The sequence below is a fragment of the Myotis myotis genome, unplaced genomic scaffold (assembly GCF_014108235.1).
Source record: "Myotis myotis isolate mMyoMyo1 unplaced genomic scaffold, mMyoMyo1.p scaffold_m19_p_6, whole genome shotgun sequence".
NCBI classification, from domain to species: Eukaryota; Metazoa; Chordata; class Mammalia; order Chiroptera; family Vespertilionidae; genus Myotis; species Myotis myotis.
In genome coordinates this window covers 64,990,667-65,062,755 of record NW_023416368.1, presented here as the reverse complement: position 1 = coordinate 65,062,755, position 72,089 = coordinate 64,990,667, and the positions used below count along the sequence as shown (strand labels likewise).

The 72,089-nt window shown below is 39.4% G+C and overlaps 1 protein-coding gene and 1 long non-coding RNA gene across 3 annotated transcripts; both read right to left on the bottom strand.

The window, feature by feature from the left end:
* Positions 1-15,665: 15,665 nt before the first annotated feature.
* Positions 15,666-64,454, bottom strand: GASK1B (golgi associated kinase 1B). 2 transcript variants are annotated; one of them, XM_036314596.1, is made up of 5 exons: positions 64,320-64,454; positions 61,947-63,088; positions 43,562-43,776; positions 22,580-22,806; positions 15,666-18,553 (listed from the first exon to the last, which is right to left on the bottom strand). In XM_036314596.1, exons 2-5 carry the CDS (start codon positions 62,854-62,856, stop codon positions 18,346-18,348), a joined length of 1,560 nt encoding a protein of 519 aa, XP_036170489.1. In that variant the 5' UTR covers positions 62,857-63,088; positions 64,320-64,454; the 3' UTR covers positions 15,666-18,345. The 2 variants fall into 2 exon arrangements, with proteins under 2 accessions (XP_036170489.1, XP_036170488.1); XM_036314595.1 differs by lacking the exon at positions 64,320-64,454 and adding an exon at positions 63,795-63,928.
* On the bottom strand, positions 44,767-48,050 carry LOC118658845. Its single transcript, XR_004968378.1, has 3 exons — positions 47,973-48,050; positions 46,219-46,408; positions 44,767-44,847 (listed from the first exon to the last, which is right to left on the bottom strand). It is a non-coding gene; the product is annotated as an uncharacterized LOC118658845 (long non-coding RNA).
* Positions 64,455-72,089: the final 7,635 nt, after the last annotated feature.

The window sequence follows — 72,089 nt, the reverse complement described above, 5'->3', positions numbered from 1 at the left end:
TATAGGATATTTAAGTATATACTTGCAATCCCCAGATTCTTTCCTCACATTTTTTTTAAACCACTCCAATTAGACTTTCACCCCCACTATTTCAATAAAAGTTTTTTTAAGGTTACTAATGAATGGTCTATTCTCAGTATTCATATAAAATTTTTCATTGCCTTCTCTTGGCTATACTTGGTGTGTTTTTGTTTTGTTCTGTTTTGTTTTGTGGGCTTTTGTTTTTGTTTTTTGTTGTGTGTGTGTGTGTGTGTGTCTTGGATTCCAGAGCACTAAAATAATTTGGTTTTCTACCTATATTGTTAGCCACTTCCTTTCAAAACTCACCATGCCTAATAAAGATGTCAATCTTAAAGTGTTCAAAAGTGAATCTCTTCTCCCACCCCAAACCTATAGCTTTCCTAATCTTGGACACCATCAATTCTATTTTTCTTATATCCACATGTAATTGTTAGTTCCACCTTCAAAATCTATCAAGCACCTGACTACCTTTCTTTATTGTCCCTGCTTCTACTGTGGTCCAAACCATTATTATAGCTCACCTGGTTCACTGCAATAGCCTCTAATTGGCCTCCCTCCTTCTGCCCTCTTCCCTCTAGTGTATTCTCCACACATCAACCAAAGTGAGCTGTTAACCAGGAAGGTAGATGGTGTCACTCCTTAAATCTTTCAATCTGGTAAGAGTCGCATTACTTAAAATGGCAGACAAGTACCTACACCTCCCAGGCCTTTGTTACTTTCTGGTATTATCCCTTGGAACTCACCATGGCTCCCTTTGCTCCAGTCATGCTGGCCTTCACGTTCTTCCCAGAACACGAGGCAGCTTTCACCTCAGGGCTTTTGTGATAGGTGTTGCTTCAGTTTACAATGTTCTCCTCCCAAATGCATGTGTTACTCAGTGCCTCACTGTGTTCAAGCATTTCCTAAATGTCACCTTCTCATGGACGTCCTCCCAAATCACTCAATTTAAAATTACAACCCACACCTAGGCACTCCTGGTCTCTTTAACTTGCTCTAATTTTGCCCCCATTCCACTTACAATATTTTAACATTCTATGTAATTATTTGTTTGGGTTACCACCTGCTTGCCATGAGCCACACCCCGCCCCTGCCCCGCCCCAGAATAGAAGCTCTAGGAGAGCAGGAATTTGTATACTGTTATTTATAAATTAGGTACTTGGTAAATATTTTAATTAATAAATGATTAATGTGTAAAAAATAACACACTGCGTACTCATGAACGTTTGAGAAATAGTACCCTACAGTGGCCCTGATCACTCTTTCTCTCAATTTTTTCTTTCATTCCCCCCCAATTTTTCTCTTCTCTCAATTTTTTTTCTTCCCAATGAGTGTCTGGAAGTGTATGCATCTGCAAAGTTTGGGAACTGCTGATCTAAAAATCTAGAGTCAACTCTTCCCACCCGACAAAGGATTCAACTGTCTCTACTCAAACTTCCTGGGAAGGAGAGAATTTATGAATAACTTTGCTTGTGAGAAAGTTTCTTAAATTGAATTGAAAATATGTTCCCGATAACTTCCAACCACAGGTTCTGTTTTGCTATTGAGCAAGCCTGTGAATGTTTTTCCCATGAAATCACTTTAGGGATTTGAACATAATAACATTTTCCTTTTGCTTCCAGAGTCTTCACTTCTTTGCAAAAATAGCATCCATTTTTTTCCTATTAAATGATTTAAAATTTCAAAACACAAAATTTATTCTAGAGCAAATCACAGCACTCAGGCACAGCATTAGTAAGCACTTCCAATGCATTATCTCATTTAATTCTCACAATCACTTAATAAGGCAGATACTACTATTTTCATTCTCACTTTACAGGTGAGGATCTCAGGGTTCAGTAGAGTTTGGCAACTGTCCGAGGCCACAGAGCAAGAAAGTGGCCTGGCTGCCCCACTACTGGGTTATTATCTACTCCATTCGGCAGTCTCTTAACAAACTACTAAGCAAAGCATTCAATTGCCCATTGCCAATGTGTAGTCTGCTTTAATTTATTTATTGTTTCAACTTATTCTATTTGTGGTGTCTGTAAACCAGGTTTCACGGTAAAGAAGTTCTTTATATCTTTAATTTTGCACTTCTTTCAAAGGGGCTTGTTTTTTGCTGGGGCCTCCAGGTTGGCAGGTTGACCCTCCAGGGGAGTTTTGCAGTACTTCTTCTGTGCGTCCCAAGGGTATCACTGAAACCAACTTTTATATTAACATCGCAGCAGGGTGATCCTGGTCTTCTCAGCTACTACAAAGTCAGACCCCAAATCAAAAGAGAACCTAGGATCAGGTTCATGGTTGCTTAGAGCAGCCTTGTTCTCTGACAGACAAATGTAAGCTTCCCTGTCAGATGTTTGGTCAGAAATCAAAGTTTCAGCTTCTTTCTTATGATCTAGACTTCATGAAAGAGGTTTTCAGAAAGATAAGTTATAGGATATAGATACATATATGCACACAATATACACATATTATAATTACATGTGTGTACATATTATATACATATTTATGAATACACATATGTGCATATATTGATATAAAATGCATTTCATGGGTATATATGTATTAAATATATACATAAATATCATATATAAATAATAAATGTAGATAATATATCTAATAATACATTAAATTCATATATAATATAAATGCATTATATATTATACTTTGGTTCTAATCTTGAAAACTAAAACTGGAATTGGTAAAATTTTTATGTAACTATGACATTGGAAAACATATATCTTTCATATATTCATCAAATCTGCTTACATTTGATTGTTCTGGTCCTCAATGACTTGCTGATTTTTTTTTCTATTTCATGAGAAAAAATATATTTTCCACAATTCAGGTTTTAAGTGTTCATTATTTATTTGTATTTTTATATCTCTAAGTATTTGCCATTCCTACCTGGAAACTAGGTACTTCAAGTCCCTTTTGGAATGTCATGGTAAGTACATTAATAAATCAATTGCTATACAAATGCATGCCTTCATATAGAGAATTTATAGAGCTCTGTTTTCCAATAACAGCCTCCTATAAAATGGCTTTGTGCTAACCAATTCTTTGAGATGGCTTCTTTCTGATTTCTATGTTATGGCAGTGGAATGAATTTGATAGACTATGTTGGCTTTATAAGAAAGAACATTGTATTCTAAAAAAAGCACCTTATCCCGCTCAAGAATCTGAACTGAAGCCATGAATTTCATATTACTTTGTGTGTCATGCTCTCAGGTATCCCATTGGCTATAAACTTTGATGCTGCTTCATATTCATGGTGACATAGCTGCATGGAGAGTTCCAGTGTCCTTAAAAAAAAACCTGTGCATGCCTATCTATAAGAGAAAAATTATATATATATATATATATATATATATATATATATATATATATATATATATATATATATATATCAAACTTCCATAATCCTCAATATAAACATTTTAAAACTTTATATAAGCCAACCAAATTGATACTAGATTGTTGAGAATATATTGGGGACTTACTAAAAATTTTAAGGCTGTTGGTATTCATATAACCGGCAAAAAGAATGTTAAAAAAATGTTTTAATCAACTCAGTGATATTAAATTTTATAAAGTATCACTGTTTGGTTGTGAAAATGAGACTTTTTCTATGCTACTATGTGAAAGTAAGAAGTCTTTCCCAGCACAGAGCTGATCTGGTATGAATTTAAATCCATTCTTTGTTTTTTCAATCTCTTGTTTTAAAACATACTAACTAATCAGTTGACCAAAGAGCTACTGGCTATTATATCTACTTACAAACTAGCAAATTCAATTTTTGACAAAACGGCGCAAGTAAAATGAAATGGAATGCTGTGATTTTAAGGGGGCTTTGCCTTCCTTTGTTCTGTGAACTTGAACAGCTTTCACACATAGCAGTCTCACAGCCCTTTGTTCAAACTCACAACATCGAATGTAAAGAATGGCTTTACATTGTGATTTCCTTACCCGAGGAATCTAAATGCATCAAGAAAATTGCTCATTGAGGCTTGGAACAGAGAGAGGTATTTATTTCACATGTTCCCTAGTACTGTGTAACTTACCATCGTGACAAATGGATTGAGATTGCAATTGAGAGTTGAAATTCTCTTTGTGTCCTATGAATCATGAAGCCCAACATGGTAACACTTTTAAATATTAGCAACTGATACTGGGGAACATTAAAGATTACAATCTCACATAATATGAGTAGAACCAGACATGTGAGAGATACTGTAAATTTCAGTGGCTTATACTTATCTCTATCAGATATGTATTAGCCAATTTTTCCACTTAAACACCTAGCCATGGTTTCTGCAATTTTTCTGAGTGTGTATAAGAAATACAAATTCTCGCCCTGGCCGGTTTGGCTCAGTAGATGGAGCATCAGCCTCTGGACTGAAGGGTCTCAGGTTTAATTCTGGTCAAGGGCATATGTCCAGGTTGTGGGTTCGGTCCCCAGACGGGGGCGTGCAAAAGGCAGCCGATCAGTGATTCTCTCTCATCATTGATGTTTCCATCTCTCTCTCCCTCTCCCTTCCTCTCTGAAATCAATAAAAATATATTTTTTAAAAAAGAAAGAGATAGGTTAATGCTGGAGATTGCTGCCTCGAACAACCACTTCAAAAAACAACTAAAAGACGGAATGGACAGCATCCAGAACCACAGGAAGGCTGGCTGAGTGGAAATTCTACAACTAGGAGGAAAGAGAATATCATACCCAGACTCAGAGGAGGCGCAGTGCTGAAGTGAAATACTAAGGTGCGGAGTGCACGCGGAGCGGGCTGGAGGCGGAGGGCGCAGTTGTTGTTTTCAATCGGGAGGGAGTTTCAGACTCTGAGCTCCAGATCCGGGCGAGTCTCTAGGGACCCAGACTCAAACGGGAGAAGCGGGACTGTCTGGCTTTGGTCGGAACTCGAAGGCAGCTTTCTCTCCAAGGTTTGCAGTGGTTGCTGGGACTCTGTGAGGCAGAGCCCCTAGGGACGGAACTGAGAGCAGCCATAACTGCTCTCTCCGGCCCACCCTGTATATGCCCGGGGACCCGCCCTGCCAAAGCCCTGCCCAGAGCCATTTGCCGGATAGCCTCAGGCAAACGCTAGATTAGCACCACCCTAGAGATCCAGCACAGAAGCTCTCCCACTGCAGACACAGCAGATTCTCATAGCCAGTTAGCCTGGAGGTCAAATCACCCCCGGTATTGCTGACAACAATCAAGGCTTAACTACAACAAGACTGCGCACAAAGACCACTAGGGGGTGCACCAAGAAAGCATAAAAAATGCGGAGACAAAGAAACAGGACAAAACTGTCAATGGAGGATATTGAGTTCAGAACCACACTTTTAAGGTCTCTCAAGAACTGTCTAGAAGCCGCCGATAAATGTAGTGAGATCCTCAAGAAATCTAATGAGACCCTCGATGTTATGATAAAGAACCAACTAGAAATTAAGCATACACGGACTGAAATAACAAATACTATACAGACTCCCAACAGCAGACCAGAGGACCACAAGAATCAAGTCAAAGATTTGAAATGCGAAGAAGCAAAAAACACCCAACCAGAAAAGCAAAATGAAAAAAGAATCCGAAAATACAAAGATAGTGTAAGGAGCCTCTGGGGCAGCTTCAAGCGTACCAACATCAGAATTATAGGGGTGCCAGAAGATGAGAGAGAGCAAGATATTGAAAACCTATTTGAAGAAATAATGACAGAAAACTTCCCCCACCTGGTGAAAGAAATAGACTTACAGGTCCAGGAAGCGCAGAGAACCCCAAACAAAAGGAATCCAAAGAGGACCACACCAAGACACATCATAATTAAAATGCCAAGAGCAAAAGACAAAGAGAGAATCTTAAAAGCAGCAAGAGAAAGAAACTCAGTTACATACAAGGGAGTACCCATACGACTGTCAGCTGATTTCTCAACAGAAACTTTGCAGGCCAGAGGGAATGGCAAGAAATATTCAAAGTGATGAATACCAAGAACCTACAACCAAGATTACTTTATCCAGCAAAGCTATCATTCAGAATTGAAGGTCAGATAAAGAGCTTCACAGATAAGGAAAAGCTAAAGGAGTTCATCACCACCGAACCAGTATTATATGAAATGCTGAAAGGTATCCTTTAAGAAGAGGAAGAAGAAGAAGGTAAAGATACAAATTATGAACAACAAACATGAATCTATCAACAAGTGAATATAAGAATCGAGTGAATAAATAATCTGGTGATCATAATAGAATCAGGGACATAGAAAGGGAATGGACTGACTATTCTTGGGGGGGAAAGGGGTGTGGGAGATGCGGGAAGAGACTGGACAAAAATCGTGCACCTATGGATGAGGACAGTGGGTGGGGAGTGAGGGCGGAGGGTGGGGCGGGAACTGGGAGGAGGGGAGTTATGGGGGAAAAAAGAGGAACAAATGTAATAATCTGAACAATAAAGATTTAATTAAAAAAAAAAAAGAAAGAAATACAAATTCTCTCAGAGAAGTAAGCCACTGTGACAGGGTAGAGAGAGCGCTGAATGGAGTTGGGAAGGTTCTGTGGCCTAAGGGTAATAAGCAGACATTGTGAAGCCAAGTGGATTTGGATATGAATCTCAGTATGGTCACTTCCTGGCTGTTTGTTCTTGAACAAATTAACTTCTCCATTCTTTCATTTTCTCATTTGTTAGAGAGTAATCAGGACTAAAGTAGATAATCTTTTTAAAGTACATTGCACCATGCTAGCCTCGTTGTAAGAACCTGAAATGGTGTTATTAGTAAATAAGGACACTTGCCATATTGTTTTATATCACAACTTTCTAGAACTCATATGTAATCATTTTTAAAAAAAATTGTACCAAAAGAGCCTCAATAATAACCAGATCTCCAATTGCATCATTCTAGTTATTATTTGACTATGGCTTTATTTCATGCTCTTTCAGTTGATTTAAATAGTGTCCAATTCTTATATAAGAAACTTTTAAAGGGTTTAAAGGTGAGACAAGCAAGAGGTTTGTGAAGGTATTCAGAAATGGCTAGGCCAATTTAGCTGTTATTTGCCAAGAGAGTAGAAACAAACTTTTGAATTTCTTGAAAGTGACAATATGGGGTAGGAGAGGGGATGGGTGGGAGGGAGTGGATAGAGTCTTAGGGGAAGGGAGGAAAGCATGAGATCAGGACAGATTATTAAACCTATATCTTTGTGTCCCAGAGAAAGAGGGGAGAAATCAGCATTAACAAAAAATAGAAAGAACCACTAGAGTCTTTACAAAGATGAAATGGCTATATATTGCAGAAAAGTTATTCCGATGGAAATTGCATTGAAGAGGGTTCTAGAAAAAAATAAGAGGTAGAAAGTCTTCAATGAACTTAAAAACAAAACCTAAAGAGAAGAAAAGAAGATTGCTAATAATGAAGAAAGAGATCTGGGATGTGCAAGACCCTCAAAAGGGATTGTGTTGCAACAAAGGGAAGCAGCCTTATGGAGGATGGCTTCTTGAACTTGGCTGTCTGGTTCCCATTACTCTTCCTCTTCAAAAAATGCCATCCATTTCTTCCAGGGCAGAGCATTTTGCCAAATATGCTATTTAAATATTGATTTCAAAACATTTCCTTGATTTGAAAGCATACTACCAAGATTGGCAAATATCCAAACTATTTCTTTCTGTACTCTGTCATGATTTATATGGCAGGTTTTTTCTACCAAAGATAAAATGGAAGAAGACCAGAATGCAAACTGCATAAAACACACAATTCTTGATAATAAAACGCATTGGCTGGAGCTATTATGCAGGATTTTTGAGCTATTACTCAAGAGATTCTGATTATATACACAAAGATGTCTGAAAATAATGTTTCTTTTTTTTTAATAGGAACATTTGAAGAACAGAAGGGAAAGTTAAGGGGACTCTATATAAAAGTTTTTCTCAAGCATAAATTTTTTTGGCTAATGCTCTGCTATTTCTTATATCACATATACACAGATATTAAATTTTACAGTTTAATGATTTAGAATTGAAGAAAGGAAGCTGCTAAAGATGAGTACACTCTTTCTTTGTCTCTGCTATATCCCAAGACCTAAAGCAGTGCCTGGCATGCAGTTGGCACTCGACAAATATTTGTTACATGAAAGAATAAATAAAGCCCTAAAACAATTAAATTAGCAAATAAATTATTCAATCATTACCAACTGAGAGCAAATTGGGCCAGAAAATCCTGAGATACGATGAATCTCATGGTTTGGAGCACCCCAACCTCAGTTCAGAGCTTCCATCCTGATAACAGTAAGTAACTTGGTTTATAATTAACTGTAAAAAGAAATCAATTCATTAAGAAAAAAATTTAAAAATGTAGCTCCTTATCTGAATTTCTTGTTCTATGTGTGTGTGTGTGTGTGTGTGTGTGTGTGTGTGTGTACCATGTGTGGGTCCATGTCCATCCTTCTGAATCTTTCTCAGTGACACAAACTCAGACAACTTTCCCTGCTTTAGATAGGTCTCTTTAGAGAAGATTACTGGTGTGCTGACTAGCTCAGGGGTGGGAAAAGTCCAGCTTTTGGGCCATATAAGGCCGGCAAAATCATTTGGTTTGGCCCTGCCCAGGCAATTGCAGGTGGGACTCAAAATTCAGTACATCCAGGAGCTTTTTTCATAGCCACATAAATTTATATTAAGTGGATTATATTAAGCGAATGATGTTATAAATATCCAAATGGCCCTTGGCAGTAAAAAGATTCCCCACCCCTGCTCTAGCTGCAGAATGTAACTCTAAAGCCCACAGCAGCCTGTTTTACATAGTGTTTTTAGAATATCTTTTCAAGTTGTTTCCCATAGCAATATTTTTCTAAGAGAGGTTAGTTAATTCCCTCTGAGTCTTATCATATGTAATGGTCCAGTTATGTATAAAAAGCACAAAATTAGACCCATCTATCATTTCTTGATTATCTTATGCCTTAGTAATTTCTAGAGCTTCCTAAATTATTCTTCCGTGTCTTTCCCATTCTCTCCACCAATGCACACTCCAATCCACTCTAACAAACACTAAGTCTGCAAAAAATTATTTGATGATTGTGCCAACCAGCAAAGAGGTGAATGAAGAAAAGCAAACAAACAAAAACCTCAGGAATGAGAGAACTGTAATTGGTGGTGGGCAGGAAATCCTAGTAGATTCAACGATAAAATAATGTACCTGTGACAAAGTAGAAGCCAGAATCTAAATATTAGGAAGGTTAGCAATGTAAGCAAGATGCTAAATGTTTTAGAAGTTGGTTTATGAAGGCAAGAAGGAGAAGAAAATTTAAGAGCACGAACATCTTTTTCTGTCATAGAAAGAGATCAAGATATGCTTTCTATAAGGGATAAGTTAGAAAAAGACTTACTTGCCTTAGACACAAATCATTGATGTTCCATTTGTTGCAAGCATTAAAAAAATCAACCTAGGTTGAGTTGAAGCAAAAGCGTGAGTTAAAAAAAAAAAAGGATACTGAACCATTTAAAGGGCACAAAGCCAGGCTGATGTGGCTCAGTGGATTGAGCGTTGTCCCATGGACCAAGAAGTCCTGGGTTTGATTCCTGGTCAGGGCAGATGCCTAGGATGCGGGCTCGATCCCCAGTAGGGGATATGCAGGTAGTAGCCAAACAATGTGTCTCTCTCATTGATGTTTCTCTCTCTCCCTTCTTCTCTGTCTAAAAAATCAAAAAAAACATATTTGAAATAAATAAATAATTAATTAAATAAAACCAAGAACTGGAAGAAACCTCTAGAGCAGCTGTGGGCAAACTATGGCCTGCGAGCCGGATCCGGCCCGTTTGAAATGAATAAAACTAAAAAAAAAAAAAAGACTGTACCCTTTTATGTAATGATGTTTACTTTGAATTTATATTAGTTCACACAAACACTCCATCCATGCATTTGTTCCGGCCCTCCGGTCCAGTTTAAGAACCCATTGTGGCCCTCGAGTCAAAGAGTTTGTCCACCCCTGGTCTAGAGTAACTAAAACAAAAGAACCCAAAGGCATCTGCATCTTGCCTATTGGCATCTCTGTAGATTTCCCACCCATCTCTCCTTTCTTTCTCTGCAATTAACTCTCCCCAGCTCACAGAGAGGAGAGTCTAACTAAGGTCTCCAGAATATTACCCATTATCACTGGGTCCTGGGTCCTGGTTTCTTATTCTCCTTTTCAGTTCCAAAAGTATAAGGCAAGTTTTCTGATTGACCCATTGAACCTGAAAGCATAGGCAGAGATGAAATAATGTGAGGTGGGTGGTCCCCAGGGGGAAAAAACGGTTATGGGATAAGCAATAATAGTTTTAGGTTACATTTGCCTCCATTATCATCAAAGACACCACCAGTAGCTTTCACCATGTGCTGTAGGGACCAATATTACTCATCAGGTAGTTCAAGTTTCCCTACTTCCCAGACTGCTTTTGTTCAGTGAGCTGTGCAAGCTTTTCAGAATTTCCACTCAGGGGCAGAGATGGAAACATCCAGGCTGCCTCCTCAGCGTGGCCCTCTAGGTGTCTGTGAAAAGCAGAGTCCTCTCGCCAAGCTGGGATGGACATATGCTGTGAGAAATCCACCTTTCTTGCTTTAAGCCACTGAGATTTGATGGCGTTTTGTCATTGCAGCATTACTTACCCTGCTTTTCTGATATTGCACCCTGTTCTATTTCCCACGCTGATTCTGCACTCCCACCCTGGCCTAACAATTCACTCTAATGCACTTTTCTATTCATCTTCCCCTTCTGCTCATAAGGAAACACCCTTTACTTCTTATGATCCTCTGCGGGAGGAGGTTCCCACAGGAGTGTTGGGGTTCTGATGAGAGTTTGGCTTCTGTATATTCCAGGCATCTTCTCAAGAGATACAGATACAGGACCCTGGGACAGAGGAAGTTAAAACACAGATTTTCAAGCACTTTTACCTCCAACTACTCCCCCCACCCCCCACCCCCTGATTCCAAAACGTTTGCCATGATATTTACTTTGTCAAAAGTCCTAGATTTATTTTTCACCTAAAAAAATGTTTTCTTGGAGCCTCAGCACATCTATTCCTCCTGAGTCTCATGTAGCTTCTTTCACTGGTCACCTTGCCCAGGCCCTCAGGCCCCTTTGGGCTCTGACTGATGTCATACAACATGGCCAAACATTCGAATACAAGGAATTCGACAGCAAATCTTCACACACTGAATGTGAGAGGACAAAAACATTTAAAAGGTTTACCTTTTCAGGAAGATTTTCTGTCAATGGACAAAAAAAGTGGTTCTCAAGTAGGAGGTGATTTTTGCCTCCTAAGGAACTATTTTGCAATTTCTGGAGACATTCTTGGTTGTCACAACTTGAAGGGGTGTTACTACCAGAACCTGGTAGGTAGCCTGGGCTAAAGTCAAGATTTAATTAGGAATTTGTGTTTTCTAACTAGAAATTCACTACTCTGAATGCTGCCATGTCACACCATATTATCTCTACTTGCAACCAACAATATGAGTAAGACAAAGGAAATGACACACTATTCATAGCAAATAGCGTTATCACAATAGTCACCAAAACTCTTACGAAAGTTCTTATTTTAACTGTCACTTGTTACTTGATTGAAAAGGAGGACGACTGACTCTCTCCCAGGAGATGCTATGAATTACTTCATCATTCTCTTAGGAAAGAGCTGAATCTCACCAGCTTAATTGTATTCTCACCAAGTTAGGATATCTGAATCATAGCTTTTTTTTTTTTTTAAAGCACTACGAAGTAAAAAATAAAATGTTGACCTCAATTTTCCTCCTGAGGGCCTGAAATGAGGATACAGGGCGAGATCTCTTGTTATCCTAAACAGAAGTTGAGCCAATAACATAGGGTATGAGCCAAAACAATGTCTGGTGTCCTAGAGCTAAAGAAAATGTTGGCACAAGGTGCTGACTCGCAGCTGTTTCAGTCTCATTTAGTGACTGGTCCGCTCTCTGCAGCCCAGTTTGCCTTTGGAAACAGCACAGCTCGTTATTCTGCAGCCTGTGATTAAAACCACTGACTAGGGAGGTTTTCTTTATATTTTAGCTCTTTGTCTCAAAAGCTTTAGAAATCTTGACAAGTGCTGCTACGAAATGCAGATTACTTTTTTTTTTTAGAAAGAAGGCGCATAGAGATTTCTTAATGTGTACATAATTGGGCATGTTTTTATCAACAAACTAAATGCAATCATGGGAAAAGATACCTTTTCAAGATGGAAAAAAAAATGACTAATTTAACCATACACAATGCCGTTATAAGAAAGGAGTTCTGTGACTTCATTCACTTACCATGTGCATTTTTAGGTTGCTAACCAGAGTCTGCCAACAATCCCTTAGAGAGGCAGACCTTTCTAACAGCAGAGCCCTATCCTAAGGAACTAAAGAGCTTAAAAATTAGGGAGGATGCCATATTTTGACTTAAAACAGCTGTGCCTGAATGTGAAAGGGGATAAAAGGTGAAATGAGCCTAGTCTAGACACTCTGAATTCTCCGACTGGCCAAAGGAACAGTAAGAAAGGGTTACAGTCCTTTCCATAAATGTCAAGGAAATAATTCCATTGGGGAAAGTTCATTCATTTTTTTAGGAAATTGATTTATAAAAAGCAGGAACATTATGTTCATGCCCAGAAAACCATTGGTGGTAAATCAAATAACTTCATTTAATTGCATACATTAGTTCAACTTTCCTCATATTCTAAGACACTATAAAATAAGCGACTACCTGGGATCTTTTGTATATCAGAGCAAGCAAAAAATCAGGTAACTGATAATCTTTAATAAATTAAAGGATTCAATGAAAAAACTCAAAGAATTTCATTCTCTAGTTTAATTAAGTGAATGGTAGTGAACTTGGAGCTGATAGCATGGGCTGAAACTATTAAAGTGTTAGTAAAGTAAATGGCCCCTAAACTTTTACTAGTATCTCATTAAATCCTCTCAATTTTCATTGGCACCTCATTAAATACTTTATTTAAATAATATTTAAATAATTTTTCCAAAACCTAAGTTTTCACCTTTGTATAAAAGTAAAACTTTTATGTACACTAAGTAACATCTTTCTAAAGTGTATAATATTATTTCCCACATTCTCAAATATACTGTAAACCAAGAATTCCTAACCTGGGAGATCATAGACCTGAGAGGAAAGAGAATCATGAATGGTTGTGTAGGGTCCAAAAGCCCTTTGAAATTATATGCAGAATTATGTAGCCTGGCTGTGCTTCTAATCAGCTTCTCTCAAAGTGATCCGGAACTTGTATACACTAGCATGTTTATGATGAATCAGGATGGTCATTACGAGCATCTACTATTGGACCACCATTCTGGAACACAGTCATGTCCTCGGGACATATTAAAATAAATAGGTTGATTTGTCCAGAAACAAAACTGACTCCAAATTGTCATTTTTAAGCACTAGTCAACAACAGAGATACAGTAAAATTCACCGAGAGTAAAACATCCTCTAAGTAAGAATTTATTTCTAGACATTCCTCAAAGAATTTCTTTCCTCAACTTTTTCCACTAAAGCTATAAGTTAGAGTCTAATTATAGGTCTCAATTGATGATTAATACATTAAAAGTTACCTATTGCCCTAACCGGTTTGGCTCAGTGGATAGAGCATCAGCCTGGGACTGAAGGGTCCCAGGTTCGATTCCGGCCATGGGCATGTACCTTGGTTGCGGGCACATCCCCCGTAGGAGGTGTGCAGGAGGCAGCTGATCGATGTTTCTTACTCTCTATCCCTCTCCTTTCCTCTCTGTGAAAAATCAATAAAATACATTAAAAAAAAAGTTACCTATTAATTTGTACATCCACATTGCCCAGCACACAGCATGACACAAAGCAGATTCTCAATTAGCTGTGTAACGTGATTACCAAAAAGTTTCATAGTATGAGAAACTTCTGTTTATTTCACTCCCTGTAGTTTACAAAAAAATGCCATAAAATTATTAATGCACATAAATATGCCTATGTAAGACCTTCAGGTTTTATTAAACTAGTGTTTCTTATTTTATTGTTGTAAATAATGAAATCTCGGAGAAAGTGTTGGTTCTCTAACTTTCTGAATCAGCTTCAACACCTAAGATTCTAAATCAAACATTTGGGTAAATTCAGGCAAGTAACTTTGCCTCTTTAAGCCTCAGTTTCTTCATCTAGAAAATAAGGGTGTTGGACAAGATGCTGATCACATAGAATCATTCAGGTCTTAAATTATGTAACAATGTTTGGAAACTTTGTTAAAGTAAAATTTTCAAAAATTTAAAATCATGAATCCTAAGCAAATAAAAGTATATGAGTTGGCAGTCAAAAGTGTATTAAAGCAAACTTTTCAAAAAAACATAAAACTGTGACTCCTAGGCATCTGTAAAATGAGCATATGTCAAAGATTTTATTTAAACAATTAATTAAAGAGGGAATCACTAAAGTGGTAAAATCATTTTGAAGAGTATGTCAAAAGCTAATATTTATACTCAATGTTAGGATAAGATTGCTTCACTATATATACAACCAGTTAATGTACAACAGGGTAATAAACTGTAAAATCATTAAGGTTATCTTTTTCACCAGACAGAAATTATATATATCTCTATAGTATAAAAATCTACAAGTTAAACTCTGCCCTACAACATGGTTAAATAGTCCATTCGCCGAAACCGGTTTGGCTCAGTGGATAGAGCATCGGCCTGTGGACTGAAGGGTCCCAGGTTCGATTCCGGTCAAGGGCATGTACCTGGGTTGCGGGCACATCCCCAGTGGGAGGTGTGCAGGAGGCAGCTGATCGATGTTTCTCTCTCATCGATGTTTCTAACTCTCTATCTCTCTCCCTTCCTCTCTGTAAAAAAGCAATAAAATATATTTTTTAAAAATATATAAATAAATAAATAAATAGTCCATTCAATAAAAAAAAAAAAGTCAAACACAATACTGTACTGAAAAAAAACCCTCAAGAATCTCTTCTGGCTGTTGCCAAGTGTCAGATAACTTTTCTGACAAGTGGAATTATTTTTCATGAATAATAAATAGCTCTTAGTTCTTGGTAATACCATTTAGTTTTTAGAGAAAAGTCTTGCTCATCTTTATTTGATCCACATCCAATTGCCAAAACATATTTCAGGCTAATGCCCGACACTTGCCTCACTTTGTTCTGTGCTGGGATAAGCGTTAGAATATCCTAAGACATTTTTTAGATAACTCTACATCTAGGATATTTTATTCATTAGCTATAATGTAAGATATATTTAAAGGCACAGTGGAAAAAAAAACAAGCAATTACACAAGTTTAGAGATTATAAATATTTTGAGCATAAGTGTAAGACCTTTTTTATTTTGAGAAGTTCCACAGGTACCTACCTAATATATTTAACAAATATGCTCTAAAGGAACCTGTGAACATAATTGTAAGACTCACCCAAAGCAAAGAAAGCCAAAAATTATTCTCTTATAGTTTATGATATCTGTCAACTAATTTGCATACTACCTAAACCAATGTTTTATGTACACCAAGAGAAAGTATAACATCACTAATAATAATATCAAATATATGTCTACACAAATACAATTCTTGACTATTTAACTGTTTCTTTTACCATGCATAAAGGTAGCAAATATTTACCTATACTTAACTTCTAAAAAGTACCCATCTACAAAAGAAAATGAACTCATCCACAAAAGGAAAAGGATGCATTTTTAATTTCTAATATTTTATTACAGATTTTTAAGACAACTGTTATTTTCAGATCATCAACTTAAAGAAAACAAATCACTCAAGAAGAGCTTTTGTATGTCTGCCAAGGTAAATTGTTCTATTTTAAATTTATCAAGTTATAAATAAACCACATAATGTGCTTATGAGAACCAAACCACAGCATAATCTGAGTATATCTGAAAGGCACAGAGTTCATTTCATTGTTTCAGTAAGAGAAATGAAGAGCATTACTTATTGGAATTAAAAGCCTAGCCTTCCGCCATCTATTATTCAAAAATAATACAGCATGAATTACTCACTGATTATAAGACAAAATACTTGTTAAAAAAGCAAAGGTGACTACAACTAACATGTGTCCCTAGACTTTTTGTTTAATATTAAGCATCTCGGAATAAATGAAGGCATAATAAGCAAAGCCAGACCCATATATGAGAGGACCAAGCTGCCCAAAAGCAGTAGCTTGAGACACAAAATTAAAGTTCACTTCTAAGAAGCCTGGAATTCTCACCACCTATATCACAACTTTATATTTCATAAAAAGCATATTAAGATGCAAATATGTCACGTTGATAAGACAAGGTATAAGGCAACGTGACAGAGTTATTTCAAGTCAGTGGCTCAGAGTAGAACCTAGGTCCTCAAACTTTTGTTTGGTCAATTTTTCATTAATATAATGATTAATTAGAAGAAGAAAAAAGCAATCTTAAAAAGGCCAGATAGCCCTAGCTGGCCTAGCTGGATAGAGCATAGGCCTTTGGACTAAAGGGTCCCAGGTTCGATTCTGGTCAAGGGCACATGCCCAGGTTGTGGGCTCGATCCCCAGTGGGGGCATGCAGGAGGCAGCCGATCAATGATTCTCTATAATCATGGATGTTTCTATCTCACTCTCACCCTCCCTTCCTTTCTGAAATCAATAAAAATGTATATTTTTAAAAAGGTCAAAAATAAAAGGCCAAATATAACAGGTAAACGTGGAGACTCAGCAGAGCCAAAGAGCACTCTGAATATGTGAGACCAGAGGAAGACACTCAGGGCTGTACAGGGAAAAACCACACAGGATAATGGTCTGAAGACCAATTCGCCAAAGGGAAGCCCAGCAAGTAAGGGTGCTAAATAGCAGTACTTGAATATGAGCCTAAAACAGCTATAATTAGATGCTAAAACGATTCCTTTCTCCTTGGTCTATCTTCTCCTGTACTTAACATGTTATTTTTAACATTTTGACCCTATACTTTTGTATGAATTAGAATCTATAGCTATGCTCTCATTGTTATTAAAAGCATTCTTAAACTTATTATTATTTAAAACATTCTTAAACTGTATTTTAAAACTTTCAGGGAAAGGAAAAGTCAGTATATCAGCTTTTAAATAAGGGTGGGGTATATGGGATGGGAGGGCAATGATGATTTGTTCAAGGTCTGAAACCTCTATATAAACATTTGTCATACATAACAACATGGGTATCTTTCAAGGATATAAGGACCCAATACATGAACACTACATGCCACACCCTCCCACTAATTAAAAAGTTGGTAGAGAGAGTTTGGGGAGAATTCTTTAAGGCTTAATAATATCCAAATATGCTGTTTTAGTTCTAGTCATGTGCTTTCCATGAGGACAAATTACCAGAATCCAGTTTTAATTTATTAAGTTCATATTTCTTATGTCAGAATAAGCCAAACAATATATTTAAACATAGTCAACATCTGATCCTATTACCAATATCTAGGCAATATCAATCAAATCAGCTTAAATGTAATCACACCGAACAAATTTGAAGAAATCTATTCTTTATGAAATATACAGAGACTATATATAACCCCTGTAGAAATGACAAGTTTTTTAAAATAACATCTTTAAAAAAAAGGGGGGGGTACTCCATAAGTACAGTTTCAAGTAGATAACTTCAAATCTTAAAATTATTTAATTTTTAAGCCACTAGACATAAATTGGACCAAAATTGAGAGGGCAAAACTACCTAACATATAAATTGTCAGATTTGGATGACTTCTACACTGACGACAAAAATTTCTAAAAGGGAATGGAAAATGTGATTCTTGCTGCTCAGAATCACCGAAACAGCTAGTTATTTATAGATACAATAGAATATAAACTGGCAGTTTTGCAAACAGCTCACCATTTCTATTTAGAATTATTGTAGGCACTGATATATTTGTAGGCCATGTGCCTCGGTTTTCCAGTTTAGAGGTGCCACTGGGTAAGGGCAAGGACTTCTGTTTTAGCAATCAGCAACAGAAATATTCAAGATTCATTCCCATTAATATTTGGTCAGACCAGTGAAAATGGCATAAAATATTTCTTAAAGGAGTCAGTTTATGCTGTTCTATTCAACAATATGACAAATGTCTTAACAAAACTTGCTGTTATAATAATAATTGCAACCATTTTGTAATCAGATGTTGAGACTCACATGACGATGGTAGTGAAAATATAAACAAATATTTTTAAGGAGAATATTTTTTAAAGCTTTATAAGTCTGCTTACGGCATGCAGGCCCATCATATATACTTGGTTAAATTCATTTATTTTATGTATTTAAATACTCTATCTCATTCCTAAAAGGAGTTGAAGTTTGTGTACTTGATTTAGAAACAAAAATGCATAAATGTATCTAGTCCTCTAGCCAGAAGACCCTTTTGTTATTCATTCATAGGCAATACTTTGGCCCCATGTGCATTGATGTAGGTGAGAAGGATTTTGGCTCTTTGTTCTATTACATCAATAAGCTTTTCAATTCCTTGTCTACCTCCTTGACTCTCCCAATAAACTTTATCAAGAAACAGAGATTGAAGGAGTTTCTGCCGTAAGTGCTGGCTCTTCAAAACAAACACTGCAGATTCAGGAAACCTGAAAATACAAAATCATATTTCATTCTTAGTGATTATTTGGAAATATCAGACATTGCCCAACTGCTCTGTCTTTCATCAATCTGGCATAAATCACACTATCAAATAGTACCTTGAGAATCAAAACTTTTTTATCATTGTCAAGAAAATACTTATCTTAATAATAATATATTAGAACAATATGTTTCAAGAGAAATGAATTATCTATAGCAATGAGAAGTTGACATACCAGCATTTGACTTAAGGTAATTATATAGTCAACAAGAGGCACAGAATTAAAAAGGTCTCTGTTAGCCTAGCAAAAATACTTTTCTCAATCCTAAACTCTATTGCACCCATGGAAACCACTTGAATCTGTCAAATATAATAGCATTCTCATAAATGTCAATTTGCGGTTTTATGCAAGTAAATATGAGAAACAAAATGCTGAGAAATTCAGTAAAGTTCTCTTTCCTGAGTAGAAGTTGCACGACTGAATTTAAGGTAAAAAAATCCAAAATATATGTAGGAAGAAGAGAAAGAATCATTCTAAAATGCCCAATTAAATAAACAAGTGTCCTTGATTCAGGTTAAACTTCAGGAATTCTGAGGATCTGGGAGCATTTTATGAAACTGGAATACTAAATTGTTTTCAAATAAACATAGTGAAACTCAAGGTTTAGAGCCAGGGCATTCCACAATGAACCATCTCTCTGGAAAACCTTAGAAGGGTCCTTATTGAACTGTCTTATCAGAGTGCTTTCTGCTCTTCATTCAGAAAGTATAAAGCCAACGGTCTAAGGCATCCATTATCTGAAGAACTTCATAAAATTTCTAGTTCAAAATTACAAGTAATGTTTGCTGAGTCAAAATTATAAGTAACTAGAGGCCCAGTGCATGGATTCGTGCACTGGTGGGGTCTCTCAGCCTGGCCTGCACCTTCTAGCAATCCGAGACCCCTCAGGGGATGTTGGAAACTGGCAGTCTGACATCCCCTGAGGGATGTAGTAGTGGGTGAAGCAGCAGGTGGCAGGCGGCCGACGCTCCCGCTCATCCAGGCCCTGCTGCACCTGCTGCCTCCATTGCTCAGTAGCACTGCTGCAGAGGTGGGAGGGGGGAAAGACTCATGCTGCCACAGCTGCATTCGCCAGCCCTAAGCCCGCCGCCTGGTGCCCGTTGGTCAGCTGAGTGGTGCTCCCACTGTGGAAGCACACTGACCACCAGGGGGCAGCTCCTGCAGTAAGCGTCTGTCCCGTGGTGGTCAGTGCACGTCATAGCTACCGGCTGGTCATCTGATCATCCAGTCGTCTGGTTGACCAGTCTCTTAGGCTTTTATATATAGAGATGTTTGGCTCCCTGAAGACATGCACAATGTAATTTAGTGACCATACTGTTAATTAAGCAATTATGCTCTATGAAGTATTAACAATCCATGATTTAGAAATTTTATGGCCCTTGAACTAATTTAGCTGTGGCAGAATGTGTAAGATAAAACTGTTAAAAAAAATCATGATTCTTTTCGGTGATGAATTCTTTTTGTCAAGAAAATTTTTTTAAAAGTACCTGTCTTTGCATTACAATAATTAATAAGAATATTCTATATATAAATCTGGGTTAGAAAAGTCTCATTTTTTGCTTTTCAAAGTGTGAATTACATATGATCAGTTTGGCCTCTCCCGGCTTTTATGAAAATGCTGATGCGAGCACAGTAAAAACGTTGGGACTTAATAGTAATTTTCAAATAAACTTAGCTGTTCCAGTGGCCGGGGAGAGGTTAATGGGGGGAAAAGGAGACATATGTAATACTTTAAACAATAAAGAATTTAAATTTAAAAAAGTAACTGTTCCTTAAAAACTAAAACAAGAACATATACTTGTTTGAAGAGTACAAATTGCCAGAAGTTTCAGGACTTCTAAGCACCTTTACCAAATGTCAGTGGAGCAAGTTGAGGATGGCACTCAGGGGGCATGAATGCAAGGGATTCCGGTGCTCCTGCCCTTCAGATGCCGCAGGAAGAGCAGAGGCCACGGAGCCGGATGTGCTTAAGGAGTCTGAGTAATTGGGGACTTAAATAATGCTGGTAAGATGCTCTGAGCCCCCGGAAGACATGCACTATGTAATTTAGTGGCCACAGTATTAATTAAGCACTTTTGCTCTAGGAAGTATTAATAATCCATGATTTAGAAATTCTAAGGCCCTTCAACTAATTTTAGCTGTGGCAGAATGTGTAGGATAATATTGTTAAAAAATCATGGCTCTTTTCAGTGACTAAACTTTTTGTAAAGGAAAATTTTAAAAAAATCTGTCTTTGCATTACATTAATTAATAGGAATATTCTATGCATAAATCTGGGTTAGCAAAGTCTTCATTTTTGCTTTTCAATGTGTCAATTACATATTCTAAGAAGATTTAACTTTGAGCTCATTGATCTTCATACTGTATTTAAAATTCAATCTTCTTTGAACATATAAATAAAACAATATTCATAGATATATGAATGGATGGCCTGTATTTTCTGTGCACTCTTAATTCTAAGAGAAAATTTAGGGTTAGGGATTTAAGAAAACCCATAATATCAACTCAGTAATTGATGCCTTAGGTTTGTAAATTTTCTACACATAAAATGTCCTTAGTTTATACACTTAAGGAGAGAATATGCCATATATTCAATCTTCAACCCACAAAGAGATGTGAACACAGGTATTAACCGGGAAAGACATGGTAAAAACTCATGAAATTCGGGTTCATGAAACTCTCACAGCAAAAGTAAGTACTGTCTCTAGTGTTACAAATACTTATTGCCCTAACCGGTTTGGCTCAGTGGATAGAGCGTCGGCCTGCTGACTGAAAGGCCCCAGGTTCAATTCCGGCAAGGGCATGTACCTTGGTTGCGGGCACATCCCCAGTAGGAGGTGTGCAGGAGGCAGCTGATTGATGTTTCTCTCTCATCAATGTTTCTAACTCTCTATCCCTCTCCCGTCCTCTCTGTAAAAAATCAATAAAATATATATTTTTTAAAATACACAAATTAACATAAATTGTCAATGCTCGGATGAACTACTGAAATATGCTTCAAAGTATTATTTACAAAAGTAAGAGCAACAGCATGTACATAAATTATTGCAGAAAATTATTGAACTTGGATTTGGAAGACCTGGGTTCTACCCTCAATTTTAGACTTGCTCATGTATTTCCCAGCAGTCACTTAATTTCACATAGCTGTTTAACTATCTTATTAATACATCCCCTTTATTTTCAATTCTCAAACATACCCCAATTTCTTAGTCACCCTAATTTCTGACTAAGGTGGGAAGACAATGAAGAGTGGCTACAGGTGGAGCCTGAAATCTAGCCTCAATCTCCATAGTGGGTTGTATAGCTCAGACTCTACAGCAGGGCTTTGCCACTATTAAGTGTCTTGATTTCCTTTATTTCCAATTAGAGGTAGGTTTAAGGTGCCATTTTCCATAATCTCTGTCTATTAGAAAGGTTTGCAAATGCTCAAAAACCCTCCTACCTCATTCAATAGCTGCTGTCCTTTGATACTGTGTTTTTTACTGGGCAGACTGGCTCTGACTTTTTGCCATGTTCATAAAAGTCACTTGAGTTTATTATGCCTTTGGACATCCTGCCATGTCAATATCCAAATGTCTGTCAGCTCCCCTGCCCCAGGGCCTAATAATGGAGCCTCTGCCACCTGCTTATCCCTGTCCTGCCAGGTCCTATTCGAGAGATTCCTGCATGCTCCCAACCTAATCCACATGGATTTTCACAGTGAGGGCCAAGCAATATGATGGATGTGAAAGGTGGCGGGAGCTTTGTAGATTGCATTGGTTGGTGACAGTGACGCCCTGGCTGCACTCTTGTTCTGTTCCACTGGGTTTGTTTCCCTTTCCTGGGCCGCTATTTCCAGATTCCACAACCACAGTTCATTTCAAGGGCTACAATTGGTCACACATAAGGATGGTTATGTGAGGTTTGTAAGGTTTCTCCAAATCTTACTACTTACTTAATATAAATCTGATGTTACGACATTATAAAACTTACTCTTTGATGCCTTTTAACAATTTGAAGTTTAGGTTATCTTCACTTCTGTCAAAGAAACCCTTGTTGTCTAGAAAGACCAAATGCCTTGGGTCATGCTTTCGCTGGATAATGTGTGTGAGAGCCACAGAATCTTGGTTGTCACATTTTGGCCTCAGTCCACTCTGTACACAGGTATCTTCCTTTCGAGGTTTGAATCCACAGCAATTTGTGTCTAGGCGATTATTAATCTGAAAATGGAAAGCGAAAACAAAATCCAAGATTCTGAGTAAAAACAAAACTTGGGAAAGTTAGCCGATTTCCAAAGAATTGGTGCTTTCTAAACAGCTGGCCTGCCAGAATCTAACAGAGCCAGGCTCATTTAATTAAAGACAACTGTCAGACTAAGCCCAGGGTTCATATCCCTCTGACTCAGCCGTGGTCATAAGCATTTCCAGCTTCTGCTAACAACTCCATAGGCAGATCATCCAAGTTAGGCGTCTCCACCCTTCACATTCAAAGTTCCCACTGACATCACATGTCGATGCACAGCCAGAAGAACCTCTAACTCTATTCACGACAGAACATAGAAACTGCTGTGCTTTGAAATATTCTGAAGACTACATCTTGTTTTCTCCCTCAGGCTGGGTTATAGAAAACCTAAGTCATCTCAGTGACTCTAAAAGTTTATTGTACCCCTGAACCTCTCTGGGCTTCAGTATTACTAACTTGAAATAACATAGGACAAATCTATTGAAAAGATGTGACATCCAATAATGATAACTAAAAACGCTACACAATTGGACTCTAAATATGTGAACAGAATGGACAAAATTATTGGACCTATTGGGGTTTTATTATGGAGAATAGAGCCACTGCCATATAGAAGAAGGTAAATAGAGATATTGATTAGAAAAGGGAGAGTTGTATAATTTCTATTTCTTTGGAACTAGGAAGGGAATAATATTTATTAATCAGGATATATTAAAGCCTGGGATCAGAAATTAGATAAACTTAAAGTCAATCTCTGCTCCCACACTTGTTAGCTCTGCAGTCTTGAGCCTCAGATGGGTTAAATAATCTAGTCTGGATAAAATATGAGTTAGTAGCAAAGTTAAGATTTAGACACAGTTGTGTTTGTCTCCAAAATTCCATGATTTTTCCCGAGTATGTCATGCTGACTAGTTTAAGGCTAGTCAAAGACTGTTCATGTACTCATGATTCAAAAGATGGCTAGAGACAGACTGTCACTTTTATTCTTTTTGGCATTAAGTTCCCATCCTTTCTCTCCTGTGTTTTGTTTTTGCATTTCCTGTAGGGCTGGCCACTTTAGGAGGCCAGTTGCTGAGAAATGAATGCAGCAAGATTAGTAATAAAATTTAGCCTACTTTGAAGTGATCATTCGTGCATTCATCCAACAAAAGTTTACTAAATATCTTCTACCATCAGTAGGCTAAGCACCAAGGCAAATGCTGGCCATGGCCAGCACCTCCCACCACCACTGCTTCCAAAGGAAAATGGTCATTTACTTTTGCCTCACTACCACAGCAAACGTTAGGAACTGGGCAATAAGCCTCCCTCTCTATTTTCTGTGTGTAAGTGGGCTTTGTATCAAATAACATACTTTCAGAAGCAGACATGAGAGAAGTCAGCCTAACAAAATTTTCTATGAAGTTTATATCAAACCAGTCACATGGGGTAAGGATGGTCAGTGAGCCACAACACATTTGGACCACTCAGCGCACTGCTGGTCTAGAAGCAATCTATCAGTGAGGGAGGCCTCTGTCAGGACTGGTTCCAGGCAGCTGATCCATTGGGGCCATGGTCTAACCAATGGTTTATCAGCAAGGTCACAAGCCTGACTCTGAACAGGAAGTTCCCACTGGTTAAAGCACATTTGTTTGACATGAAGATAGGAGAGTTTCCCAGCCATGCAAATCACTGAAAGTTAAAAGAAAAAAGCATAAACTAGAAACCATTAGAACTTATTGAGCCCTTTCTACTCCATTTCATTCATTTTATGTAGTACCTTGACTGCCTTTGAATAAGAAAAAACAAATTATATAAAGAGATTGCATTTGTTTTTGTTTTTTATTCTTTATTGTTTAAAGTATTAAATATGTCTCCTTTTTCCCTCATTGACCTTTCCCCGCTTGTTCCCAACTCCCCCCTCCCCATTCCCTCCCCCACTACCATCTGTGTCCATGGGTTCTGCTTATATGCATGCATGCAAGTCCTTAGGTTGATCTCTCATTTGAATGTAAATTAAGATCAGGGGGTCAGGGAGAACATGAAAAACAACTCTTCCAGAAGTTGCTTCTCATCCATTCTCTCTTTTTAAATATGCATTAGTTAATAATTCTCAAAGAATTTCTAGACCACTTTTCATCATTTTCATATGTTTATATCCAGTTATAATGACAATACTAAACTGGATTAGTGGGGGAAAATACTAAATTCTATTTAATTTTGACTGTCGCATCAGGGTCCATTATGTTGGATATACATGTTTAGAATTTAATCCTGAAAGACAAATCTACCAACCACTTCCTAAATACTGCTCTAAACCCTAAACTCATTTTCCATTATTAATTTCATAGTACTGGGGAAAGGCCTGACACATATATAGCCACAGTTCTGCTGTTTCTGCAATACAGCCATGCGAATCGCATACATTAATGTTAAATAATAAGCACATTAGTGTTTAGGCCCTAACTTTCAGCACTTCTGTAAATATTATACTTTTTATTTTTAAACTACATAAAAAGCATTAAAAATTAGAGGTGGAAAAGACCAACTTAAGTCATATTCTTATTGCCTTCTCAACATCACATTGTTTCCTGCAGGGTATTTTTAAAGTGCTTCATCTGATCTAATTTTGAATCACTCAACAATCTGTGATGATTTCGCCACTTCCCTGACAGACTGTTGTGCCTTTTAAGCCTAACAGACCTTGTTATTGAAAAAGGATGTGTGTGTTCAAATCACCTTCTCTTCCAGAAAATGTTTACCACTCCTTGAATCACTCCATGTACTTGGTGGGTATGTTCACATGTATTGACTGTGTGTGTGTGTGTGTGTGTGTGTGTGTGTGTGTTCACTTAGAAATATAGCATTGAATTCAAATCTGAGATTTACTTTGTTTTTCTCATCTTCCAACTATAGTGAATTATGTCTTTGTATTATTGCCCTTGTCTAGCAAGGACTTAAACAGCTCTTAAATCTTGTTCCCCAGCTCTTCTCAGAATTTTGTTTATAGTCTTCCTTTTGAATTCATATCAATATATCAAGAATAATTTGACCACAAAACCATAATCCACTCCCTAAAATTCAATGCCATTTTCCTTGGTATTTAATTTAGTTGCATACTGGATATATTTCTGCTTTCTTTTAAGAGAGCTTAGCTATTTTATAAAACATACTTTAGATAGCTATGAATCTATAATACACTTTTAATACACTTGTTTTAATAATACACTTTTAATACACTTTTGAACATATTAAAACAATCACTTCATTTACAGCATGATTAGCACTATAGTTCACATCTATGTGTCTATATTCTTAGATAATTATCCAACAAAGAAGATTATTTGAGGATAAATTTTCTCAGTGAAGTGATTGAGAATGTCAAGCATCATTATTGCAGTTTGTTCAAATTTACATCTTCTCACTCTTTAAGACAAGGAAAATCTTTTGCAAAATCGATCTGCTAAATCTGAAAACTGACTGCCAACCATCATTTTCCATAAAATTACTCTTTTAGGAAAATATATCTTTTCAATGTTTACCTAACTAAAATTATACTCAGAAAAATCCAGGTATGCCAGCCAAAGTTTTTGTTGCTGGGATATTTTTAGGTACATTGCCTTCTTCTAAAGTTTCTTTTTAAATTCCATTTTCCGTTGGTAGTGTTAGTTTTGCCTGCAGGAGAAAGTATCTTACCAGTGACTTATGTGATGCTCACAATATAATATAAACACGGGTGCCTCTGCTGCACTGACCCGCTCTCCAAAGCCCCTTAGAAATCTACAGGCTCCCAATGACTTTCCACCCTTCTGCACACCACCCATTCTAGCTGTGTCTTCAAAGAGTGGGTCTATCAAAGCAATTGTGGACCGGATCTTTGTACCACATTTTGAATTAACACAGTACAAGACTGCCAACGAGGGTAAGAGGAACATGAAGGCAGGTAGTCAGAGCAAAGGTGAATAAGAGTATTTTATAATACTCTTATCGTAAGTAAAAGCTATACGTAAAAGCTAAAAAAGCTGATGTGTCTACAAGTTTCACTCTCATTTCCTCACGTATAGTTGGAAGAAAGGTAATAGGCAAGGTAGCAGGGCATCAGGTGAAAATGTTAAAAGAGTGAAAGCGGAAGGAAACCAAGGCCAAATGTAATTGGAAGCCGGACAGAGAGTTAAAGGAAGATGTTCTTCTTAATATAGATTATAAATTGCCTTTATCCAAATGTTTTTCCTAATTATTTGAGTTAAACTACATAATCCTGTGTATTTTTCTACCTCTGTTTTTCTACACTTCTTTAAGGGTCTGCGTGACAGTGAGTGAGTGTGGAGGAGGCGTGTTTCCTGTTTGGTAAGTTAGTATCTTAGGATTCTCACCATCTCTATTTGTTTTTGGCACTTAAAAACTGCATCTTTACAAAAAATGCATTTGTACAGAGAAAGTTTAAATTATCCAATAAAACATGTAATGAATGGAGTTTAGCAGTTCACCATAGCAACTCATCCAATACCTGTTACACAGTAGGCACTTGATAAATGTTTATTATTGAAAGAACCCTGCTGAAAGCTTATATTCACTTTGTATTTGGCTCTTTACAAAGCTCCTCCAAAACAGTGTCTTCTACTGGAAATAATCAAATAAACTGAGTAATGTTGACATGGGTTTTTTTAAAGTAGCATCTAGTGCAGTGGTTCTCAACCTTGGCTGCACATTAGAATGACCTGGGAATCTTTTTAAAATCCTGATTTCTGGGCCTCATCCTCCCGAAATTCTGTTTCTTTGTTACTAACGTTATGGCCTTACCCATAACAAAGAAACAGAATTTCTGGAGGATGAGGCCCAAAAATCAGGATTTTAAAAAGATTCCCAGGTGATTCTAATGTGCAGCAAAGGTTGAGAACCACTGATGTAGTAAATGGAGTTGGAAAAAAATAGAAAGGGGGCAAACAATGAAAGATCCTGTGCTTGTCATTTGCTCTTGGTTGGCTTCTTTATGTGGTTTCATTTCAGTATCCATGAATCATGAACTCATATTCCACAGAGAGTCCACCAGAATACCTTGCATGTAATAAGCATTTGATAAATACACAATAAGCAGATATGTCAGAAATAACAATAAGAATCTATATATATAAAAGGCTAATATGCTAAGTGCCCGTCCATCCCACCAGTCGCTATGACATGCACTGACCACCAGGGGACAGACGCTCAATGCAGGAGCTGCTGTGACATGCACTAGCCATTTACAGAGAAATGGCACCATGGACCTTTTGCCCACAAAGCAACACTTGGCTTCCCCCAAGTGAGACACAGGCCCCGCCACCACCCCAGAGTGACAGCCCATCAAATTGCAGCCAATGCTGCCAAAACCCCATGGCGCAAAATGTGGCCCACAGCCCAGCCCAGAAATGGTGGCTGTGGGCGCCAGGTAGCAACGCCTGGCTTCCTCTCCCTAAAGACTAGCCTCCTTGCAGTTTCTTCAGCCCAGGAACATGACTTGCTTTATAGCCAGGTGGAAACATTTTACAATTTAACCAAATGTCTGTGAAGCATTTTCCCGTGCCTCATCTCATTTGATCCTCACAGAAGTCCTGGAGTAGGTAGATAGGAAACTCACTGGAATCCCATTTTCTTTTCATTAGCTGGAAAATGGAGATTTAAAAAGCTTAGAAACTTGGCCAGACAGAAAAGAAGTAAGAAATGGTGGACCTTGAAAATGACTTCAGGTTTCCTCACTGAGCAGAATATAGTCAAACACTGCTGCAGTTAAATATTTTACCCTTTGTTCTCCCTGCATGATCTACAAAAATAATCTGCTTCATGTTGATATTTACTGCTGTGTTTCTGACAATTACCTAAAAGAGAAGTTGGGGAGCTTCACTGGGGCTGGGAAAAGTTTAGCTAAATCAGAAAACAGGTCTAATTAAGCAAGTTTAATATATATATATGCAGCGAAGTTAATTAGTGCATGCATATAAAGCTCTCGCTAGCACCAATCATATGCATGTGTTTTGATCTGTCATTGTGGATCGTGAATTTGGTTGACACTTCTATTATAGAGAAAGCGTGAGTAGCAATATTAAAATATTTCTTGTAATTAATTTCCTTTCAATGTGCACAAATTTGTGCACTGGGCCACTAGTTTCTCTATAATTACAATTCCTTCTGGAAATTTCTTTTGCAAACCAGTTATCTCATAGGATATCTCATTTATTTTTAGAAAACACATGGAGAAAAAAGTTACATTTTCAGCAATTACCTTAAATCAAAAAAGGCAAAAAGACAGTGAGAATCACTGCCATGATTGGTACCACTCTAGATACAGAGAAACACAAAAACATATAGACTCATTTATTTATCAGCTAATAACGCACAATGGAAAATTCTTCTACCTTAGCTTAGTGTAAGCCAGTGTATGCTGCCTTATTATCAGTGGCACTGGAGCTACATCCCTGTAGTCTAGGGAATGTGTGAAGGTAGAATAGGTCATAGAGAAGGGCAACTGTCAGACAAATCCCACAGTCTCCATGGGCCTTGTTAATGCACACCTAGCCTCTCACCTTGGGAGTTGTACACAACAAAAGTGTTCTCATCATCCTGCACCTGTATCACTTGGGAACTCTCATCTCATAAAATAATAGATTTCATTTTTGTTCTGTGCTGCCATGGTAACAAGTTCCTGTTAAATTGTTATGCATGCAAATGTGACTAGCAGAGCAGTTAATGAACGATAAGAAATGTAAAAATAGTTTGCAATACATACATCTAACAGTGAGCACGGGCTCCCTTGGGCCTCTGCCTCTGTATGTAACAGTTATTGCCCTACAGCAGCAATACTGTAGAATTCCACTTCTAAATATAACTTTCAGAGGGAAGGTGGGGGAGGGGTGGGAAGAGATCAACCAAAGAAGTTGCATATATGCATAACCCATAACCCATGGGCACAGACAATAGAGTGATGAAGGCCTGGGGGAGGGGAGGCAGGGGGCTAGAAGAGGTCAATGGCGGGGGAAATGGGGACATATGTAATGCTTTCAACAATAAAGATGTTAAAAAAAGATAATGGCACGATAAACCCAAAACAAGCAGAAGAAAGGAAAAATCTCAAGTACTTGATTATTTTGTTACATATCAGATACACAATTGTCACTGTACAAGGACGTAATTTTAAGCACAAATAAACCACTTGCCCCTTTCTTTAAAAAAATAAAATAAAAATAACTATCAATGTGTACCAATTCCATGCAGAATATCTAGTTTCTTCCACATCACTGAATCATAAGTAAAAACATAACAGTATTTCTTTATGTATATGCAAAAACATTTTAACATCACAATGTATTGAAATCTACTTCTATAGATGCAGTGTTTAGCATTCATACACTGCACCTCTGAATAAGCATCAGAAGTCAAACATCATTCTGCCACAGAAAGATTCTTCAGTTGCCAGGCAAGTGGCAATCTATTTTTAGAGGAAGAAATTCACATTGTATAATTTGCACAAGCAGAGCTGCATGAAAACAGCCGCTGCCAAAAAGCATGCCCACCTTCCTACAAAGAGTTATAAAAAGCACTCAGGCTAAGAAAAACAATTTTTACATTTTATAAAATTCTGATTTATAGAATGGATTATATTAAGCAAATAAATTTAAAACAGGAATAAAATAATCTTAATATAAATAAAAATTTTAAATGCTTTCTTTCAATGAAATGAAACACCATTTGTAACAATTTAACATTAAATAGGGTTGTATATAAGCTTACATCCAAGGGAATGTTGTCATTGAAATCATTTCCCTTGCTTGAATTTATGGAATTAAGTTTTAGTATTTTTACAGAATTTCTATCAAATTTATCCCCCCTATAATATAGTATTTTATTATAAGGAAATTGACAAAAATAAGTAAAGATAAACTAAATGATTATATTAAAACATTCTAAATATGGTGACAAAAATGCTTTGTTTGCTTGACCAGACTTCAGTTAGGCCCCTGAGCCTTCTCATAGATCTATCTGTAAGCTCCCTTATAAAAGCTAGTTTTGCCTGCTGTCAGTTTAAGCAGAAACCCCACCCCTCATTCTCTTTCCCCACCACCTGTCCCTGATATCTGATCACTCCCAAATTCTAATCAGGTTCCTCATCTTCCCTCATCCTCTGACCCTGACCTGTCTTTAGCAAGAATCTTGTTAGGCCAGTTTCCTGAGACCTCCCCTTACCCTGATGTTTCTTCTTAATAATTTTCCATCTGCTGACTCCCTACTCTGCTCCTTGGCTATAAATTCCCACTTGCACATGCTGTATACAGGATTGAGACAATCTCTCTCACCCACTATAAAATTCCACTGCAATCTATCCAGTGTGGTTCAGTGGCTGAGTTTCGACCTGTGAACCAGGAGGTCACAGTTCGATTCTGGTCAGGGCACATGCCCGGGTTTAGGGCTCTATCCCCAGTAGAGGGTGTACAGGAGGCAGCCAATCTATGATTCTCTCTCATCATTGATGTTGCTATCTTGCTTTCCCTCAACCTTCCTCTCTCAGAAATCAATAAAAACAATTTTTTTTTCAATCTCACTGCAGTGGTCCCTATACCTACCTCAATGGTCCTAAATAAAGTCTGCCTTACCATCTTCAGTAAATGTCATTCAATTTTTTTTCTTTAACAATAATTAACACAACCTAATGTAACATATCCAAAAGCTATTTAAACTCATATTTTTTTAAGGAAATCAGTTCTCTTTATAAAAATGTAATTAATTCTACCATGCAATTTGCTTGTTATTTAAAAATAAATACTGCTTGAGAGTAGAATGGTGGTTGCCTGAGGAGTAGGAGAAATGGGCGATATTCATGAAAGGGTAGAAACTTCCAGTTACAAGATGATAAGTTCTGAGACTCAGGCTATAGTTAATAATACTGCACTGTATATTTGAAATTTGCCAACAGAGTAGGTCTTAAGTGTGTGGGCACACACACACACACACACACACACACACACATACACAAAGTAACTATATGAGGTGATGTGCTAATTAGCTTGATTGTGGTAAATATTTCACAAGGTATCTACTCCACTGAACAAAATGAACCATAAATCTTTTTAAAATGATTACATACAAAAATATATTGAGCCAGATGAATATCGCCTGCGCTCTCGGGTGGCCCAATGGAAATACTATAGGGTTAACTTTCCCATGGTTTTCTTATTTGCTTCCTGGCAGATTTATCTAGAAGGCCAAATCGTAGGCCTCCTGTTTGAATCTCAGTCCAACCTCAGTCAACCTCAGTCAAGGTTAGTTTCAAATTATCTATGGTTCAATGGCATAGAATTAACAGGAAAGCCAATCCCCAAAACTAGCTCAATGCATTAAATAATTTTTTAATATCTAAAGATTATTTATGGAGTCACACAGCCTTCCTCAAATATCTGATCTTTCCAGGCTAGCTATGTATACAATAAAATTTAGGGTTGAAGCATACTAAATATGATTGATGTCAGCACAGGATAAAAATTCCATGGCAAGGATTGAAATAAGCAAAAATGGCATAGAATTAAATAACATATGCTGCACTTTTGATTAATAATTAAATGAGAATTGACCTAGAAATGTTCAGTTGGTTGTCCCTTGACAATATGAGGTTTATTTGACCAAACATTTTCCCCTCCGATTCAGGCTGATACAAGACCTATTGTCAACCAATTTCCTGGCCAATGTTTTATGCTAATGAGGCCTTAGCAGTATCAATGCCAGAATAAACGGGAATAAATGCTAGACAGTAAGTATAAAGAATATACAGGGTGGAGCAATAGTAGGGTTACAGTAATGAGTATGCAAAACACAAGAGTTTATTCTTGTTATTATTTATTAATTACTGTATTACTTTCCATGCAAACAACGACAAAACTACTTTTGCCCCACCCAGTATAAAATTCTAAAGGCTTTTGAGTTGGAAGCAGACATCTGAGGAATCTATATGCCATCCTGAAAAGTCACAGACACATGAAAGGAGAATGTTTTGCAAATGTCCTAAGACAGTCCTAAATTATTGAGAGGGGCATCATAAAACCACCGTCTGGCTAGAACCTGTCCCTCTCTATTTGTTAAAATATGAGTAATTGTTAAAAAATAAGAGACAAAATACAAGACGAATATCAAATAATATCACTTATAAGTTGCACGTGCAACCGATTTCCTTAAAATGATGAACAAAATAGGTGCAGAGACATGGAGGCATGGACAGACTAACAAATCTCAGAGAGGAAGTGGGGGTAGACAGAAAGAGATTAACCAAAGAACCATATATGCATAACCCATGAACATAAACAATAGTGTGGTGAATGCCTAGGGTGGAGAAGGGGCTAGGAGGAGGGAGGTAAAGAAGGGGGAAATTAAAGGATATCTATAATACTATCAACAATAAAATAATTTCTTTAAAAACAGGAGAAACAAATTACATGAAAATTTTATGTGATAAACTGCATTTAGAATCTGTATGTTTTTAAAAAGCACAAACATCCACTTATTATGCATGTAAAATGATTTTTAAATTGGCTGAGAAGATGCATACTAATCTCATGCGAGTGATAGCCTCTGGGGAGAAAATGCAGGAGGAGGACTTGAAGAGAGGGTCAAAGGGGACTTTAACTTATTTTTAATGTATTTATATCTTTAAAGTAAATACTGAAAGCAAATATGCAAAAGAAATAATGACAGGATAATTCTAGAATGTGGAAACACGATATTTGTTATGTTAGTTTTTGTTCTTTGGGATTTTATTTCCAACATCTCCATGAAGGGTATGAAAACCTTGAGGAACAGAATCTGAGAATAAAATCCCAACTAGCTACCCAAATCCTGTAGGCCAAGAACCCTGCAGTTAACAAATACCTCCTCCATCCAGCTATGCAAAAATGACTGCCACTCACCTCAACTTGACTTAAATGGCAATGCCATGGAAACTGCCTTGCATGATCTCATGTTTTCCTACAGCACGAAATGCTATAATGAGCAGCTCTGCAACACAGAAAATTCAAAAAAGACCTACATGATCACTACCACTAAAGGCCGGCAGTATGTGAGGATGTAAAAAAATCATAGGTATGTATACATATAAATACAATGAACTCAAATTCTTATGCATGGGGTGGCTCTAGATGATAACTGGCTGAACTATTGAGCACTTGCTATCTGTCAGTGCCTTAGTCCATTTGGCTCCTCTAACAAAATGTCGCTCACTGAGTAGCTTATACACAACAAACATATATGCCTCACAGTTCTGGAGGCTTGAAGTCTGAGATCAGGGAGCCACCATAGGCTGGTTCTGGTGATTCTCTCTTCTGGGTTGTAGGCTTCCCACTGTGTCCTTGATGGGGAAGAGACTAGGGGGTTTTGTTGGGCCACTTTCACAAAGGCGCTAAGCCCTCTCGTGAGGGCTCTGTCCTCAGGACCTAATCAACTTAGGGGATGAGGTGACAAATTTACTGCTAGACATCAAGTTTGAGGCTGAAATGACGACTTGCTATTTAACCACCTGTGTATAAATATGATGCCATTTGTCCTCCCAAACTATGATGATTTATTTATTTTATTTTTTAATATATTTTTATTGATTTCAGAGAGGAAGGGAGAGGGAGAGAGAGATAGAAACATCAATGATAAGAGAGAATCATTGATCGGCTGCCTCCTGCACGCCCCCCCACTGGAATTCAAGCCTGCAACCTGGGCATGTGCCCTTAATTGGAATCAAACCCAGGACCCTTCAGTCTGCAGGCCAACGCTCTATCAACTGAGCCAAACCAGCTAGGGCTATGATGATTTATTTTTAAATAAAATCAAAAGTTAAAATTCTATAACATAAATAAACAAATCATTTTAGAACTATTATGATAGCCCAAATTCTTCTTTAATAAAAATAGTATTAATTTAGCCATTTCATTTGTATCCATTTTTCTGCAAAAATCTGTGTTTTGTTTAATTCAGAAGCAAATCTGTATGCTTCTTTTACATCACTTCCCCTGTCTCTACACATCTAAATATATAAAACAATAATGATATTGGGGGTATCTACTAAACACCAAGTTTTCTGGCCAATTTGTTCATGTATTGCAAGCCGTGCTCAGAAAAATAAAACTGTAGTGTCACAACATAATTGGAAAGTCTTGTATGGCCTCTTTAAATAAGATATGCCCTACATTGTAGCATCATTAATATTAAAAATAATTTCGCCTAGTTCCAGCGAAACCTATGTCAAAGTCACACTTTTGATTATCATTTATGACAAATGGCAAACTTTGTTTATACAATTAAAATTCTGTAGCAACCACAATACATCTCAGTGCTTAGCACATATATACCTGTGGAGATTGGAGTTTGTCATTTTTAATGCCTAGAAGGACATACTTCCCATGTCCTCTACCTTAGTAAGTGAGCCTCTGTAATCAAATGAACACTATGGTTCTCATCATTAAAAAGTGAAGATTTTTTCAGTAAACCACAAAAAAAAAACAGAAATATATTGTTCTCTACTAGCAAACCTTCTGAACCTTGGCAGACTTTACTCCCTAAATCCCAGCCAATTCTGCATGCCAACTAATATTGCCAAAGCTCATCTCAGGCGTTCTTTGCTCCTCGAAGCCAAGACTGTATCTGACTGCATCATCCTTCATTGTTTGCTAGCAAATGAACAAACAAACAAACAAAAAGATATCATTTGCTTGCTTGGACACGACCAATAAATAATGGTTAGAGACTCTTTAGATTGGCAATGTACTAATTCTGCAAAACAATAAAACTGACCCAAACTATTTGAAATCCCAGTGTCTGGTCCCCTGGATTGGTATGCCTCCTCCTGGCAGAGCCCCTGTGAGTGATTTTCCTCACTGACCTCTGAAAGTTGGAGGGGAGACACTTAATCACTAAGTAGGTATAAGAGGGGGGAATGCTTGGAAGATCCTCATAATCTATCATGGTGGCCACAGTTGGAATCCTTCTTTACTTAGCATATAGAATATTCCTGAAGAAATAAATATTCTTTTATTGAAAACTAATATTTCCTCTTGTTTGGATTATAATTAGTTGAAATTTTTACTTTAACTATTATGCATTACGTGTAAAAAATGATACACAGAATAAAGAATGGGAGAGGCTAGGTCAGAAATGAACCCCTATTAATCTAATTCATTATATTCAGTAATCAAATCATTCAAAGCCAGACAAGAGTTAGAAGAGTTAAGTGAAGAGAGACAACTGTAGGGGGAAAGACATACCAATTCATAGTTGCTTGCTGAGTTTATGAACATAAGTTTATTACTCACAGTCATCTGAGAAAAAAACTACCTTCATGGAACAGGAAGTTTCCATAAGCATCATTTTCCCCATTCTGAATGTTTTCACACTTCCAGCCCTTTGTTAGATCCCTGTCTCTGAAACTCTTCCTGACTCTTGTATTCACCTGATTTCTATACTAAATGTCACATTCTCAGTCCACATTTTCTGACCTCCAATTCCACACAAACAAATATCATCCTATTTATTTCTATAGGATGTTAAACCTAACTCAATTGTGATACCTGATATACTCTGCTATGATTATCTGTCTTTTTAATTAGATTTCATAACTCCTGAGGCCAGGGATATGTTCTCATCCATCTCTTTATTACCAACACTAAACCTCAAGTGTCTGGAACAGAGAAGAGCTCAAAAAACATCTGTAAAATCAAAGTGAGAAGAAGTATGTGTAACTCATCTTGTTGATGGTGGGAGCAAACATCTCCTAAGATACATCTCTGTTGTCCCACTCTCTGTAAAAATCCCTTAATGTCTCATCAAATAGCTATTCTTATAAAATGTAAGCACAGTAAGAACTTCATTAAATAGTAAAAATATTACATTTTTTTATTCATTTGAGTTTTCATTTTCTAAAGTTATACTTCTCTTCCTTTAACAAACTTTCTTATTGCAGGTACACTTTTATGTCTTTAACCTTTAAGGTTTTTAATGTGACATTTTGTATTTAATGTTTTAATATAACTAGGTAGTTTTCTTTGATTAAAAAAATATGCCCTGAGAAACTATGACATTTTCAGACATTCTGGTGCTAATTGAAAGTTTCCAAAGTTGAATAAGGCAGGAACTGCCTTTGAGAGATTCATGGCTTATTAGAAAAGACAGACTAGTCAAAAATATTTAAAACTTAATGTGAAAGATCTATGATATAAGTATGAAAGTACATAAGAGTAGAAAATGAAATGATTTGGGAATGATACAATTTAATGAATAAAAATAATAATAAAATACTTTATTTAATTCTTACAATGATATTTACCTCTATTATTTCTGGATGCTCGAAATTGGGATTTCTGGATCCCAATTAACATGTAACATTCACTGAGCACCTACTGTGTACCAGGCATGTTCTAAATCCTTTATGTGTGTAAAAGTATTGAATCCTCTCAATAGCCCTCTACACAAACAACATTATTATTCCTACCTTTATAGATGAGGAAACTGAGGCAGAGAGGGGTTAAGTATCTTCTCAATATTAAAAAGTTAGTATTGGCATCTGGGATTCAAATTTAGCAGGCTGGCTCCAGAACCTCAGTTCCTAACCATCACATGAACTATCTCTGACATCAAATTTCTACATCTTAATCTTTTCCTATTATTTTTAATATACTCTTTTGAAAAATATGTGACCAAACCTTGGAAACTCAAACGCTCTCTAGAATACTATTCTTTTGTCACCCTAATGAAGTGAATTTTTGTCTACGAAGTCATATCCCCACGCTTCATGTATAAAAGGTTGCTTGTGTCTCTATCACATTTAACAGACACAGTAAAATGGCATAGCCTTTGTGAATGCAGATTTGTTAATTGGGTAAAACAAAAAGAATGTTGTGTACAGAAAATCAACAACTGGCTTCTGTATTCTCTCTTGCCCTTGCTATAGCATCATGAAACAAGTAATTTTAGTTTGCATCATGCATAGCCTTTCTAAGATTGTTCATAAAATCTATTCAATACACTTTATCCCAAACACCATTTAAATAAAGCATATATCAAATATAAAATAAAAATCTCAGTGAAATTAATGAAAAGAATTGCTGTATAAAAGATAACTACTTACTATGGTACTCATGAAAAAGGGACTAAGTTTGTTTATTCATTTATTTGCTCAGTAAACATCTATATAAACAGTGTATGGTGGTAAATATAAGAATTAAAAATAACAACTAAGATATGATTTATTAAAAATGTAAAATTTCGCCCAGCTGGTATTGTTCAGTACTTGAGCATCGAACGACCCTTGAGCCCAGAGGTCACAGGTTCAATTCCTGGTAAAGGCACATGCCTGGGTTGCAGGCTCAATCCCCAGTGTGGGGGCATGCATTCAGTGATGTTTCTATCTTTCTATCTATTCCTCTCCCTGTCTCTCTAAAATCAATAAAAAACATATTTTTAAAAAAGATAAATTTCTCTAGAGCAAAATCTACTATGAGTAAAGTCAAAAGTAAGAAAAATTATTTGAGACATATAGGAATGACGAAGCAAATTTCCATGATATAAATACAAGATGTGTTTATAAATCAATAAGCAAATGTTATGGAATGCAATATAAAAGGGCAATGGTATGAATACACAATTCACAAAAAAAGAAATATAAATAAACAATATTTGAAAATATGTACATCCTCAATCTCATTTATAATGAAAGAACTGGAAATATAAACAAGACCCCCCACTACCCTCCAAAATAAGCCAAAATATTAATTAGTTTTCCACTTCCAAAAATTAGCAAGAAAGGGGGAAACGGGCACCCTAATACTTTCCTTAGGAAATTGTAAAATGCTGCAACATCTAAAGGAAATTAGCCTTTTGTCTGTTGCACAGTAGGAAGCAAATAGATATTAGATAAATGAAAAAAAAAATGTATGTCCACTCTCACAGATGCTGTCCTCATACATATAATTTGATATACTTTTGTAGATGTAAGCAAATTAATTAGCAATCAAATTAATTTCTAACACTCAGATTCAGTGCTTTTTAATTAGAGCCAAAATTAGGAACTTCAATCGTGGTATCATTACTTGAACAGGTTGAGTAAAGTCTTGCAGAGATCTCATCCTCATACATTATCAAGACTGAGAAAGTTTCCAGCCCCCTCCCCCTTCCCCAGGCAGAAGGAACAAGAGGGTTGACTACAAAAAGAACTGACCTACCAATAGAATCAGTTCCTGATGCCCAATATCTCAAGCCAAAGGTGAATCTTGGTCATAGAGTATGAGTGGATTGGAGGGAGTTATCCAGGTAATAAATGACAAAACCTGAACTAAGATAGGAACACAAGCTATACCTAAAAGATAGATTTGGGTGATACCAAAGATATCACGGTATGGATGTGCAGGTATGTATTGTAAAGCATCTAGGTGACTTCCAGATCTTTGACTTAGAAAATAAGCAAATTCATTTTATGATGCCCCATAAAATGAATTGAAAGAAGCATTATTCACAAGTTTGTTTCTTAAACCAAAACTCCTGAGTTTGACTCCAATTTCTGTTGCATGCCAACTACGTGAGACCTTGCCCAAGTTACTTCATTTCTCTTTGTCTAGATTTCCTCAAATCTAAAATAAGAATAATAAGTGTCTACTTCATAGGGTTGACATGGGGATTAAATAAATTAATATCTTAGTGCTTAGTATCAAGTGCTCAGGACAGTGCCATGAATATAGCAAGTGTTATATGTTTGTTAGATTATCAATAGTATTAGTTTAAGGATTTGAAATATTTATCTTTGTTGAAAATTCATAACAACTCATGTGCCCAGATTTGTCCTCAGGACCACAGACAATGAATACAATGATGACAAAGGCTGTGATGCACTCAGAAGGAGACTGTGGCTCAGCCGGAATCTGTTCTTGCTCAGTCAGGGTAATGAACGGAGAGCTACAAAGTGAACACACATCTTGTGAAAACAGCTCTCTTTATCCCTGTGCTATTGTATCTCTTATAGGCAGAATGTACCACTACTCCCCCAATAACCGTTTCAGACAAATAGTATATTTAGGCTGCTCTCAATATCATGTGAATAATTGTCAATCCCTCCTCATGTTTTGCCCTATCCTCTCTCAAACTCTTCCTCCTTTTCTAGCTATTTTATGGCAAAATGCTCTCTCTCCTTTGACCTCATAACAATGAGAACTTATATTACTTCAGCCAGCCATTCTTTTTTTAATTTCTTTATTGATTAAGGTTTTACATATGTGTCCTTATCCCCCCATTACTCCCCCTATCCCCCACACTCATGCCTTCACCCCCCTGTTGTCTCTGTCCATTGGTTAGACTTATATGCATGCATACATGTCCTTTGGTTGATCTCTCCCCCTTACTCCCACCCTCCCCTACCTTCCCTCTGAGGTTTGACTGTCTGACCAATGCTTCTCTGTCTCTGGATCTGGTTTTTTTCATCAGTTTATGTTGTTCATTATATTCCATAAATGAGTGAGATCATGTGATATTTATCTTTCTCTGACTGGTTTATTTCACTTAGCATAATGCTCGCCAGTTCCATCCATGCTGTTGCAATGCTAAGAATTCCTTTTTTACCGCAGCGTAGTACTCCATTGTGTAGATATACCACAGTTTTATAATCCACTCATCTGCTGATGGGCACTTAGGCTGTTTGCAAATCTTAGCTATGGTGGATTGTGCTGCTATGAACATAGGGGTGCATATATCCTTTCTGATTGGTGTTTCTGGTTTCTTGGGATATATTCCTAGAAGTGGAATCACTGGGTCAAATGGGAGTTCCATATTTAGTTTTTTGAGGAAACTCCATACTGTTCTGCACAGTGTCAGCCAGCCATTCTTACATGAATCTATCTTTTTGTTTTATTCACCACATTTTCAAACTAAATGTTTTTTAAAAAATTAAACTTGAGGTGGGCAATGGGGATACAATTTTATACTGCTTTGTTACCCCTGCGGTTGTTTTCTGTAGTATAATGCACAGTAGATGTTGCATAAATATGTATTCATTGGTTGAAAGATAGTAGCTTTCCTCAATGATAAAGACAGATGTAGGATGAGATTTAATTGAAGATTCCAGAATTATAACAAATATTACTAGAGACAACTTCTAAAAGGGTTTGCCCTCTATTCAGTATAGGTTAGTTCTTATGTTCACTAGCTACAAACCTCAAGGTCATTCCTTTCTCATAAACTTCACTACCAGGTTCATAGGTTTCCTCTTCATCCTCCTGCTAGTCATCATCCTTAGAGCTTCAACATCTATGCTGGCCACTCCCCAAATATCTGGCCTCATAGTGAGTACCTTTACCTACTTAACCCTAGAAATCTTCATTCATTCTTCACTTGTTTGCTAATACATTTTTATCACACCAACTTCTTTTATTAACCTAACAATAACTTGGCAATTGTTTTACAATAATGTTTAAAAATATAATATCTAGAGTTATTCAAACTTGCTGAAACCTCTATTTGGGAACTTTCTAGCTATATAATACAGAACAAGTAAGGTAACTGTTGAGAGACAATTTTCCATGGCATTTCTGTCCATCTTATAGCAGGTTTAATTCTGCACTATCTCTACAAGTGTGTTAGTATAGCAAACAGCCTTGGAAGATACAAAGAGTATCTCCCTCTAGGATGGAAGGCAGATCTGTTTTCTGACCAAGATAATAAAGATACTGTCTCCTTTTGTGACAAATGTTAAGCAGGTTTGCTAGCAGCCTCTTACAAGATTGGAGGATTCCTAAATTTAGAGTTCTCAGCAATGACACAACTCCGCTATATGCTGCATTCAACAGGGCCACTCTGTATCGCCCCAATGGGACTTGAGGGGCAAAGGACCATGAAGCTTTTGCCAGCTGCCATGAGTAATGAGGTCATTTGTGTCTGGCTTGGGAGTCTTTTGTTTCTGCTAGCATCCATGAACGTGTGGCTGGCTAACTTCTTAGCTTGTGAGAAGGGTAAGATCTTAGGCCTGTCACAGTTCGTGATAATAACTTCTTTATGCCTCAGCTTCCCCTACCTGTAGAATGGAGGGGGTGTTTAGAACCAGCCTGAGCCTTGCAGCTGGACTGTTCAACAGTATTTGGTGACTTACTGCCTCCTTGCCAAACCAAATTTCATGTTTTCCAGCTCAGCTCTCACTGGTGGCTCTGTGGCACTGACACCATAAATCATTCTCTCCTTCTTGAAAGTTTCCAATCCTTAGACGGTGAGTCTGAATTAAACTTGTTTTCTTCCTACATTTCTCTCTCTCTTTAAAAAAGAGATTATTCATAAAACCCATTCAATACACTCCATCCCAAACACCATTTAAATAAATGGTGGAATTTATTTAAATCCCCCCAAACTGACTGGACAGACAGCAAAGACCTGAATAAAAGCTTGATGCTAAAAAAAAAAGAAAAAAAAAGAAAAGAATATATAGGGTGGAACAATAGGTGGTTTACAATTATGAGTATGCAAAACACAAGAGTTTATTCTTGTTATTATTTATTAATATTGTATTATTTTCCACACAAACAATGACAAACCTACTTGGGCCCCACCCTGTATAAAATTCTAAAGGCTTTTAAATTGGAAGCAGACATCTGAGGAATCTATATGCCATCCTGAAAAGTCACACACACCTGAAAGGAGAATGTTTTGCAAATGTCCTAAGACGGTCTTAAATTTCCACAAAATACTCATTAACAATATAGCAACAGAAATCCAAGTTTGTTTTTAATAGAGGAAGGAAAAAGCAGAAATCAGAATGAGGGGGTGGACGGAGTCAAAGGATCTTTATCAAAAGGAGTTAAGAGTTATGAGAAACCTAGGAAATGTCGAGTCACTTATGTATTAGTTATTCTCTGATGTTTAATCTTAATTAAATATTTGCAAAAAATTACTGAAAAGAAAACAAGGGAAAAGGTGGTTGTAAGCTATGTGGCCAAATGACCACTGAAACACAGGGAGGAATGATGGAAAGAAGACAAACTTTTATCATCAACAGATCCCAGGGAATCCCAGCTCCAGCTGTCAGTGGTCTTAAGAATTTGTGATGTAGTACTTTCAACAATTAATATTTTTAAACATTTAAAAATTGCCTGGCTGGCATGGCTCAGTGGTTGAACATCGACCTATGAACCAGGAGGTCAATGGTTTGATTCCCAATCAGGGCAAATGCCTGGGTTGTAGGCTCGATCCCCAGTGTGGGGTGTGAAGGGGGCAACCAATCCATGATTCTCTCTCATCACTGATGTTTCTGTCTCTTTCTCCCTTCCTCTCTGAAATAAAATATATATATATATATATATATATATATATATATATATATATATATAATTTTTTTAATTTTAAAATTTTAAAAAGGAACTGGCATTAGTTACTTAACTTCACCAAACTTCAATTTACTTACTTCCCAAATCGGGTAAGACTATCCATCTTGAAGAATTATTGATGGATTACCTCAATAAATTGTATCTATGGTAAGTATAACTATTGCAAGATCGAAACACTGAAGAATTACCTCTTCAGAAATTAATAAAAGAACTGAGAGACATTTCTAAATATTTCCCTAAAGGACATAAAAGTGTATCATGAGGTACTATATATACTCGCCAAATATAGCAAGAGAGAACTTAAACTCTGGCTTCATAAAAACTCAAGGTGCAGAAAATCCCTTCGTGTCAGACTTGCCTAACTCAGCGTTAGTCTTAGAAAACCACTTGCTTGATTTGGTGAACTCACCTGTAACAGGAAATCAAAGAGGGCCATCTTGGACCACTCGTGGTGATGCACTGCAGTACAGCCCCACTCCGGTCTGGGTGCGCGGCCATGCTGCCAGCACTTCTGCTTTAGCAGCTGCTGGTAGGCTCCCCAGGTGAGCTTCACAGAAGAGTGGGTCTCGTTACTTGTTGGAGCTAAAGATGGATCCCAGAGAATAACAGGACAGGGGCGGCCATCTAGGGAATTAAAAAAACAAACATGTTTTCAGCATGCGATTGCTGAGTGAGTGTGTCCTCGGGCAGTCACACATTTTCACAGCTTCAGGCTCTCGCCTGTCAAATGCCAGAGTGTGATTAGACGATATGTTATGATCCCTTTATCTTCTGAGGCTTTAATATTTAATACCTCAATGATGCTTCCTGAGCGAAGTCTTATATAATGGAAGGTATTGTTAGACAATTAGAAATGTTTTTTAAGCAGGATACTTGAAAGATGTGGCAGAAATTGGCTACTAACCACCAATAAGAACGTCCTCTGGTTAATGTGGTTTTATTCCACATCTAAAAGTAGGCACCACAAAAAAAGGAAAGGATCCAGACACGTATAATTGTCTATTCAACGTCTGAATGGAACTGCTCTCTATTTGTAATAACAACTGTCTGATTTTCTGAGGCTGCTTTGTGATGTCAGGAAGAAAAAGCATTTTCAGAAGTCGCAAATTTAAAAGTGAAATTGTATGGTTCACAACCGTCACCACAATCTCCAAAGAAAAAGAAGCAAGAGTGTGTTTTTTCTTCTTTGATAAAAACATCAGTGCTCTTGGTAACAGATCATTTACGCACATGTAACCTCACAAAATGTATTTAAGCAAATGTCATTTCTTCAACTGCATGGGTATAGGTGATTTTTCAAAAAATCTGTCACTTGAATTGTTTTTGCCTCACTTCAGATAGTTTTAAAATTTCATTGCTAAACTGCATCAAATGACAAGCCTGACTGAAGTCACCATAAACAGTGAAGACCATGATGGGTTACACTGGAGGACACTTCAACCTCAGAACCAATGGCATCACTCCCAGGCCCCTGTTTCTGCTAAAGTCACTGAGAGAAGGCATGGAGCAGCTTTGCTTATCACTCAGAAATCAGAATGACGCTCATGGGGGAAAGAAACAAAAAACTAAGTCACAAAGATGTGTAGAAAAACAAAACTAAACCACTTAACTCACTTTTAACAGGCCTGGGCAATAGAAGCCTCTGAAATTATGACTGGAATGTCTAGACACATCACGGGGATTTTTAAAAGCCATCTATAATAATAGAAGCATAATATGCTAATTAGACTGGACAGCCGAACAACCTTCCAGACGTCATTCTGGATGTCCTTTGGGGCGAAGCCATGGCAGTGGGGGACAAGGCAGAGTGGTTAGAGGCGATCAGGCAGGCAGGCAGGCAGATGAGTGGTTAGGAGCCAGCGGTCCCAGATTGTGAGAGGGATGTCCAACTGCCAGTTTAAGCCCGATCCTGGGATTGGGCCTAAACTGGCAGTTGGACATCCTCCTTAGGATCCCAAATTGTGAGAGGGTGCAGGCCAGGCTGAGGGACCCCCCCGCCCACCATGCACCAGGCCTCCTCTAGTTTAAAATAACCTAAGAGTTTCTCAAAGTATAACTGGTTTCCTTTTTGTTAAAGCTTTTGTTTTCCCACCTTGCTTGCCTGCTTCTTGCTGAGTTTTTATCTCTGGTCTTAAATGCAGGAATTCATCATCTTCTCTAACCACTCTTGAATTTGGGGTTACACTGACCTCAATAATTTTAACAGCATTCACTTAATCATTCTAACCACCTGTATTCTAGTTTTGTTTAAAAAAAGAAAATCTTTCTCCTCTTAGCCTTGAAATTTAGGCCAAGGCATGCCACAGTTATTGACATACAATTTAAGAGGGAAAAAAAAAAACAGAGAGAAAACAAACAAACAAACAAACTTGAACCATAAATAAGGAATTTCTTTTTTAACATTACTACTCTCCTTTTCCTTTATTTTTACTCTGTTAAATGCTTTCGGGCTCCTGGGACCTAATTATCTTCTTAGATATAATATAAATCTAATTTTAAATGTATTGCTCCAACTATTATGCCAATTTAAAAATAATAATAATATATTCCAGACAAAAGCAGTCCATCATGCAGTGAGAGATACATATAAATCAGTGTAAGCAAACATGACCAGAAGACACAATATAGCTTTCAAAGACATGAATACTGCAGACTTCTAAAGATAAACATCCAGAAGCTCTATCAGTCAGGGTCTTTGGACCAAAGTGATACCCAGACAGCTCTTTGCATTCTCAGTGCTAGGAAGTATTCAAAGGGAGGTGAATACTGAAGTTTAACAACACAAGCCAACACATGAGACAGACAGGCCAGAACAGTTTCCTCAGCAATTCACTTAAGACCCTCAGAGAAATAAGGAAATGATCTACATAAACAATTGAAATAATTGACAGCCTTTCTGGGCTGTCTTTCCTTTCCTTTAGAAACATTTGTTTCTTATTTTCAAACTAATTAAAAGTAAATCTACTCATTTTAAAAAACATGGGAAAACATTAAAATGTGTAGCTAAGGAAACAAAAACCATCTATAATCTCCTACCCCAGTAGGTTCTGTTATTTGGATATTTACCTCTGGTAGTTTCCCATCCCTTTCTTTCTCACCTGAAGGACAGGTAAGAAAATTAATTTCTGTTTAAGGAGTATAGCTTATGGTTAAAGCCCAGACTCTGGAATCCATCAAACCTTTTCAATTCTGATCACATTACTTCTTAGCCTTGTAGCAGTAGACAAGTTATACAATCTCTCCTTGCCCTTTTCTTCTGTAAAATGAGAATAAATTATGTACCTTCCAAAAGGACTTTGTTAAGCTAACGGGGTTCACACACTTAAAATTATCAACCTGGTACCTAACATTTGCAGATCTCAGAAAGGTTTTGCTATGATTATTATTACATATATACATTGTGCAATTACATAATTCATCAGTCTTCAACTGGCCTTTATTTGTTTACTAAAGGCCCAGTGCACAGGATTCATGCACTTGGTGGAGGGGTGTGGCCTGCGGGGATTGGCCCACTGTGGGAGCGCCCCTCCTACTGGTCAGCCAAGCGGCTGTGGACCAGCCTTATGAACGGCTCATCCCGGTCAACCAAGTGGCACTCCCACTGTGGGAGCGCACTGACCACCAGGGGGAAGCTCCTGCATTGAGTGTCTGCCCCCTGGTGGTCAATGTGTGTCATAGCGACCAGTCGTTTCACTGGTTGATTTGCATATTAGGTTTTTATTATATAGGATTGAGCATCTACTATATACCAAGCATCATTCTACACTTGAAATAATTAATGCATTTTTTTCTTTCATAAAACTTACATTTCCACGAGGGGAAGGAAGCAACTATTATGCATAGAAAATAAACTATTTGGGATCATCTTTTATATACAATTTGTTATAATTATTTCACTAAATATATCATAGACATTTCTCTTATTATAAAATATTTTTAAATAGAATCACCTTATGATACAGTGATCTAACCCAGTGGTCAATAAACTTGGTTAAAGGACAGATAGTAAATATTTGAATCTTTCAGGGCTACATGGTCTCCATTGCAACTATTCAACTATGCAAGTGCTCAAAGGTTGTAGCATGAAAACAATGAAAGACACTATATCAATAAATGGTCTTGGCTCTGCTCCAATAAAGCTTTATTTCCAGTGTCATAGTAATACTATTATTCTTTTTTCCCAACCATTTAAACTTGCAGAAACCATTTACCGCTTACAAGTCATACAAAAACAGGCAGTAGATCTTAATCTTGTCCAGTCTACAAGTACATTGTATTTCGTTTACCGCTTCTCTACTTGAGATCATCAAATCTGCTGAATGGCACATTTTCTATATGATTGTTTAAAAAGTTGTTCTCCGACTGCGAAAGGAAGGGAGCTTTTAGCTGATAGGAATACTTGATTTTCAATTAATATTCTGTTTTCCTCTTCACCCATCCATGGTCCCTCAGCAAAATATTTTGAATGTTATCACATGAAGACATTCCGTCCTGCCCGGCTGGGAATCAGAGCGCCTTGGCAAAAGGGGGTTTACAGGAAGCAAGAAAAAGGCAGGGTGAGCAGCATCCTGCACGCTGAGCAGTGGGGGACTAGGGGGCCTTTTGATTCACGGGTCTTCTTGCTCTGCGTCAGCACCTATGGCCCGCGAGAATACAGCAGTAGTCAGTATGGCTCCAGACCTCAGAGCCATGAGGACTACTGTGAGCATCCCACTTCTTAGAAAATACGGCTGTTAAAAGAATTAACTGAACTTTGCTAGGTCTGAAGTGATGACAGGAAAATAGTCTCTGAAAACAGGAAACTGGTTAAAGCAACTTACCCCGAAATTTTTCAGAGAGGAGGAGCATTCATCTCTTCGTATTCAAGTTTGTCAAAATGATGCAGTAATGTACTCTCTAGAGAAATATTAACAGTGCAGAGATAAAATTCTAACTGTCAGCGTGGTGCGAAAGCAGGTTTTAAAAGATATGTGGGTGTTCGAGTGAATTAAAGGTGATACAGCTGTCTTTAAAAAATGAGACTGCCGGGAAAGCTGTTTTTCCCCCCAAATCTGAATATTTTCCCTGAATTCTAATGTTCTCTCAAGTTGTTCTTTACTCAAAAGCACAAAGAAGACATTCTTTCCTGAAGATAAATGTGAAAATTCACTGAGAATGAATGCTATGCACAATCCCCTTTGCCTCCTGTGAAATGCCCTTCACTTTGAACACCAGCTGACTGGCTTTGTCGAACTGTAGGTGGATGCTAAGCATGTTGAGAGGACTTGTGAATGTCTGTCTGTATTTGTCACTGAGCAAAAATAAGTAACAAATAGCCTGAGCACTGAAATCAAAAGTCTTTTTCTATCACATGGGCCAAGCTCCAAGACTCCTTGTGAACAGCCCAGCTCAGAGCCTTCATTAAAAACAACTCTACAAAAGCCACGATTGGAGACAAGGACCAGTCAAATGTGAGGCTCACCTTTGTTATTAGGGAACAAAGTCTGTCGGGTTCCAGCGCAACCGTCCAGTGTGTGGCAGGAAAACCTCAATGCTGCAGTTCTCTGACGGATAAAGGCAATTGCTGTTGTTGATGCAACTCTGATGATCATGTAGAGGTGTCTAGTTGTTAGCGATCCCTTAAGTACTATCCACTCTATTTTCCAGCAGTAGGATTTTGGCAATTAAAAGTATTAGACTGAAGGGAAAACGAAGGCCGGAGCTTTTGGTGCAGAGTTGTTGAATGCAAACAAGTTGTTGATGTGAGGCCCTGGGCAAAGGGGAATGCAAGATTCTGTAACAGGCCCTACCTGGTTTGGCTCAGTGGATGGAGCATCAGCCTGCGGACTGAAGGGTCCCAGGTTCATTTCCAGTCAAGGGCATGTACCTTGGTTGTGGGCACATCCCCAGGAGGGGGTCTTCTGGGGGCAGCTGATCGATGTTTCTCTCTCATTGATGTTTCTAACTCTCTATCCCTCTCCCTTTCTCTCTGTAAAAAAAATTCAATAAGATATATTTAAAAAAAAAAAAAAAAAAGATTCTGTAACAGCCAGGAGGGAAGAGGAAATGTGAAAGGTTATGTGAAATTTTACTTCTGGTCAAGGTTTTAAATATTGTTATTTTTAAAAAGTATTTACAATTGCCCCTTAATTGTCCTCAAATGGATCTATTGGTTCCTATGTGTCAGGTGGAAAGAATTCAGAGTGAGGCATTCTGAAAATGGAAGCCTGGGCCTTTGAGAGTTCAGAGTTTAGTAGAAACAGATAAGAGCACATGCATATGATGATCAAATGAACTGTTTGACAGTTTGATGAGTGTTTTGAAGGCAACAAGTGAAGGACTAAAATAAAGACTGGGCTCTCGGATAAAGCCGAGAAGTGAAGAAATGCTGTGCCCCAGAAGAGCAATGTGGTGAAATGTCACGGTTAATAAGAAGAACCTTTGCTGAAAAAGAGCTGAGAGTCTGGGGTAGAAAAAGCAGTCAGAATGTTGACTATTCTTGACTCCATCACTTGTCTCCACAGGACTTGAGCCAAGTCCTTCAGCCACCCTGACTGAGGCACAGCAAAGAAATCTTTCTGGCAGGGCTGCATGACAGCCCAGTGGAATACTGAAAATGCAGCACTGTCCAATATTAACAAGAGCCACATCTACGTTCAGGTTTCATGACATAAAAAAGGGGTAGGTGGTAAGGAGGCAGAATTCCACAGATTTTACACGGATAGATTCTACACAGCCAGCCAAGTTCTGAATATAGGGACCTGTTTCAATCACACAGAACTACATTTCTGGGTGATTGAGAATACCTTTTGTCAAAACACAAACAAACTATATTTACTTATCAAATTGCTTCTCACTTCATGATTTATTTTCTCTAGGTTGGACTGGGATAAAATAATCTCCATATTTCCGCAAGAGTTAGCTAAGGAAGTGGGCAAGGAGAATGTCTTGTGACTTCCTTCATCACAAACTACTTGAAGAATCTAAATCATCAGTTCTAATTTAAAAACATTGTCCTCTTTTGCTCTGAACCTTTGACTAATGACAGGAACTTCTGCTTTCTAGGTCTGCCCTGGACTTCCGCTGTGTAAATGGAAACTCCTATCTCAATATTCCACTTAAAAACAAACAGGAATCAAACTTGACTGCAGAGGGTGGTGATGATGTGGTCATTGTACCAGGCTCCACAAACAATCACATTTTGGGAACAAAGTCTTGGTCACTTCAGGGTGACCCAGTCCGAGGCAATTCAGTGTTTATTAATGTAGATAAAGGAACCATGAAGTCCTAACCAGAGTGACCTTCATACAGAGCAAAGCTCATTACATCACTACTCTTCTTTAAAAGCCTTCAATAATTCTCCATTATCAGCAAGATAATGTCTATGTCCTTACATGACATAAAACCCACCCACTTTCCACAGCTTTATCTTACCTCATCCTCACCCACAACTCACCCCCACAACCCTAATCTCCTTTTTACAGAACTATTTGCAGTTTCCTAAGCACACTGTGCCTTCACAAGTTTTTTACACATCTATTTTTTTTACCCTTTATTCACCCACCCTATCTCACTCCACCCACAGTGACTTTTAAGAACCAGTTCTGACATTACCTCTTCTAGAAGTTTTTACATCCCTCCACTTACCCCTGTGCACATGCGTGTGTGCACTTACACACACACACACACACACACACACACTGGACTAAATTCTCCCTCTCTGTGCCTGCAGGGCCCCTAAAAATATCTCCACAGAGGTCCTTATCCTACTTTTCTTGCATGGATGTTTTTCTCAGCTGTCTCCTTCCCTCTGAACTGAGAGCTCTGTGAAAATAGGAACCATTTTTTAAGGAACCATTTTTTAATCATCTTTGGATCTCCAACTTCTGACATAATGACTCAACCAAAGCAAGAATGCAACCTTGTGATTAATGAATGAATGTGCCTTGAATAAAAGTTTGGTTGATATGACATCCCAGTAACCTGGGATTTCACTGTCCTTACGCTAAATGAATTGAGACGGATTAGAGAGAAACTTGAGAAATAGAGGTAGGGATGCGCAGAGGTTTCCACACCCTCATTCTACGCTTCTACGCAGCTTGTACTTGTAACATCACATCCATGTATCCGTATTCTATGAGACACTGGGATGATGAAAACAGGGGTGGTGGGAACCCCACTGCCTTTCTCCGCCTGACCCCAAATCACCATCATGAGGAGGGAAACAGTTGTTAAGGCATCATGGCTACATTCAAAAATAAGACCAAAAGGCAGTGGGTTACAATATGGATGTACGATGAACTAGAAAAACCCATGGCACAGCCATTGGAGGCTAATGGGAGATAGTATACAGTGATGAGGAATGAGGCTACAGCAGCCGTGGGCAAACTACGGCCCGCGGGCCGGATCCGGCCCATTTGAAATGAATAAAACTATTGAAAAAAAAAGACTGTACCCTTTTATGTAATAATGTTTACTTTGAATTTATATTAGTTCACACAAACACTCCATCCACGCTTTTGTTCCGGCCCTCTGGTCCAGTTTAAGAACCCATTGTGGCCCTCGAGTCAAAAAGTTTGCCCACCCCTGGGCTACGGAGTCCTCCCAACCCATATTTATAACCCAGCCCCACCACCCAACCTGTGGACCTTCGGAGGACATATGTGATTATTCTCTGAGCCTCATTTCCCCACAGAAAATCTGTCCAAGAAAATCTGATTATGGGGCTGTTGTATGATTTAGTGAGATAATTGATGTAAAGTGCCTAGCATTCTGCAAATGAGATGTTGCCGTTATCCACTATCAACTCCAAGCACTTTCTTTAAATGACAATTTTAGATGCCTGTTTATTTAGGTCAAGTAAACATCAATCTAGATAAACTAAGAAAAGCTAAGGAAACACATCACAAAGAGCTGAATCAGCTTGGAAACTAGATGAAAGTAAAAGGTAACATTTACTGAGCATTACTCCATGCTAGGCACTGTATTTTATACCTATCAACTCAATTTTCACAACACTTCTATGAGGTAAGCACTGTTATCATCCTTATTTTTTTTAATATGTATATTATTGATTTCAGAGAGGAAGGGAGAAGGAGAGAGAGATGGAAACATCAATGATGAGAGAGAATCATTGATCGGCTGCCTCCTGTACACCCCACACTGGGGATCAAGCCCACAACCAAGGCATGTGCCCTTGGCCGGAATTGAACCTGGGACTCCTCAGTTCTCAGGCTGATGCTCTATCAACTGAGCCAAGTCGGCTAGGGCATCATCCTTATTTTTATTATCACCTCCCTACTGTACTAATGAAGAAATAAGGTACAAAGAGATGAAGTTACTTGTCCTAGGTCACACAGCTATCAAGTGGTAGGGCCAGGATTCAAACTCAAGGAGTCTACATTGCCAGTTTCTGTGGGCTGACCTGTGTCCCCTCAAAATTTACATGTTGAAGCCTTAAACCACAGTGCCTCAGACTGTGACTGTATTTGGAGGGCCTTTAAAGAGGGAATTAAGTAAAAATGAAGCTATCATGGTGGGCCTCCATCCAATCTGACTGTTGTCCTGATAAGAAGAGGAAATTAGAACATACAGACGCAGAGGAAGGGCCATCTGAGGGCACAGGGACAAGGTGACCATTTGCAAGCCAAGGAGCGAGGCCTCAGAAGAAATCAAACATGCCGACACCTTGATCCTGGACTTCTGGCCTCCAGAACTGTGAGAAAATACATTTCGGTTGTTTAAGCTATGCAGTCTGAAGTATTTGTGACGGCAACCCTAGCAAACTAATACAACTGTCCATGCTCTTAACTACAAAGCTATTTGAATTAAAGACTATTCAGCTTTTTCCCCAGGCTTAAAGCAGTGCCTCACACACACAGAAAGTAAATGCCATTGATTATGACTTAATTCAATGGAAAAGCCAATATTTGCCCATTAGCTGAGGTGTGTGGGGATCTGGGGAGGCAGAGAGCTGTCTGTCTTAGTCCTTCCACTTCCTGTTGTCCTTAGGGATAGAGACAGCAACAGATTCAGTCCTAATGGAAAGGTCATGACCTTGAAATCAGTCTGGTGTTGAGTGAATCTTGAAATCAGTGGCAATAAGAAGATTACCTCCAGGCCACTGAACTCTGACGTGGTCCACTGGTGTCAGCTCCACAGGTGCAGGGATTCCTGATTGTCCTTCTCTCTAGAAGAGTGGCTGGCACATAGTAGGTGTTCAATAAGTATTTCTTAAAAGAAGAAAAGATAAAAGTGATACTATAGAAGGGACTAACTTGCATGTAGCTGAGGCCCATGCATCTTTTATGAGGGAGCACTGTTTCAACTACTCATTGTCCCTTCTATCCCAGCCACGTGTGAGATCAGGGCACAAGTTGCAGCGACACAGCAGAGAAAGTGACCCGGTGTCCTACTTTGTCCATGAAGGTATGTAGTGGACTAACAAGTCGACACTAGAGCAGACCTGCTTGGAGCAGATGCTCAGAAAACTTCTGTTTGCTGATGAATGAAAGAATTAAGCTGACCAGCTCAGTTTGATTGCTAAAGAAATACCCTCAAGGCTTTTCTGATTAAAAAACTCAATGTGCTTTCAATTCAGATTGTAAAAAAAACAAAAGATGATTCCTGCACTCCCAAATAAATATTGTAAGGAAGATTGCACATCTGTCCAAGATTTCCAGGACTTTGAAGCCTGTGTGTTTCCAAGTTGTGAATGCATCTCGGTTATTCTCATAACTCCCTACAAAATGCCTCTGTCCTTACCTGAGAGCCTGAAACAACATGAAATCTGCAGCCGCCACCCCTCTGCTGTGGGAACTGCACCAGCAAACCTCCCAGGGCTGCTCGGATAGGCTCGAAAAGAGTGGAAAATACGCAATGTGTTTCTCCTGCTTTATAATGGGAGGAGGCAATCCAAGCTGGAAAACAGTGAGTGACTTGGGATCGACAATGAATTTAAATGGAAGTTAGTGGGATGTCTGCAGTTTGTCATCTAAGCAGCCCTGACATACAGAATTCGTGGAACCGGGTTGCCTTCATTCAGTCTGACAGCTCTGTGGCAGTAAAGCAGCATCTTAAAAATAAAGCGTCCATAATGCATCTCCCATGCTGGGCATGAAAAACAGCACAGTGCTTCAACGCTACCAAAATGGTGTCCCTTGGGATTCGTTCACATTGCAGTGCGGACTGCTAGGGACAGCTTCGGCAAAGCTGCCAAATGGGAGATCACAGAGGGGGGGCAGGGTTTTCCTGTGCTCTTGACTTTTACATAGACATACCCACTTTGTCTTGTCTTAAGCAAACATTTTTAAATATTTTGTTAAAATAATTATCTACGTGTATCAACACCACACCACACCATGACCTTTGCAACGATTTATGACTTTTGCAAAAATTGTTTGGCAGAAAACACGCTGCTATGTTCAGTTACATTTGCTTGCATGTGATTATTTTTGTTAAAACAAGAAAATCTGCTCATCGTTGGCTGCATTAAAATCAGAAAAATATAACCTCGCAGCAATGTTCAGAGTGGTAGGCCCATGCTTCCCTTGACTAACAAATATGAGCAATGTTAAATCATTAGAGTGGAAAAGGAAATTAAATAGAAATGTTGGTATGGTGGTAAACCAGAAATCGCCATGCTAAAATTGGCACATTTGTGTCACTATCCCATAATTATATCGAGTTCTATTTGAGAGGTGGTGTGGGTGAAGTAAAACAACATGAGGAAAATTTAGTATCAGACAGAATCGGGTACAATTCTGCCCACTACTCCCTGGCTATATGTCTTTGGGCACATTTTATAACCTTGCTGAGCTTCGGGATTCCCATATTTAAATTATCAATAATATCTGTTGTGTAGAAGTGTTAAGTGGTTTAATAGACAAAAACACCAAATGTAGTAAATAGGCACAGGAGTCTTTATAAATTCACAATTGAAGACTGCATTATTGCAAATATCGATTTTTTGAAAAGCCCTTTGATGCTACCTTTCAACTCATGTTTGCGTTTCCTGCAAAGAGATACATAGATGAGCTTCTGCTCTAATGATGACTGCTGCCTTTTGTAGAATGGTACACTGCAGGCACTCCCATGCAATCCCAACCTCGCCCTTCCCCAAGGACACCCTTCTCTTGTTCTGGGTTACCTTCAGTAACTAACACCTGTCAGAATTAGTGGGCTTAGTACACAGCCAGTAATTCTACTAATTTCACATATATTCAAGGAGAATCACCTAGAATTCATTAAGCTATACGATCAAGAACCTGTCCCATAAAAACCTGAGCTCATGGCTGTGTGCTGATTAGATGGCCCATGTAAATTTCGCTCATTAAAAAAAAAGCACACACACCTGAAGATGAGTTTTATAATTGGGACTTTTTGTCTTTGGACTGAATCAACAGAATGCTTTGTCTGGAGGCTGGGGGCAAGGGAGAGCAATCAAATCCTAGTATTTGATTCTCTTACATCTCCCTTTGCTTGTCATGTATCCTTTAACATCTAGACAATCTATCTGACTTTGAGCAAGATGCTCAATTACTCTGAGCCTCTATTTCCACATCCAGAAAATGTCTCTCAAAGTGTACCCACCTCCTGAAAGTTTTATGAGATAATGAATGCACAGCACTTAAAACAGTGCCTGGTGCATAGTAACATCAATATTACTCTTGCTAAGGTCAAGGCTGCTGTCTTCTTGAGAAAAAAAAAAAGAGGTTCCAGTAGCCTGTATCTGTGTGTGTGTGTGAGTAAATCATCGGTTTCTAGTCATATTAAATAACTAAATATACTAATAGATTGTGGTGATGGTGAAAGAAGACATACCTTAAGGCTCCTTAAAGGATTTGTTGAGGGAAAACGATTGATGAAAAGAAGAAAGACTTAGAAGTTACCAGACAAGGGTTTGAATTGTTTCTAGACAACTAACTCATTAAATAACCTTCAGCTGTCTTCTTGCTCCTTTTATTTGATCTCAAAATTGAGGTAACAAAAAAATGTCTCCCACAGATTTCTTAGAATGGTTAACTAAGATAAGCCAAATATCTATATTCAACTAATAATATAGACTAGCTATGTTCTTGGTACTAGGCATGGATTTATTTCCACAAGTCAGATAACAGAAATAACATTTAGAGAAAATAACTTACAGGATTTGTTGGCTATCCACTCTCCCAAATATTAAAAGTTTTACTCCCAACGAAGCCAGATCATCAGAGAAATATATACCTAAACTAAATCTTATTGTTCTTCCTACAGAAAACTCACTGTCAAATTACGTTGCAGTGTGAGGCCAGCAAACCATACTGATGGACCTTATAGAAAAAGCCGGTTTGGTTCAGTGGATAGAGCATCAGCCTGCAGCCTGAAGGGTCCTGGGTTCAATTCTGGTAAGGGCACATGCCCATTTGTGGGCTCGATCCCCAGTAGGAGTTGTGCAGGAGGCAGTCAATCAATGATTCTCTCTCATCATTGATGTTTCTCTCTCTCTCCCTTTCCCTTCCTCTCTGAAATCAATAAAAATATATTTTTTTTAAAAAAAGAAAAAGCTCTATAAGCCTTATTATTTGCATTATACAGATGCTGCCAAAGACATTTTTTTTTCATTACCTCTACAATGAGCTCTTACTAAAATCCTCCAGGAGAAATCCCAGCCTGGACTTAGGACTAAAATTGGTAGCACTTGTCCTGAGTATTGAAAGTTGAAGGCAAATATAGATTTACTGTGTAGAGTTAGTGAAACAGGCCAGGAATGCATCCCTGCATTATTCCAAAATGTTTATTGAGCCCCTACTATGTGCCAGACTCTCCACCAGGATCTATAAATGCAATGATACACAAGATAGGAAATATGTGTTCACAAACCTAGAGACTAGTGGAAAGGAACAGATTATTAAACAAGAATCATAATACAGAGCAATAACACAGAATGAGCCAGAAATTAGTGCTGGGTAACTAGATAAGAGCTATCACCCTCCTTAGGTGGACATGGAAAATAAAGCAAAGTTTGGATGAAGAGAAGAATAGGAAGACCCTAAAAGGAAAATACTCACTTCTGGGCAATCAGGAGAAAAAAGACACAAGTCAGGAAAAGAGTAGGAATAGGTGGATGGAGAAAGATAACAAGAACCTAAGACAGCCTAAGTATCTCCTACCATGACCAGAACTGATCTATTTACTAGTATATAGCTTATCTACACTAATAAAAGAGAAATATGCAAACTGACCATACCTTGGCACCACCCACCAGCCAATCAGGAGTATGCAAATTAACCAAACAAAGCTGGCAGGTTAATTTGCATATGCAGGCACTGAGCGGCCAAGGGCAGGGTGGGACGCTTGCGTCGTCACCATGGTGATGATGCAGGTGTTCTGCACCATCCCAGCTGCTCTGGGCCTCTGGTCAGCCTGGGAAGGCAGAAAGGTGGCTCTGGGCTGGAGCAAAGGTGGTGCCAGCAGCCAGGGGAAGGAAGGCCCATTCTTGCATGAAACTTTGTGTATTGGGCCTCTAGTGTCAGTATAATAGTCTATATAAGTAGAATTATATTGTGCAGAGTGCTCATAACTATATAAAAGTCATTTCATAGACTCTTAAAGAAATTGGCCTGATTTTATAACTCCAAATAACTAAATCAGAGAAGGTATCAAAGAAAGAACAAAGAAATATCTGGTCCTGAATGAGATATAATCTTAATTAATCACACTGAATGACATATCAATATAACCTTGTTGGTTGTGAGAGGACCAGACTATACTGAGATTATAAACTTTTCCTTCAAAGTGAATGCAACTGCCTTCTTTATCCCTAAAGATGCTAGATATTCAGAGCAGAGAATTAAATATGTAAGTGGAATCTTGGTATCAAAAAGTTTAACCAGGCTGTCAGGAGACCTGGGTTTTAGTCCTAGTCAGTCACATAAAGAAATTATATGTGAAGCTTAAAGACTATGTAACTCAATGAACTTGGTACTGCATGTGCTTATTGCAGTAAGAGAAATAGCCAATATTTATTGAAGATTTACTGTGTGACAAGCACTGGTTCCATGCATTTTCTATGTATTAACTAATAACCTCATGAGGTAGGTATTATTGTCATTTACACCTGAGGAAACTGAGGCACGCAGAGATACTGTAACATTTCCAGGTCACCTGGATGGCAAAGGCAAATGCAAGTGGTCCAGCTCCAGGGCCCAAGCTCCTACCCACTCCTTTATTCTCCCAACTTCCATCCAAAAGCATCCCAAGGAAGCTCAGAGGACCTATCAGAGCACTGTGCCTTAGGATGTATTCCAGAGTTCAAGCTTCTCAGGATCCTATCTATACTAATAAAAGACAAACATGCAAATTGACCGTACCTTTGCTCCGCCTTAAGCCATGCCCACCAGCCAATCAGAGCGACTATATGCAAATTAACCCAACCAAGATAGCGGCTGGCAGCCACGGAGCTGGAGCGAACAGGAGGCTTGGTTGCCCCAATGATGGAGGAAGCCAAGCTTCCCACCTGCCGAGGTGGCCGACTCTGAGCTCCACTCAAAGCAACAAAGTTTCAATTATAGAAGGTAAATAAACCCCAGATACCTGCTTTCAGCCGGCAGTGGCCATGGAGCTGGAGCAAGCAGGAGCCTTGGGTTGCCCCTGGCGATGGAGAAAGCCAAGCTTCGCTCCTGCCTGCCCTGGCCAGCTTTGAGCTCCTCTCGGGGCTACAAAGTTTCAATTATAGAAGGTAAATAAATCCCAGAAAGAAAAAAAAAGAAAAGAAAAAAAGGAGAGGCTGGGAGCTTCAGTCGCTGGCCAGCCTGAAAATGGCCCTCAGCCCCTCACCCAGACTGGCCAGGCACCCCAGTGGGGACCCCCACCCTAAAGGGGACGTGGCCAGCCTGAAAACAGCCATCAGCCCCTCACCCAGGCTGGCCAGGCACCCCAGTGGGGACCCCCACCCTGAAGGGGGTGTGACCAGCTGCAAACAGCCATCAGCCCCTCATCCAGGCTGGCCAGGCACCCAAGCAGGACCCCCACCCTGATCTGGGACACCCTTCAGGGCAAACCAGCCGGCCCCCACCTATGCACCAGGCCTCTATCCTATATAGTAAAAGGGTAATATGCAAACTGACCCTAACAGCAGAACGACTGGGAATGACTGGTCACTATGATACACACTGACCACCAGGGGGCAGATGCTCAATGCAGGAGCTGCCCCCTGTTGGTCAGTGCGCTCCCACAGGCGGAGCTCTGCTCAGCCACAAGCCAGGCTGATGGCTGCCAGTACAGCAGTGGTGGTGGGAGCCTCTCCTGCCTCCTCAGCAGCGCTAAGGATGTCCGACTACAGCTTAGGCCTGCTCCCTGCTGGCAAGTGGACATCCCCCGAGGGCTGCCGGGCTTCCAGAGGGATGTCTGACTGCCAGTTTAGGCCCAATCCCCTGGGGAGTGGGCCTAAGCCAGCAAGTGGTCATCCCCAGAGGGGTCCCAGACTGCGAGAGGGCATAGGCAGGGCTGAGGGACCCCCCCCACCCCGAGTGCACAAATTTTTGTGCACCGGGCCTCTAATCTATATCTATATCTATATCTATATCTATATCTATATCTATATCTATATCTATATATATATATATATATATATATATATATATATAAAAGCCTATGTGACCGTCCGATCATCCAACTAGTAGCTATGATGCATAATGACGACCAGGGGGCAGACACTCCGTCCAATAGCTACCAGTATAATGCACACTGACCACCAAGGGGCAGACATTCAATACAGGAGCTGCCAAGCTGCGGTGACTTGGCAGCAGTGGTTCTTGGGTGATGCACCCAGAACCAGAGAGGAGGGAGCCCATTTCTGGGATACATCACCCAAGAACCACCCTCTCGCAATCTGGGACCCTTCGGGGGATGTCAGAGAGCCAGTTTCAGCCTGACCGCCCCCAGGCCAGGCCAAGGGACCCCACCAGTGCACGAATCATGAATCCATGCACTGGGCCCCTAGTGCTAACATAAAAATAAAGGGCAGTATAACATAACAAGGATGACCCTATGTCTTGCTTTGCCTCAGACAGCCACAGTGTATGCCTGTTGTCTCAGTGCCCACCCAAATCTTCTCTTACTCCAGCGTGTTCCAGTTTTAATAATACAGAATCAGTCACCTAAGCCCAGCGTATGTTCTAAAGTTTGCTGGGTTTATACTCAAAACCTAACTTAGTCACTAAGATTACAGGGAGTCAATTACTTTGCCTAAATAAGCTTCAATTTTCTCATCTACTAACTGGAAATAATAATAGTGCCCACTTGATAGCATTGTTGTGGGAACCATTGGAGTCAATGCATGTATAAACTATATGAGCCATTCATTCTTAGCAAACAGTGAGCACCCAATAAAAATTAGCTTTTACCAACATTGGATCAAAAGTGTAAGAAGCTATCATGGTGGACTGCTTTGTGAACTCGAGACATTAAAACATACCTATGAATCTGAAGCACTCAGACATGAGCCAGGATAAGGAAGAAATGCCAGACTTTTAAGTAAATCACTGGTGCTTCATTTAAAGGTTTGGCAGTTCTAAAATGAAATTATAATACCAACTCCATTGGGAATCTTGAGTTCTAATCCATTCCTGTCCAGACTCCATGGGAATCTCACTAAAATACTAAATTTCATGGTGACAAGGAATAAGGTAATCGTCTCTTAGTGTATAGTCATCTCTTTGGAGTCCTTTTTAGCCTCTTGGGGAAGCCTGGATTCACAGTAGCAACTTCTGTGGTTCTTCTGCTTTTAAACACAAGCCCCTGACCCACTCTACTTTGTATTCTGGAAGAGCCTCAAGACTCAGAGAATATCCTTAATGGGGCAAGAGCATGGCCACAGGCCAGCCCCTTTACTTACAATGGAAGTGACTGGCTACATACTCAGAACCTAACAAAATGTTTGTCACCTGAGAGATTCTTGGAACTCAGACTCAGTAAACCAGTGGTTCTCAACCTTGGCTGCACATTAGAATCACCTGGGAATCTTTTTAAAATCCTGATTTCTGGGCCTCATCCTCCGGAAATTCTGTTTGTTAGGGGGTGAGGCCACAACATTAGTAACAAAGAAACAGAATTTCCGGAGGATGAGGTCCAGAAATCAGGATTTTAAAAAGATTCCCAGGTGATTCTAATGTGCAGCCAAGGTTGAAAACCACTGCAGTAAACCATAGTCATGCACTTGAAAAAACAACCCGATATGGCTAGTTAGCATTGGGCAAATCACCTCTTTGTCTCATGGTCTTTGTTAAATAAAGGGGTTAAATCCATTGTGAAAAATCAAAAGATTGAATCTAACATGATCTGGCTCTGGGCTCCTTAAAAAGATTCCATCTGCTCAAGAAAGATAAAACCCACTTCCCCCTTACATTCAAAAAACAAACGACCACAATTTGACTTACTTCCATAGTAACCTATCTCATAATATGCCTGACTGTCAGCAAGACCTTTGCCTCCACCCTGGCTTCCTCCCCTCATCCTGCAAATCGCCATTGGCTTTAATTAAATTTAATAACCCACTGGGAAGTGCCGTCAGGGAAATGGGGAGCAAAGTTTATACAGTGTAGGCTTACTCTTGCATGTTGAGTACAGCATTTCCCTGGAACTCTCATATCCCAAGGCTGGGACAATAACGAATGCCAAGCATATGGAAAGACACGCTGCTGCTGCTGCTGCTGCTGCTGCTGCTGCTGTCCAAATGTGAAACGTGGGTGGAGAAAATCATTTAGAAAAAGAGAGTGAGGGAAAAGAGAAAATCAACCCTAACAGCTGCAAAGGACGAAGCATGTGAAGCTTGTTACCTTGGATGAACTCCACTTTCCTGCTCACAGAAGGCAGGGTCCTGTTGAGACCCAGGATCCTGTCCAGGTGGAAGGCGAACACCTCACTCATGTCCAAGGGCTGTTTGACCAGCCCGCAGGGGCTAGAACCGCAACTAGGCACAGAGCCCGCGGTGCTCCCCTCCAGCACCAGCAAACGCGCTTGGCTCTTAGAGGACACTGGCTGGAAGCCCACCACGGCACCATCTGCCAACAGGCGCATTCGGTGGATGTCTTCTTTGCTCAGCCACGAGGGGGCGCTCTCACTGTAGATCCTGATGTTGCTCTCCCTGGCCTGGGGCAGCTGGAAATCTGAGTCCCCAACTGGTCCTCCCGGACCCCGTATCAATCTCCAGGATCTTTCCCCAACCTTGACCAGGTTTCCTCTCTGGACGTACCCAGGCACTTCAGCATCAGCTGCCCCTGCTTCTCCCTGCGGCTGAAGGGATGGTCTGACCAAAGCCTCCTGTGCTGGGGCCAGGGATGCCACTGGGTACTTCTTCCTGCGCTTGGGTTTCACCGTGCCGCGGATATTGGCGGGCTTGCTTCGCTTGGAGCGTAGGGTAATGTACACCACATTGGGCAGCAGGGTGGTTCCATTGTCCTGGGACTCGGGAGGGGCCAGGGTACCATCCAAGGGTATCTCAGGGAAGGGTGCCTCGGCCGTGTCTCGGCGCCGGTGCGGCCCCTTTTCCGCTGCGGGTCTGTGCTGGAGCGATGCGCGCCCCACCTGGCTCACGAGGAAGCCCAGGTAGATGGCGCAGGCAGTGCCCAGCAAGAGGTTCCTCCGGGTCCGTGGGCGCCGGCTGCTCCAGAGTTTGCACACTCCCGGGACGCACAGGGAGCAGATGAACCAGTTTATGAGCTGCCCGGGCTTGCCTGGACAGGTCATTTCTCGGCCGCATCCGCATGGTGAACGGAGTTTAAAGTCTGCAGCTGTCTCCGGGTGGCATGATGCATGGTTTCCTGAATTCTGTTGTCGCCTCCGCTTAGGTGTCTAAGTGGTCTCCAGTGGGTAGAGGTGGAAGCAAAGGGTTGGTGAAGAAGTTGGGAATCTGTGACACTCGCCACAACAAACCTTTTAAACTCCTATCAGCCTCCCCAAGGAGAAGTGTGGCTTGTTTCTGAGAATGAATGGAAACGAGCGTTAACTGAGTCACAACCTCATACTAGCTCAGCTCCTCCACAAGAGTAAAGAGAAAAGTAACTCTTTCCTTTCATTAATATCACCACTGACATTTTTCATGAAGTTTAAAAAACAGAAACAAAATAGATGTATAGGTTGATATTCAGTTTAAACAAGTGAGAACAAACCACAAAAATCCAAGAATATTTTATAATGTGTAGCTAGTCTTATAATTTGATTCTGAAGGAAAAGCATTAAAGTTTGACAAATTCAGGCTTTTCCTTTTTGAAATTCAGAAATAATTTTTAAAAGAATAAGCAATAGATGGTTTTTAAAATATCTAAATTCCATACTTATTTTTTAAAATCCTGCACTAACTAATTAGTTAACTAAATAACATTCAAATTCAAAAATATATTCTCTTAATCTAACAGTACAGTTTTTTCTTCATAATATGTTCCATTATCTTACATTAATAGTTAATATAAAAATAGTTAACATAATATAAAGTCATTAATGCCCATATATCTTGAAAGCAGTTACATTTTTAGTCACACACACAAGGAGAAACACAGCACACAAATCTGACTACTTTTTATCCCTTTTCTTTCCACCAAAGTCAGCTGAAGGAAAATTAAAGGATCCCTAGCTCTATTTATTCACATTATTAAAAAGAAGAAGAAACTGTGAGCAACCTTACTTACACAGCTGGCCCCATGCTCAGCTCCAGGAACAATGTAATCCCTGACTCTAATGCAAAGAACTTTTAAAGGCTGAGGCATGTAAGTAGAACATATTTCATGGTCAAGAGTGTTCCACATTTCAAATACTTCAGCTCGGCTTGAAAAGCTCCCTTGCAAACTACCGGGCAAAACAAAAAAACAAGCCAGTTGCTTGTAAACTTGGCTTCTTGTAACCCAATTTTAATACAGCTAATTTTTTAAAAATGTTTACGAAATGAGCTTTAATTTTAAATTCTGAAAGAGCAAATGCCTTAAAGAAGCAGTTCTCATTCAAATAATTTCCCACTTATTTTTAACCCGTGGGAGCCCTCTAGTGTCCGGTTTGGAAACAGACTCAGAAGTGTCAGTCTTGGGAGGTTAAAAAGAAGTGAGAGTATTTGCTTAGCCGCAGAATAAATACCTTATAAAATGAGGAGTGCTATCACCTCACCCCACTGTCCGTCGCACTTAGCTGGGGATTAGGGTTCCCGGGGATTAGGGACTCACCTTACTATCTTGGCTTTTTGCTGAGGAATATTGTCTCCCACCACTTCTGAGAAGTCCTGGAGGTTCAAAAAAAGGTGAGAAAGGGTTAATGCAAATGAGGAAAAAAATAGAACAGCGAGATAAGGGTACACACAGATAGGGAAAGACATTTGGAGTGTGCAGTTGCATGGAGCAACAGTTCACAAAAAGTAGTCGAGGAGTCTCTCTGATTGGAGGTTTTTTAAAAAAACCGGTTAGTAATTGGCTTAGGTTGTTTGCTTGTCCTGGCACAAAAGCAGGGGTGGATGACCTCCGGGCCTTGCTTAGGCTCATTCTTTTTGCTTCTATGGCAAATAGAATCAGAAGGCAGGAAGGAGACAGGAGTGCCCCCCCCCCCCACCCCCACCACCACCACCAGCCCCCAAAAGAAGTTTGTGATACCGGGGTGTGGGTAAGAGATCAGAGTGTGGTGTACAATCCTAAAAATAGCCTTTACAAAGCAGAAGAGATTGAGGAGTTGGAATATATAGAGAAGGAAAGAATAAACTTCCAAGAGACAGAAGTGCCGGAAGTTCCAATAGAGCTGTTACCCTCGCACTCTTAAGCTCAGACCTCTCTTCCTCCGCAAACGTTCTGCCCCGTGGAGGAAAGAGACGGAGCAATTCCAACACTGGCCGAGGCCTAGACCTAAGTACCTGTTGATTCGGGACAAATGTCCGAAGAACTCAAGCACCACAGCAATTTTCTTTGTGCTCCAAAACTCTCGAAGCACACTTTCAGAAGCACGGACTTATTTTCTAGATGCTAAATATTAACTTCCTGAAAGGAAACCAGGGCTGAGCTGTTTTATTACAGCTATCTTCGTTTTCACATATTGGGAATAAATGAAGAGATTAACCAAAGAGCTTGTATGCATAAGGCCTGGGAGTGTAAGATTGGAGTCGCTCAAGGAATTAGGCAGACACTGCGAGCAAGCAGGAGGGGTTCCTTAGAGGGAATGGAGCCAACCAAGAAAGGTTAGGACTCGGCCTCTGCTGTCCTCCGGGTTGAATTTTATGCACCCAAACTGCAAGGGCCGGAGGCTGCGGGATGTAGGTGTTCAGTCTGATTAGATGGAGTTTGTTGTCCCTCCAACCGATTAGTGCTGGTGGTTGAGGCTGTGGCTGTAAGTGGGCGTTGTTACCATTGACCTGATGTCTGGCCCTCTGTTGCGGCTGCCTCCTGTTGTGCCACGTAGGGTGACGGCAGGCCGTTCCAGAAATGAGGCTGTGGCCACTTTCTCGTTGGGGACTTTCTAGTCCTCTGAGCCAAATGTCCTCTGCTGGCCTATCAGGGAGGGGTAGGGGTGGGAGCGGGGCAGGGGTGGGGAGGGGGGCCAATGGAGGGGAAAGGAGGACATCTGTGATACTTTCAACACTAAAGGTAATTTTTTTTTTTAAAGTAAGTCTTCAGCCTTAGCTATTTTGGCTCAGTGAATAGAGTGTCAGCCTGCGGACTGAAGGGTCCCGGGCTGCAGGCTAGGTCCCCAGTGTGGGGCATGAAAGAGGCAGCCAATCAATGGTTCTCTCTCATCATTGATGTTTCTGTCTCTCTCTCCCTCTCCCTTCTTCTCTGAAATCAATACAAATATATTTTTTTTAAAAAATTATAAAAGTAAGTCTTTAGCAGAAGCCAGGTTATAAGAAGCAGAGCAGAGGCCTCTGCTAGCTGTTTATAAAGCAACTTTTTTAGTGAAGAAATGCTTAGAAAGTAGGTGAGAATTGTATGACTTAGTAAATTTGGTTGACTGACTCTTCATCCTCCCCCCCCCGCAAAAAAAAACCCCAAAAAACTGCCTCTTTACTAAAAGACCAATACGTTGCCTTCCAGTTGCCTTCCATTATAGCCACGAGAGAGAATAGTGGAGACTAAAGGCTGTAATATTTAGAGAAGGGCTCCAGGGGAAGAAAGCCCTGGTTTGAAGTTTTCCTCCTCCACTGCCTAGCTCTGGTCCCTGTGGCAAGTAATCTGACCTTTCTGATCCTCCCTTTCCATCTCTGAGAGAAGAAGAATCCTGTTACTTACCCCAAACTTTCTTGTGATGATTTAATGAGGTAGTGGTGAGGGAATGGTGCTCAGGCAATAGGGTTGTTATCCTGCTAAAAGCCCTGGCCTGGACAAGAGACAACTAAAGTCTCTTTCAGCTGCAGATGCTGAAGGGCTCAGTTCTCAGCCTCCCACCCCCGCTCCCTGACCACACACTCAGAAGCCAGGACAGACACCTGGCCCAAGTCATTCTTGGCTTAACAGCCTGTGGAGAGGAGTGAAGATTGGATAAAGCTGTCTTGATTCTCAAGCTCCTTGTAGGAAACTAGTGCAGAGCTACAAAGGATATCTTCTCTTCACCTAAGGAATAGTTTGTGTAAAAGAAATAAGCTGCAGAGTACATCTAAAGGAAGGAAGGCCCCTGGTTACATTAGAGTAAGTAGAAGTACATCGGGATTATAAATAAACACCTTCAAAGGCCAGGAGAAGGTAGAGAGAAACTATTATTTCCTTCATATCTAGTAGTTTTGAGACTCAGTTGGGTCCCCCACTGTGATTCATACATGTGTGGCACATCTGAGAAGTTGTTGGGGTATAGACACTGCATATGCATGTTTTATGAATTGACAGAGAACCCAGAGTAGAAAAACAGAACGTATGAGTATCACATATTCTGCCCATCCATCCATTGCCACCTCCCCAGCCATATAAAGTCAAGCCCCAAGGAAGAACTATAGGCAAACACTGATGGAGAGATTTATGTGTATAATTCTGTGAGATACTGAGGCATGTGTGTTATGGGTTCACTTCATCGAGATAGACCACAGACTCAGAATTTAAATTTAAGAGCCTTTATTAAGCTGGCCAGCTGACCACAGTCCCAGCACTCTGCCGAAGCAAAGGCTGAACTGCAGTGCCTACTACAGGAGTTACATTTTATTATTAAATTTTGTGGAGGCCCAGAGAAAAATGTGTCTTTCAAATTCTGGGCCCCCCAGTATGGAGGAAACTCTCTTTATTTATACTTTTTCCAGTCCTTTGTCTCCCAAATTTGGAATGAGACTTCCGGGCCTTCTGAGAAAGAAGGCCTGCGTGCTGGGAAGGAGTCATGAGACCGTATCTCAAGGCCTGGCCTGATGTCAGTACCTTCCTATCTGTGTGTTTTAGGAATAGACAGCACAGCATGACCCGTCTGGCCAAAGCGCCAGATATGCAGCCCAGCACATGTGGATGAAAAAGGGGCCAAATGCTAACCTGACAAGCTCAGGGAAGGCCTGCATGGCAGTCTTGCAAACTCAAAGACCTAAAGTAACCACAAAAGATGGTCTATAACAGTAATGGCGAACCTATGACACACGTGTCAGAGGTGACACGTGAACTCATTTTTTTTGGTTGATTTTTCTTTGATAAATGGCATTTAAATATATAAAATAAATATCAAAAATATAAGTCTTTGTTTTACTATGGTTGCAAATATCAAAAAATGTCTATATGTGACACGGCACCAGAGTTAAGTTAGGGTTTTTCAAAATGCTGACATGCTGAGCTCAAAAGGTTCGCCATCACTGGTCTAAAATTAAAACTTTAAAAGCAGTTATGGTGGGTAGTCACATCCTAGGCCGGTATCTTCCCTAACAAAGGTCAGTCTTTACCTAACTGAGCCTATAGTCTTTTTGCATCTACAATAACATATCGTTGGAATGTCAAAGTAACTTTTCTTTTTCTGGACCCCTCAGAGCCCAGGCACCACTCTGCAGAGACCACAAATCCCCTCATTTTATTGAGTTGATAATTGACTGTTAACTCTCCTGCACCCACCTGAATAAAAGAAGCATGTGTCTTATCACTTTACTTTTTATCCAATCCCAGAGATGTCACCTCCCTACCCCCACTTTGCTTTCTCCCACCTCCCTAACCTATGACCAGCTGAGTTCATGTAACCCACTTACATCTCCTCTTTTGATTGTCATGTATAAAACCAGGTAAAAAACTGCCAGTCTCCAGAGCATTACCCCAAAACGTTGAGGTTCTGCTTCCTGGCAGTTGTCAACAGGTTGGCTCAACAAAAATTCTTTACAGGTTTGAATGTTCTTTACGTTAACAGGCCCCAGCAGCACTCTGGTTTCTATACAAGGAAATGTGATGCAGGGTCAGGGAGCATCCCATGCTCCCTGCCACTTCCAGGTGTTGGCAGTTTTGGAAGCACCGGTGGGCAGCACCCCTGGGGTGGATTGCATGGTTCTCATGGAAGCTCCAGCAGCAGCGGGGGGCTCAGCAGAGAGCTACCTTTAAGTAGCTGCAGAGACAGAAAATATCCACGGAGATGCTAGTGTGTGGTAAGCAGACACTTGGCATCTGACTATGAGTGTCAAGCCCTGGCACCCCTGCAAACCAACTGAGTGCTGGAGGTCTTGTTTTTATGCAGGAGAAAGAGTCAGTGCCATTTGAGTCACTCCCACCAAAAAGTGCTTGTTACCCACAGGCTGTGAGATGGGGGAAAATGTAGGTTGCACAGCCACTTAACATTTCTGAAAGAGCCACCAAATGCTGGTCACTAAAGCTGGGTTCTGTGGGGGGTATGCAGTGTCTGAAGCATTTATTAATGTCTCAATAAATATTGAATGATTGAATGAACAAAAGAAAAAATGAATGAATATATTAAGGTGATTCAGTGCAATCCCTAAACCAGTGGTTGACAAACCACAGATCACAAGCCACATTCGGCTCTTTGGCCCCTTGAGTGTGGCTCTTCCACAAAATACCACATGCGGGCGTGCACGTACAGTGTGATTGAAACTTCGTGGCCCATGCGCAGAAGTCGGTATTTTGTGGAAGAGCCACACTCAAGGGGCCAAAGAGCCGCATGTGGCTGGCGAGCCGCAGTTTGCGTAGCCGCAGTTTGCCGACCACTGCCCTAAACCAATGGTCTGGACCAGCAGCATTAGCTTCACCTGGGAATTTGTTAAAAATGCAAATCCAGCCCTAACCGGTTTGGCTCAATGGATGGAGCATCAGCCTGTGGACTCAAGGGTACCAACCAGGTTCGATTCCGGTCAAGGGCATGTACCTTGGTTGCGGGCACATCCCCAGTAGGGAGTGTGCAGGAGGCAGCTGATCAATGTTTCTCTCATCGATGTTTCTAACTCTCTGTCCCTCTCCCTTCCTCTCTGTAAAAAATCAATAAAATATATTTTTTTAAAAATGCAAATCCGTGAACCCCACCCTAGATTAGAAACTGTTGAAGGAGCAGCTCTGTGTTCTGTGGTAACAAGCCCTCCAGGTAGCCTGATGCATGCTAAAGGTGGAGAGACACTGCCCTAGGGAAGGAATTTCACAAAGGATGGGGCAGGCCAGGAAGAGAATAGGAACCTGCCAAAAGAGGAAGGATAGAATAAAGTAAAAAGTTGTAAAGAGACTCAAAACAACATTATCAATTTACAGGAGACTTTTCTGTACCCTTTCCTTCTTTGAGTGTTCTATTTCCTTATCAACACTTCATTCATTGGTTGAAAAAGGGAGATGTTAATATCACATACTCTGCCAACCTCACCTGCCCAGCCCTATAGATTCTAGTAGTCCCTTCCTCAAAGCAAGTCATAGCATGTTTATAGTGGGAAAAGGAGAAACTTGAGAGAGACTACAATTTACACCCGGTGGAATAAAAAACAGGAACACTGGTAGCTGAGTATGGAGGGACTGTTCAAGAAGAATTGCAGGAAGAAATCAAATCCTCGACAGGCCATTCCCAATTTTGCACCCATACAGACACATTTTATAGGAAATTCAGTTTTCTAAAAGGCAGTCAGAGGGTACCCATGACCACGTAATGTGAAGCATAGGCAAAAACTATAAGCCAGAATGCTTTGTTGGCATGGGTTTTGAAATTAAAAAGATGAGCAGATACAAAACACTATAACACATAAAAGAAAATTAAGTGCTTTCATAAGAATGAACATGTCGTTTCTCTAAATAGAACACACCTCAATTATTTTTCCACAGGAAATAACCAATGCTTTGGTTAAGAATGCACATTGTTTTGCAGTTCTTTGGAGAATGAAGACAACCTTGAGGAAATCACTGGCTCAAAGGCAGCACTTTTTGTTGTATCTTTGCAGCAATTGCTTAGAAACAGCCACGCAATATAGTTTACGATAATAAATCTGCATTTAATTCAGTTGAGTTGAAGAATTTGTAAACAAAATCTTCTTACCTCAGCTAGGTGCTTGTGGCAAGTGCTATAGACTGAATGCTTCTGTCCCTTCAAAATTCAGATGTTGAAACTCTAGTGGCCAATATGTTTGGAGATGAGGCCTTTGGGTCATGGAGTTGGAATCAGTGGCCGTGACAAAGGAAACAAAGGGGCCGAGACCGGTTTGGCTCAGTGGATGGAGCGTCGGCCTGCGGACTGAGGGGTCCCAGGTTCGGTTCCGGTCGGGGGCATGTGCCTGGGTTGCGGGCACGTCCCCAGTGGGGGATGTGTAGGAGGCAGCTGGTCGATGTTTCTCTCTCATCGATGTTTCTGGCTCTCTATCTCTCTCCCTTCCTCTCTGTGGAAAATCAATAAAATATATTTTAAAAAAAAAAAGGAAACAAAGGGAGCTTGCTTCCTCTCTCTCTGCTCTCTGTCTTGCGAGGACTCAGCAAGAGAGACAGCCATCTGCAAACCAGGGAGAGGGCTCTCCCCAGAACCCTCTGTGTTGGCAGCCTGATCTCAGACTTTTCAACCTTCAGACTGTGAGAAATAAATTTTTGTTGTTTAAGCCTCCCAGTGTATGGGAATTTGCTAAGGCACCAAGATGTTTAATTTTGTTGAGTTTTCCCATCTGAAAAACCAGTATTATATCTAGTTCCCAGGGTTGTTCTAAGAACTAAATTATATGTTACCTGGGAAGCACTTAGCCCAGTGCTTGCTTGATACACAGTAAGAGGTAATGGCTCATTCACTTGCTCTCTTTTCCTTGCAAGGATAATTCTAACGACTAAGCACTCTCTAGAGAGACCGTAAGAAAACACTGATGAATAAACCATGATCAACACATAATTCCAAGTTCAAGAAATAGTTGTCAGTTGTACTAAGCTACTCAATGCCGCAAATTATTCAGCATTTGCTCGCCATCTCCTATACTTAACAAAGAACTTAAAAGATAATCAAGAGTATATTCTACATGCTACTTTGGAATCAATTTTTTGATAATTTTTCCTCTGATATTTTGAATTAGTCTACAGTAACCACTGTAAGGATATATGCATAGTAGGGTCCTTGAATATCATTTCATTCAATGTCTTTTCACTCCAACATTGATGAGACACAGTAGGAATTTAACTCCTCTTATCAGTTAGCCTATGATAAACCGGTTTTCTTATTCTTTATTTCCCATAAAGTCCTATAACTTATCTATGACCATAAGTGAGGACTTTAGATATCTATATTATTCTTTTATTTAAGATATTTTTGGAACAACTACTTTGTGCCAGGCACTATCAAGTTACTTTGGATATAGCAGTGTGGGAAGAGCTCAGGAGATTTATCTCAGTGCAGTGGCGGATGCAATGGCGTGAGCACACTCCGCCTATACAAGCTTCCTCGGCACACCGGGAAGTGGCAGCGCCCGCCTGAACAAACCTCCTAGAGCCCCTACATAGTACCCTGATCTTTCCTACTATTGGCTGCCCTAAGGATAGTGTAAACTTCTGATTGGTCCAGAATGTTATATATGTTGCTGCACTTACACAATAAACTTAGATCTGCGTCACTGAACCTGGTCT

Excerpts from the sequence above, each read along its gene's own strand:
- GASK1B (XM_036314596.1), bottom strand. The coding sequence starts at position 62,856 with ATGACCTGTCCAGGCAAGCCCGGGCAGCTCATAAACTGGTTCATCTGC. Across the intron at positions 22,807-43,561 it reads TCTTTGATTTCCTGTTACAG|ATTAATAATCGCCTAGACAC; the intron begins GTGAGTTCACCA and ends TTCCATTTTCAG. Across the intron at positions 18,554-22,579 it reads TTGTTAAAAGGCATCAAAGA|GTTTCCTGAATCTGCAGTGT; the intron begins GTAAGTTTTATA and ends TTGTATTTTCAG.